This window comes from Acinonyx jubatus, chromosome E4 (assembly GCF_027475565.1).
Source record: "Acinonyx jubatus isolate Ajub_Pintada_27869175 chromosome E4, VMU_Ajub_asm_v1.0, whole genome shotgun sequence".
NCBI classification, from domain to species: Eukaryota; Metazoa; Chordata; class Mammalia; order Carnivora; family Felidae; genus Acinonyx; species Acinonyx jubatus.
Window position 1 is genome coordinate 31704098 of NC_069395.1, and position 72089 is coordinate 31776186.

Genomic DNA, 72089 nt, shown 5'->3' on the forward strand with positions numbered 1-72089 from the left:
CAGAAGCAGGTTCCTCTCAGTGGACAGCACCAAGGGTTACAGACCTGTTCTGCAACATACTTTTAGATACTATTCTCAGAGACAGCCTTAAGCCTGTTTTTGTTTTGTTCTGTTCTTCATTCCGCCAAAACTGAACTCTTATTGTTAGCTTTCCAATATAATTTTAATGATCTCCTTTCCGCTTAGTACAAAGTCAAAGTCACCCTCCCTTGCTTGCATCTCAGTAACACCCTTGATGAATGCCAGCAACCAGAGATCTTGTCTTTTCACTCCCTGTTTTGTAAGAGGAGGGTGCTGATGGCTCTATCTTTCCCATCAGCTTACTCTCTACTTCCAAGGACAATAATCTAAACTTGAACTTGTAGGGGATCAAGGTTGATAACATTTATATTTCGTTTTGTCGCCATACCGAAATCCTCTATGCTTTGTCTATAAGTTAATTCCAGAAGTTAAGAAACAATGAAACTTCAACTTTATGTAAATCTTGTTTGTTTCACATCCAATTAGTAGACTAACTATCCTATGTACCTTTTTTGTTTATCCTGCAGTGTCTTATTGTCTTTGGGCACTTCCTGTACTGACAACATTAATTTCATTCTTCAGACCATCCAGCTCCTTAAATCTAGGAATCTGATCAAATTTCTGGATCCTGTATTTTGTCCTAGGAACTTCTAATGTCCTCTATCCTCTGGTTCCAATCAGGACGAATTGTCATCTCAGCCATCTCTACAGCTATTTTCAGACCTTCTTTCTCTCTTCACTTTTCTTTGTTATCGTCACTAATTCTTGCATTCCCTGTCTCCACCCTACCCCCCCCCCTTTTTTAATTCCCTCATTTTTAGTAGTACATACTCAAATAATTTCCTGAGGAAGGTAATGTGGGAGATAATTTTCTAAATCCATGAATGTCAGAAAAAAATGTTTTTACTTTGCTCTTCTAATTGGCTGGTCTTTTTTTTTTATTTTCTGGATACAGGAATATGGATTGTGAATAATTTCCCTTTGAGATTTGAAAGGTATTATTCCATTACCTTTTTAGCATCGATGGTCCGATGTCTTGTAATTCTAACTCTTTTGAAGGTGACCTTTTGCTCTAACAAGAATTCTATAAGGCAAGTATTTTTCTTGTTCCTATTTTACTGGAGAGCCAATATGAAATGAGAAAACTCAAGCAGAGCAAAGAATCTCCCTATGATTGCACAAATAGAAAAGCCAGAGCCAGACTTCCAATCCAGGTGGGCTTGCTCTCAAGTCTGTACTCTGAACCACCGTGTTATATGGCTTCTACAGTCTAGCAATTAGTACTAGTTCAGACCTGTGTGAGGACCTTGAGAGGAGAGAGAGCATTGCATGTTCCAGAACTGCAACTGAAAAGAGTCCAGTGTGGCTGCGGAGACAGGTGTCAGGAAACAAGACACTGGCTGGAATGCGGAGTGATGGAAAAGACATGATGAGCATTTTGAACTGCATCATAAGGCCAAACATTTTAAGCAGAAGGCTCACAAGTTATGATTGGCAAATAATGGTAATAATACCTCATATCAAGATTCTCTTTGACTCTGTTGCCAGATCCATTGGGTACTCCTCTGTCCTCAGTTTACTCATCCTTTTAGCAGCACTTCCCCTTTCTTAAAACACTGTCATTTTCAGCTTCTACAATACCTCCTTCTCCTGGTCTTTCTCTTATCTCTCTGACAGTTCCTTCTTGGCCTCCATTGGTGGCTTTTCCCCTACCATTCAGTCTCTAAAGGTACGTGCTCCTTCGACTCTTCCCTGTGTCTACTTTTCTTAGTATATTCTCACTCTCTTCCATTTTTCTGGCTACAAATACCATCTTCTACTGATAAGTCCCAAATTTATTTCATTAGCTCAAACTCCTCTACTGAGCTCCAGACTTATGTACACAAGGGCTTACTTAACTCTCTACTTGAATGCATTGGAGGCATCTCAAAATTAATATACTCAAAGTGAAATTTTTTATTTCTCCCTGAAACTAATACCTTTCCCTATCTTCCATAATTTTCAATTACTCTCTTTCCTTTACTTCCCACATCCAATCTGTCAGCAAGTCTTGTCAATTAAACTTACAAAATATTTCAAGAATTCTTCCACCTCTCATCACTGCTTTTACCTCAGCCCAACCTCCCTCAACGCCCACTGCTAAAGCCTCCTCATTACTGTAGTCTCTTTGATTCCACTAGTGCCCCCTACAATCCATTTTTCCATACAGCAGTCAAAGAAACCTTGAAAAGGGTGAGTCATTGCATGTGACTTCCCCACCCCTAAAACTCTTTAATGGCTTTCCTTTTCATTTGGAATAAAATTCAAACTTCTTCTCATGGACCACCAGGTCCTTCAGATCACACAGTTAATATTTGGAAGAGCTAAATTTAGTATTTTTTAAAAAGATGATGTTGGTTAATTAGGGGAAAATAGGTTGAAAGTGGCCAAGAGTGGATACAAGAAGACAGGTAAAGGAAATTTTTGCAAAAATCCAGGCTACCTATTATGATGGCCTGACTGAGGCATTAACAGTGAAAATGGATAGCAAAAATGGACAGATTGAGATAAATTTACTTTTTTAATGATGTAAATGTACCATAATGAAAAACACGCACAATTACAGATGAAAGAAAATTGCAGAATGATATATATGGCCTAATCCCATTATTGTATTGAGTTGGAGGTAACTGAGTTATCTAAGTGGTTATCAAGTAGCCAGTTGATTGATTACACAGGTCTGAATACATAGGTAATGACTATTTTTGAAACATAAATGTAAAGATGGCAAATGAAGCCAGGAAGGTGGATACCATTGCTAAGGGGGAAAAGAAGCAGGATTAGGACAATGCCAGTGAATAATGCCAACATTTCAGAGCAAGGTGTGCTTTTCTGATTCACTTTAATATATTCCACATACATGGAGTATCCTAATTGTTTTAATCTTTGCCAGTGTGGAAGAGGGGTGGGGGAAGAGGTTCTCTCATTGTTGTAATTCACAGTTCTTTGATTATCTATGCAATTATATATATTTTTTTCCATCTTTACCAATAACTGATACACATTTTCACCATAGAATCATTGGTTCCTGTCCTGGTTCTTAAATTGTTGTGTATGATTTTTATGAGTTAAGAGGGAAATATATACATGAGTGTAGTAACCCCAGTAAAGATCAATTCAATCTTAGATAGGTGAATATCTTTTATTTAGACTTACCAATCTCAAAGGTGACACATTCCACTGACAAGATTAATATGAAATGGTAAGCGTGATGAATGTGAAGTGTGAAATTACACGTTTGTAAAGGACAGTGGAACTATTTCTGAGACTTTCTGACCATATCTCTTAATTGAAAGATAATTAAGTGCTTTTTTGAAATGAGGAAATTTGACTAAATAAGCAATCTGAATCCTTGTAACTCAGAAATTCTGTGACCCATTCACAATATTATGTGATCACATCACCACACAGATTCATATAATTTATAGTAAGAAAGAAACTTAGAGACCCCTGAATTCATTCATTACATTTCAAGTGCATGTTTTGTACTATAGTTTGTTCTTTATAGGTTAGGAATTCTGGTATTTGTGCGTAATAAAGTACTTCCTATTGCCTGATGCATAATAGTCATTTGATAAAATATTAAATAAACTCTCCCCCAACATGTTCTGTTTTGTAAACATGCAAGAAAACCAAGAACCAATAAGTTTAAGCATCTTCAAAAACTCACTCAAATAACAGCCCATTGGTTGTTGGTAAATATGACCACCGGTTCAATCTGAAAAGACAGAAGTAGTTTTGGACAAAACATTCAGCCAAAAGTGACATTCTAAGAGTAGCTACCCAATACTGTTAAACTACCACAGTAAATTTTTTTCTTTTTCTTTTTTTTTTTTTTGCCCTTTGTTGTATTGTGACTTGTCCCCCTCCCCAACTCCACCAGACAACCTCTGCCTCAAAGTAGATTAAAGGTAAAAACAAACACACACTCAATATTCAGCTTTTCAGTTCCAAAAATAGGTCTTTGAAGTCTGACAGAAACAACAGATGGGAAAGCCAGGTTATCCAATTCAAAAACAATATGATTAAACCATACAGTGAGGAAAATCTTGATGAGCGAGTGATTTATTGCCTGACAAAGGGTGGGGGGAAGATGGTTATTCCAGAGTGGGATCCTGGAGATAAAGGGAAAGGGGGGAATGGGTTGGAGGTTGAGTGTATCTAGAGATCAGAGATTCTGAAATACCTTTTGGCCTGTGGCTGAGAATGTCGAAAGCGTATGTAATTAGAGACCACTAGATAGACTTCCTGTCCTGAGCACAGGGGTTTATTCCTACTTCCTGCCTAGAGCTCTGGGAAGAGATAACCTCAAAGTCCCACACTAATATGGAACAGACCGAGTGAAATATAGACAGTGGTATGGCAGGTCTGGGGAGAGAGAAGACGCTGAGATTGTGTTGGGGCCAAGGGCAGATTGCCCCAAGATGGATCACTTTGGCATAAAGATTATTTTGCATTAAAAGCAATCAAGACCCAGCCAATTTGGGAAAAGTCCTTTACCTCCCCTGACAACTGCCTAAAAAGAATTTAGATAAAGGACCTGCTTCAGGGAGAGAGCTCTTACCGTAGATAACTCCATTATGATCTGAAGTTGGGAGAATAGTCAGGGAGGAACCTAGGGAGGCCTGTTTGATCAAAGTCCTCTTTGTCCCATTGAGGGGCTAAGTTATCTAGCAAACATTTGTTGACAGAACATTTACTCATTTTCATCTCCCTGAGGATTGTTTTCCTTCCCCTTGAAGTCCCAGACCCCTACCCACTTCTCCTTAGTTCAGGATGACATATATACCTATTTTTCGTGAGTATCTTTGGAACTTTCATGTCCATGGGATTCCCCATACATACACTGTTAAATTTTATTTTCTCCTGTTAATCTGTCTCATGTCAATTTGATTCTTTGTCTGCCAAGATGGACCTTTCAGGGAAAAATTCTTGTTCCTTAGCAACTGCTACACCACGTAGGATACCACACACACCTGCCGCAAGCCACTCCACCTGAACTCCAGCAGTTGGGAGACTGGAAAGTGTTGAAAGACCAGTGAGGGAAAGAGATCAGAGTCTGCATAGGGAGGCAGAGTTGCCAGAAAAAACACAGCATGCCCGATTACATTTGAATTTCAGATAAACAACACATAATATTTTAGCATAAGTATGTTATATATAATACTAAAAAAAAAGCTCTTCAACTGAAATTCAAATGTAATTGGGCATCCATAATTTTATTTACTAAATCTGGCAACTCTAGTTCAAAACTAGGTGCCAGGTTGATATACTGTTATTATTCTTAAAGTCAGAAGTGACCTGAAGGTTGGTGGCTGGAAAAATTACTGTGTCTATACTGGATTGGACAAAGGATCATGTTTTGAATTAAAATTCCTGTTCACCAGCAAATTTATTATTTACCTTTCTTACGTTTTCAAATATTTAAATTTTGCAGTTATATTTTCCTGCCCCGATGACAGTAAGAGTCCATGTTTTGTATATGACAAGTGAAATGTAAGTTTATATTTACCATTAGAAAAAAAGAACGGAGAACTTTCTAACTTCACTGGTTGACCCTTTTAAATTATAAAAACATGAAATCATCTTAACAATATTTTATGAGATTTGGACTCCTAACCCTGCTAGTTACTAATTACTAGAAAATACTTGACCTGGGGGTCATTGTTATTATTGAAAGTGGCTTAAAATTCATAACATAAATATTACATAATCAATATTTTATGTGTTGAAATGTGAGAAGTTGAACGGTCACTTGCCAACAGATTCTGTTCTTCTTGTACTTCTCGTCATTTTTTAAAAAGTCATTTAAAGAGTAGCAGAGTAACCAATTGGAAAGCAAGTTTTAACTCTCAACATTCCATTAGGTTTATAATATACAATAAACCTCAAGGCTACCACTTTTCACTAGCCCTGCAAATTAGCCTGTCTACATCTAGGGTGGAAACGAAGCCAAGAATTGAGTGTTAAAAGAAGTTAACATGGTCTCTATTTAATCCATAATTTCTGCAATCCAGGCCTCACCACTGTTATGAGTAAAAAATGAGGAAGGTTTTAGCACTGACCAGTTCTAGGAGGAATTTACAGTGTAAGGAATTTGACAGTGATGAGTGAGCTCTGATATCTCAGAGACTGATTTCTTTGGTGGAGTGCCAGTGTTCAAAGTCCCTGGTATTTAAAGCTCATCCTAATTGAGCCTTCTGTATTTTGTATTCTCAGTGAAGATTCGTGAAAAATTTTCACTCAGAGCTGCTTGGGGAGAGGGCAGGATTTATTATTGGAGAGTTCCGATTATTCTTAACAGAATAAAGTTGATGGAAACATTCAACTTTCTACATTTTAATTCTACTCCATCACCCATTGTAAGACACTCTGGATTTTAAGACAGCTTTTGGGCACCGAACAAGAAAGCAATATTAATTGCACATATGATGTAATGTATGTAATGTATAATTAATGACCAAAACCAAATATATATTAATTATAAGTGTTTTCTAAATTCTAAATTTAAATTTCTATATAAATCATTACTAAATTTCCACACAAATATTACATTTTTAAATATTTTAATTTAAACTTAAATTTATTAAATTTATTCTCTTATTCAGCTAGTATTTATTGAGTTCCTACTTTTGCCAAGTGCTGTAATAAAAAGACAGGCAAGGAGCTCACATCCTACTAAATAAAAAAGAATTATCTGAGAATTGGAGACATATAGTACTTTAAGTGAGTTATTTAGAATCAGTAGCCTCAGTCAGGAATTAGTGGAAATAAAGATAATTGAATTTGACTATTACATTTCTGAAAAGCGTGGCAACCTGACAGTCATCATTTTTTTTTAACATTTTAGCAAAACTGTAACATGGAGGGGTTTTGTTTGTTTGCCAAAGTCACTGATTCTCTTGTTTTAAAAAATCTAGACTGGGCCACATGAATATAGTTTGGGATGGCAACCTTCCATTAGAAACTGCAGAGAGAATTATAGATGACACCTTAGTCCCTAGTTTAAAATTACTAAATACCGTCATCGCTTGTGTTGGCATGATCTCAGGTAGCTTCATAGAGAAAGGGAGGTATATGAGAACAGTTTGTGTATTTTGATGCAGTCCCTTAAATCTTGTTATCACCTTTTCTATTAGCTTCTATTTGCTTGCCAGTTTCCTCATTTGAAAGGGCTTTCAAGTTGCTGATTTTGTAAGAAAGGAAGAATAGTCATTGCCAGCACTATCCTTTTTTCTACAATTAGTATTTCTAATCACATTAGACATGTTTTCAGTATCAAGAGAGGATGCCTGCTCCCTACAGCTATCATGAACCATTAACTTTAATTAAAATTTACAAGTCTAATGTTGTTACATCTGCTAAATGCATTAACTTCCATGTTAATTACCAAAATGTTAATGTTGCATTAAAATAATGTTCCCTTTTGACAGTTCATCTATAGTTTAATTATTTATTTTGTTAGGGAATATGTTCTAAACATTGAAAAGAGAGTAGACTATGAAGACAAATCAGAAAAATGAGATAGAATAGAAAAACTTCCAAGGAGTGAACCTTACGGTTCAGGCAGATGTGACTGAGGAATACCTGTATTCTTTACTCTGGATTGCAAGGCATTATGTCCTCTTGTCTTACATCTGAAATATTTTTTAAAATAATGTTTCCTCTTGTTTTGCAGCTAGCTTATAGTGATAGCACTAATATTCATGTCTGATTCTTCAACTCCCAAGAGTTTACAAGGCTACACATTCCTTTATCCATATAAATCATTTAAAAAGAAAACTTCAGCTAAAAAAAAAAACAACCCAAAAGACTCTATATTTTCTATTTCAGCATTTATCTTTTAAAACAGATTTATTTCAAGAAGTTATCCAGTATACATTTGAGCAAATAAAAGTAACTAAAGGGAATTCTCGATGATCCACATGGATCACTGCAGTGAACTAATCAGTATGAATCAGCATCTCACACTTCATTGACAGGGATTATTCTATAATAATATTAATGTTTAACAATAGCGTTTTCTTGCCATGGGTGTACTTACCAGATAAATCCTTGACATATATAAGTTTATGCGCATGAGTTACTTTGCAAAAGGGATGCATCCTTCCAAAACAGGATTACATTTGAGGTTGAGCAAAATCTTAATCCAGTTTATAGGTTGCAGAGACCTTGCCTGTGTTTTTCATCACTGTGTGCCCCGTGCTTAGAACCCTGCCTAGTGTATGGTAGGCACTCAATAAATATTTAATAGTTGGTTGAATGCCTCTGTAATTTTTTTTCCATTTTATAAAACATTATTGTATACTTTTTTTCTCTTGTGAGCTTTTCTGCGTGACTATATAATTTGTTTAAGTAAACATGCAAGTCTGCAGTAGTCTCTTTAAAAATTCTTAGTCAGTGGGCATATTATTTCTAAATACTTATCGTATACAGATCAAATTAAGCTGGTTATTTGGAAAAAATATCCATAGCATAAAGTTCTTTGTATATGAGAGCAATGAATTAGCTTCAAAAATAACACTCTATCAAAAAGAATGAGGAATCCCAATATTTCTTGAATTGCTGAGCAATGAACCCTTAATTCAAGTAGGTGCTGCCTTCAAAAGTTGCCAAAAGTCCAGATGGGGGAATTACAGGGCTCTGTCTAGTTCTCCAAATTGGTAGTTCCATATCTTAGACACATAGCTGGACTGTAAAGCAGTTGTTGAAAGACTAAAGCTCTTCTATTTATCTCTTTATGTTTGTACATTTACAGTTATAGTTTAGAAAATGTTTCATATACCTTATCTCTGTGTCAAATCTTGCTCTAAAATGGATTTGAAGCAACTCATTGAAAACATGTGCCAAAACATTTGAGCCAACAGGGAAAAAATGGAATGGATAGCTAAGGCCCAAGAGAAAAGAACACAAAGAGATAAGCCACAAGTTCCTCATTGAGTTGGAATTTGGCCCTAAGCTTCCAGGATGACAAAGCAAAAGTTTACTGTAATAAATTATGTAGTCCTCAATGTCTGGAGGATAAAGCAAATAGATTCTAGAGTCAACAAAGCTGTTCTGAACCACCAGCTCTAACCTCAGAAGAAACAGATCACGGGTGGCTGTTCATAAACGGACCTAGAGAAATGAGGTGCAGTGGTTTCTCCAATAATTTTGTTAAGAAACTATTTTTAATTAATTTTTCTTGAATAAAATCTTAAGACACAATCCAATATGTAAAACAGGTAAAGTCCAGCTGCTCTCATTGTTCTGTGGCCCCAGGCAGAACTCATCAGCTAAGCTTCCCCATCGCTTGGCCCAGAGACTCCAAGGGGGGTGGGGCCACAGTACCACCCACCAGTTAGGAGCTCAGACACTGGGTCTGACTAGCTCTTGCACCGCTGACTGTATTTGTAATCTGGTAAGCTTAACTTCTCTGTTAGTTTTCACATTGTAAAATAGGAACAGGCATAGAACCCATCTCTTGCTTGAAACAGTATTGCACAAGCCTGTCACTTGGCAAGTATTCTATAAATATTTGTTAAATATGTGAGCCAATGAAAGAAGCACGGGCGCTAATGGAGATGTTTTTGTAGATCTGATGGTGAGCTTAGATTGTATTGTTCTGAGAGTTCACATTTCACATGAAGTAGAAGTCCAAGTTCTCTGCAGAAAGGGAGGGAGAGGTTGAACTGGATTGCCAAGTGTAAGAGAGCATACCAACTCCAGAAATGGAGTGATTAGCACCCATTAGGGCAGGTGACTCTGAACTCATACTGTACCAATCCCTCCTGCTGTGCTCAGTGGCGAGAGTACAAGCACTGAAGGGTGGATCCTGGGTTGGGTATGGCTAGGCAGAAGCACAGAAGGAATAAAAGGGCAAGAAAACTGAAAATTTGGGCAAGAAAAAAAAATTAGGATTAAAATGAGTGCTTACCTCATTAAGTTATTGTAAGCGTTAAAGAATTAATATAGTGAAGGACTTAGAACAGTGTCTGCCACATAGCAAATAGGAAAAATTGTTTTATTTTTACTACTTTAAAAATCTAAGCTAAAGAGAGAGGGAAGTGAAATGAAAGGGGAGCACAGGAAGAAAAAGAATGCAAAGGGAGAGGCTGATTTGTATCAAGAGCAATTGTAGTGGGAACAATGGAGAAAATGATCTAGAAGGACAGGAGATTCTGGTTACAGAATGTGATTTTGAGGTAGTTTCTGATGAAAACCAAGTTTGGCACAGTAGTTCTCAAAGTCACTTTGCCTAAGAATCACCTGGGAGGATTGTTACAATGCCAGGACCCTTTCTCAAAAACTGTGATTCAACAGGAGTGGGCAATTGGCCTTGGAATCTGTATCTTATCAAGCTTCCTAGACAATCCCGGCGCAGCCAGCCCCAGGACCACACTTGGAGAAGTCTGGGCTAGGCTGTGACCCTGGCTGGTTGACGTGGAGTAGAAAGGCAGGTAATTGGAGATGAGGAGACCAACGAATAGGGAGGCCTGGGTGTGTGATGACTCAGTCCAACAGTTGCTGAGGTCACTCAGGATGGAGACCAGACAGGGTGGAGAGAAGGACTGTGAGCCAGAGGGCAAAGTCATCAATGAACAGGGGAAGGTACAGTGAGGGGTAAAGAACAAAAGGCTCTTCATGACAGAGGAGCTGGGGGGCAGGGTAAGGGACATAACTTCACAGCAAGAATCTTATAGGAGCACGAGTCTTTCCAACAGACTAGAAAGTAAAGGTCAGTATTAGCTTTGAAAAGCAAGTTAGTAAAAGAATATGTAAGGAGCTACTTATGAGAGAATAATAAGAAGCTTCCATTTAAGAAGGCTATTGGAAAAGCCATGTACACAGGGGAAAACTTGGTTTTGGTTAAAGAGTAGCATACATGCTATTAAGAAACTCAGGATATGGGAGAGTCATTAAATCACGGACAAAGTTCCAGAGAGTACAATGAACAGAAATTAAGGAGTGTAAACCGAGATTACAGAACAGGAGGCACAAAGTATTAGGAGACTGAGAATTTGAAAAAATAAAATTGGCCAGAGAGGGCTGACATTTATGGGAGAGATAGAGGAAATAGGATGTGCAGCACACAGACTAACATACTCACAAACTCAAGCAAACAAGGAAACTGCTCTTCACTGGGTGCCATGGTGGCTGGGGAAGAGGTTTTAGAAAGGAAAGGTGGACAAGAGTTTTTAAAATATATTTTGTTGGGGCACCTGGGTGGCTCAGTTGATTAAGTGTCCAATGCTTGATTTTGGCTCAGGTCATGATCTCACAGTTATGTGAATTCAAGCCCCTCATCGGGGTTTGTGCTGACAGCATGGAGCCTGCTTGGGATTCTCTCTCCCTCTCTCTCTGCCCCTCCTCTCTCTCTCTCTCTCTCTCTGTCTCAAAATAAGTAAAAATAAACTTAAAAAAATAAAATATCTTTTGTTAAATTTCTGTCTCATATGTTATGTGCAAGGTTCCCAAACTTTCTCAGCTTAATGTGTCCTTAGTAACTCAGTAATTTTTTCATGGCAGTCATAGGACAAATGAAATACTTAACAGTTCTGTTTATTAAGTAATTGGTCCAAACCACTTAAGTAATTGTGTCTAAAAACTTAACTCTTTGAAAATAAAATACATGTAAATTGAACAAAAAGTAAGCTTTTATATTATTCTTTAATAATCATGTCTATGGACACCAAATAACAACTCAGATTTTGGTAACAGATTGCACACCACCACCCTTATTTCCTATCCCACTCTTTTTTTTTTTTTTCTTAAGTTTACTTATTTTGAGAGGAGGGGGCAGAGAGAGAGGGAGAGAGAGAATCTCAAGCAGATGTGGGGCTCGAACCCTCAAACTGTGAGATCATGACCTGAGCCGAGATCAAGAGCTGGATGCTTAACCAGCTGAGCCACCCAGACCACCCTGGAAATTATCTATATCATGAGGAGCCACCAAAGAGATTTTAAAAGGAGGTAACATAGTCTTAGAAATATCAGTGTGGGGAAGAGATGGGAGGAGAGTGAGAATAGAGGCAAGGAGACAAGAGCTGCTGACAACAGTTCAGGAAATAAACTAAAAGCTAAAGCAAAGTACTGGTGGTGACTATGGAGAGAAGGAGGGTGGTGGTGTGGAAGGAAAGAGCTATGGTGGTTTCATAACTTGGCCCCTCAACCCTTTGACAATCTGCCCTTCAGAAATTGTTGTAACCCCTCTACTTGAATCTGGGTCCTGTGACTTGAGTAACAGAATATGGCAGAAGCGACAGTGTGCCAGCTTCTGGGCTCAGGTCTTAAGCTACTAACAGTTTCCACTTCTTGTTTGTGGGGTGCTTGTTTTCGGAACCTACCTCTTGTCTCCTGGGGGTTCATTCCTTATACTGTGAGGAAAACTAATGGGCAGAGAGGCACACATGGAAAAGAACCTAGGTGCTGGGCCATAGCCCCAGGTGAGCTCAGCCGCAGCCAGCACCAACTTGCCAACCATTTGAGTGAGCCATCTTGAAGAAGACCTTCCAGTCTGACTCCAGCCACCTCAGCAGATGCTGCACAGGGCAGTGATGAGCTGTCCTCTCCAAGCCCTAACTAATTTACAGCTTCATGAGCAAGTACATTCATGAGTTGCTTGTTTTAAGCTACAAAATTATGGGGTAGTTTGTTAAATACATCAGTTGATAACTGATACAAAAGCTAATATTTACTTAAGGCATTATATGCACCAGACACTGTTTGCAGTACCTTACGTGAATGTTGCATTTAGTCTTCTAAACAAATATTACTGATATCTCTGTTTTAGTTATGAGAACACTGAAGTCTAGGGCATTTCCCCAAGGTCATGCAGCTAGTTGGGGATGAATGAGGGGTAGGAAAGAGGAGGACTGAAGGTGGAAGGGCCAAGGATGGTGACCAACTTGTAAGTTCGAGATGTTGCTGGACATGATGAATATACAAACATAAGCAAATACAGGAAACATAAGAAAAGGGTAAATCAGGTTGGAGAGGGGATATGGTACTTGTGATTTGGGACATTTAGGTAAGGATGCATCCTTGACAGCATTTGGGGGTCTGAATCTAGACTTCAAAAGAGGACTTATTACACCTAGAGAGAGAAACTTGGAAACTACTAGATATAATGATCATTAAAACCTTGACAGTTGGCGAAATCATCCAGGGAAGGAATGCAGATTTCGAGAATAAGAAGACCCTGATACTCTGATTGTGATAAGATTTACGACTTGAGGAAAGGAGAAAAGAAAATGCAGAGGCACAGGAGGAAAACCAATCAAAAGTGAAATGAAGAAATTCAAGGCATAAGGTCACTTAAACCAAGGAGAGATTGGCCAATATTTTCAAATCCTACAGAAAGGATGAGCTACATAACACCTGGCCAAGAAGAGATTAACTTAGTGACAGAACTTTTAGTGGTGTGGTGAAACTAGAAAACAGTACAGTGGGCTGAAAAATGAACAAGGGCCGCCTGGGTGACTCAGTCGGTTAAGCCTCCCAGTCTTGATTTCCACCCAGGTCATGATCTCGTGAGTTTGAGCCCCGCATCACTCTCTGTACTGACAGTATAAAGCCTGCTTGGGATTCTGTCTCCCTCCCTCTCTCTCCGCCCCTCTCCCGCTTGCGTTCTTTCCCTAAGTAAATAAACTTAAAAAATATGAGCGAGAAACTGGAAACAGTGAGGAGCATCACATAAGACTTTTTTTGCTTGAAAATGTCAAGGAAAACACAAACGAAAGGACTTACGCAAAAAAGCTATCTATTGGCTCATATAACTAAAATATCCAGGACTATTTTTGGCTTTAGTCACTGCTGGACTCAGCAGCACCAATGACGTCACCAGGATCCAGTTTCTCTCCTTTTCTCAGCTAGTCTTCCACGTTTGCTCCCTTCTAGGCTGGGCTCTCTCCTCGCGTGGGCAGACAGTCTGTTGCGGCTCCAGCACTGTGTATTTCCAGGTGCTGAGTTCTCCGCAAAGAAGACGTACTTTCTCCAGGACTTGAACGAAATTACTGAAGTTGAGTCTAACTGGCCTGACTTGGGTCACATGTCCATCTCCGACTCAATCAGTGTTGCTCATGCAAATCAAGACATTGTTTCGGTCAGGTTCCCATCCCTAGGGGGCAGGAGGGACGGGTTCCTCCGAGGGAAATCAGATGAAGGAAGAAGGGATGCCAGCAGCAAAAATAAGTCGTCGTAGTGATTATGTTCTTCCATTTTAGGGAGTTTGGCTGCAGAGGCAAGAAGAAAGGGAGAACTATAGATACAGTGGGGGTGAAGGAGAATTGTAAGAGTAACAGCTGAAACAGAGGCTTGCGGTGTCAAGAGAGGGACTTGGATGAAACCACGGAGGAGGGTAGGGGTTGATTGCATCAACAGAACAGCTGGCCAAATTAACTTTGAGCTTGGAGGAGGGTTACCACTTCCTCTGAGACCAGACAGAAGGTGGAGGAGCACCACGTTGAGGCACTTATGCCTCATGACCTCCATTTGATCTGTGATTTAGCAAGAAAGGACATGGGCGGAAATTGGGAAGGGAGAGTTAGCTGGGGAAGGAACACGATGGTCTCTGTGGCAAACGGGAGAGTTTGGACATGCAGACAGGTTGCTGGGGCATAACATTAAGTTTTAAAAGAACATTATCCCCAATTTAATTTGTTTGACATTAATGCCATTAGGAATCTCAGTGAATTAAACAGAACATAGACATCAGCTCATACAGTGGAAACCTGAGATAAAATTATGCTAAACTATGAAGATACTTTTACTCACTTATTGGCTAGCATGGGGATATTTTAGTGAGAAATCTTTGTTGGGAAATTAATACAGTCACTTGGGGATTCTGAGACCTCTGGTGTCTTCCATGAGAATGGAGCTGATCTGAAGACAAGGACAGCAGTATTTTCTCTGTTTCTTAAGGAGAGGAAGAAAATGAGAGAGGGAAAAAATAGCACACAGAAGACAGCACACTAAGACTGTGTTGTCTGTTCTGTGATCCTCAGATCCTTAGTGAAATTTTTGAACTTTTCAAATAGTTGCTAAAAGTAACTTTTTGTTTTGTCTTACTGTATATTATTGGAGCTGTGTTTCTAACCTGGTCGAGGCAAGCACAATCAAGGCAATGCTGTGGACGCGAAAACATGGAAGCTGGTGTTATCTGGGAATGGCATCTCCAGGAGTGATACAGGTCTCTGGAATTGCTCTTCGGGTCATTTAAGTTTTCTTGGAGGGCATATTCACCAGTGACCATACATATTTTTCTGGTCATCCTCATACATTTATTAAAATGATAACAGAAATGAGAAGTCATATGAATAAAATTAAATGTAAAACAGATTTTATGTACCATGACATATCACCACTCAATTCATATAAATTATTATTGGGACTCTATTGGCAAATGTCTTTATAATGTTCAGAGTTTTGTTCTCTTCATTCAAATCTACTTGGCTTTTTCTTTCAGGGATTGGACGTATTCTACGCAACATGAGAATAATGGCTGCAATTATTACTGTATCAGGCACCCTTTCAGATGTACATTGCTTTTGTACATTGCTTTACAAACTACAAAGTAGTAAATTCTTTGGTGTGAGATAGATTACAATGATTCCATAAGCAATTTTGTGCATTTGAGAAAAAAATAATGTATTCCACACATTCCAGCTTTGGATTTTGGAAGGTATCAGGTATTACCATCCAGATTTACTACCGTGTTACTTCATCCTCATAATAAACTGTGGGGAAGCAGGGAAGGGTGTTAGCCTTATTCTGATAGCTCCTGTGATCTGATCAGGGCCACATATCCAATAATCCAGTCAGGGCTTCAACCCAGGTGTTCTGTAGTTAGGAGCATGATGAGATATCCTGATCCCCACAGCCTTCAAGCAACAGGAAATGCTCACTAGACTGCCACCCCCCACTACACACACACACACACACACACACACACACACGTACACACAGAGCAGTTTCCACTTTGTACCACAATTACCGTTTTGAACTGTGCTGTGACATAAAATTGTGATAGAAGAGCTGTGAGTCTGACTCCGAAGGTGGAATCAGCTCTACCTCACCCCACTGCGTCTTGAGGAACACCGTGGAATTATTTTCTTGGAAATTCATTTATCACGAAACGAGTAAGGTTTTACTCATATGTGTTTTCCTAATTCAATGCATTCAATATCTATTTAGCTATTTAGCTCTACAATGAGCCAGCCACTTCCTAGGCCAGGTTGATACTTCATCAAATCTAGACAGTCACAAAGAATCAGTGGGTACTGGTAGAAAATACCAATGGATCTGCTTCTCAGTCTGTTATCATCTGTCTAGTCAAAAAAGATGTCCACTCATCATGCCTGATCTGAGTAGCAAATCTTACAACTCACCTGTGGTAGATCGTTGCTGCACACTAAATGTTTATGTTCCCTCCAAAATTCATATGTTGCAAACCTAATGCAGAATGTGGTGGTAGGAGGTGGGGCCTTGGGAGATGATTAGGCTGTGAGAGCAGCACCGTCCTGAATGGGATCAGTGTCCTTATAAGAGAGGTCTGAGAAAGGTCCCTTTCTGCTTCCTCTAGATGAGGTTACAGCAAAAAGATGGCTGCCTAGGAAGCAGGTCCTCAACATACACCAGATTTGCCAGTGCCTTGATCTTGGACTTCCCAGACTCCAGAGCTGTGAAAGATACATTTCCCTTCCTAAGCTCCCCACGCTGGTATTTTGTTATAGCACCATGAATTAGTGAGCACAAATTCCCCTCATCCCAGTATACACACTCCTCTGCCAGGTGACTTTGTTACTTCTCTTATCCAGTGGTGGAATCTCTTTCTTCACCCCCTTGGATCCAGGCTCTATTCATGACTTGCTATGACCAAGAGAACGTGGCAAAAGGGATGCTGCCAGATTCTGGAGCCTAGACCTTTGAAAGGCTTTACAGTTTCCACCTTGAGCCTCTTGGAGTGCTCCCCTAGGCTGCCATGGCATAGAGAGTTCCAGGATGTGAGACTACTTGGAAAAAGAGGCCTGGGCACCTGGGTGGCTCAGTCGGGTTAAGCCTCTGACTTCAGCTCAGGTCATGATCTCACGGTTCATGAGTTCGAGCTCCGTGTGGGGCTCTGTGCTGACAGCTCGGAGCCTGGAGCCCGCTTCAGATTCTGTGTCTCCCTCGTCTCTGGCCCTCCCCCGCTCACGCTCTGTGTCTATCTGTCTCTCAAAAATACGTAAACGTTAAAAAAAAACTAAAAAATGAAAGAAAGAAAAAGAAGACCAACTGTCCCACTTTAGAACAGAAAATGGATGGAGTAGAATGAGTGAACCCAGGAAAAATCAGCGAACCCACAGAATTGTGAGAAACCATTGTTACTCTTTTAAATCACTGTATTTGGAAGTGTTTATGTAGCACTAGATAACTGATAAAGAACTCTGGGGAGATGTCGGGATGTCTGTAGAGCTTCCAATCATCTTCTATGTCTAACAGAATATTTCAGATACTTGATAGACCATAAATAAGCAATGACATTTTTAGATTCTTTCTACATATCACTGGGTCCATAGATTTATTGGCCTTTCTGAAAGCCACTTTCAAAGGTGCAATCAAATATTTTTGCATTTGGAAACATTTCAATTATGTACTTTTTTTTTCCAAATGGAAAAAATGTGTATGACTTAGGATTGTGCTTTTTGGCAATGAAAAGGCTTTTGGGAAATGCACATAATTTCTGAAGGGCCAAGGAATGAATTCAGCCAATCACTACACATTCCATTTTTGTGTTACCTTCTTCCTCCTTCCAGAGGAAAGGATGCAAATCATCATAGATTCATTTCCTTTTACATAAATTTGAGCTCACTTAAGAATCATTTTACTTTATCTTTAATACAGAACAATATTTAGAGAATCATTTTCAAGAATAGAATAAGAGAAAGGCAGTTTTTAGGGAAATCTTTTTTTCTAATAGTGCAGCAGAAGGCAGCCTTGCTCCTGGGCTTTGTTAAGTTACATAGATTTAATTGCCTGGAGCAGGTCTTCTAAAGTCAAGTTTACTAAAATGTGGGCCTTTGGGACCATACTTTCTGGAAACAAATGCTTTTCAAACATCTCATTTTATAATATAGTTATATCCGGACTCTGCAGAATGTGAATATTTTAAGAATTAGGCTGTTGATTTGAAAAGAAATCAATATCAAATATACAATTCCTGAAAGTCACTCAAATTAAGGTAATTTTTTGCACATTTAAATGTTACTACCATTCCTAACTCACCCCACCCCCACCTCCTGAGCCTTTTAGCTCTTAAAACTGTCTGGAAACCAAACCGTACTTTAAAAATTATTTTTATGGGGGAAAAATGAAAACACATTTCACTTTTCTTTATGTGCGATGGTGCACCTTCCCATGACTCCTGTGTTTTGCCAGGGACCAGGAATGGACTTCATGACTTCTGCTTGGTCTCTTACATACAGAAAGAGACAACAGTCAGAAAGCCTTCATTTGCTAATCCCAGGGCTTTTCTTCAAGATTATCAAAATGCCTGCTCTTAAGGCAACTCCAACATAACTTTGCTTTAGTCAATGGCGCCTGCTGCTCCTTTTTTTTTTTTTTAACCCCACATGAGCTTAAGTATCTTTATTTAACTCTTTCACAGCATGGCTAGACCTGTTTCTCTCATCAAGAATGGGGTGGGAGCAGGGGTGGCGGGTACTTGTCAGAATAAATTACAATTTTTGGCAAGCATCTGTGTCTCTTACCCACTTAGGAACTAGAATATTGCCTTGTAAAACAGTGCAGCCCTTCTATTATTACTTAATTATAAGGCCAAAATAAGGACACTGTTTTATGGGCTCTTTTAAGGTCTATACATAGGATTTCATCTTGGAACATATCAAAAGAGATTAGATTTTTCCTAGTCACCAGTGGTCTTGTTGTGAGGACACCAGCTTCTCAGATTGGTCAAGAACGCCAACCTCATGGTCCAAGGGGAAGTTACGCTACACATTGTCTTTGTCTACTTTCTCCTTCCCATAAATGAAAGGTTAACCACCTCAAACTGTTCCCATTCTTAACAACACAAGTCCCTCTGAGTCCCAAGAGAGGGGTTCACAATGATTACTCCATGATGTTGGAGGAACAAGTCTCCCCAGTTCCATGAGGCACTTCAGGTTGACGGCAAAGTGCTCATCTCTCCTCCAAACCTTACTCAACGTGACACACACGGGGAGCTCTGTCTCAGCTGGCACCGGTGTCATCTTGAATCCCTAACCTCTACCCTGCCTTCTTAACCAAACTGTGCAATATTATGCTGCAAAAAGGAGCAGATTTATAATGAAGAAGTATCATTTAGGAAAGAGCATGAGATGGTTTGATACATTTCTGTAGGTCAAGATTTGATTCTCTACTCCCTCCATCTCCAATCTTTTCCCTTTTTTTTAACGTTTATTTATTTATTTTGAGAAAGAAAGAGAAAGCATGCATACACATGTGAGCTGGGGAGGAGCAGAGAGAGAGAGGGAGAAAGAGAATTGCAAGCAGGCTCTGCACCGCCAGCTGAGAACCCTACCCAGGGCTTGATCCCACAAACTGTGAGATCACAACTTCAGCTGAAATCAAGAGATGGATGTTTAACTGACTGAGCCACACAGGTACCCCCATCTTCAATCTTTATAATTAATTTTCTTCAAGGATCATGAAACCCCTGGGAGAACTGGCTTTTACCACCAAAACTTAGGGTGAGACATGTAAATTGGAAAATATATTTGATATCTAAAAATAATAAATATTAATTGGCATGCTAATAGGTGTTGAGTACATTATTTTTTTACTTAAGGGTATTTATTGAGAAGACACACATTTCAGTGGCTTGGTATGAAAGTGGGGTTCCTATATCAGGGATGAATCCATGGAATAAACCTGCCCAGGTTTTTGTCTAAGCTGCCTTAACCAGTTTTAGGATTATACCAAGAACTAATTTATTTAATATACTAAGTACGAAAAGATGTACATCTACTACAGATGACAATTTTTTTTCACTTATATTTGCACTGGATCTCAAGCTTTTTGAATTTTATGGGGTATTTCATGGTCTATATGCTGGAGTAACATAGTTAGTGGTTCTTGAATGTAAAGGGAACCATACGCCTGATTTTCCATGCCCGGATTTTCCATCCAGGTCTTTAGTTAAATTAGTGTATCCGTTGTATCAGTTGAGAGATAATGAACCAGATATTGATGAGAATATTAACAAATAATATTTATGTAAATGTTACTTTGTGTCAGAGACAGTGCTGAGCACTTTTCTGGCATTATCTTTCAACCATCATAAGTATCCTATCCAATGAAGTTCTACTGTCCATTTTACAGATGAAAGAACAGGGGCTCCAAGAGGAACAGTCATTTGTGCAAGGTCACAGATAGAGGGGGCTGGTCTTTGCAGGTGGATGGGTATCTATACATGTAGTCTGGCTAAGATCCTCAGGGTTTGAACCATAGGTTCTATTTGGTGGGCTTTTGAGGATCAACTTTTGTGACATGGGCATGGAAAGAACAACTGTAACACAGCAGAAGAGATTTACTGTGACCTAGACTCACCAAGAGACACAGTCATTTCAATAATGCTAGCAAAAGATTCAGTGATGTGGCTGGTTCACTGGGGGGTTAAACATAAATGGGAGAAATGAAAGGACATGCAGGATGTATTAGTTTTCTTATTACCATAAATGTGGAGGCTGAAACCAATATACATTTATCTTATAGTTCTGGAGATCAACAATCAGAAATGGATCTCACTGAACTAAAACAAGAAGTGTGCATTCCTTCTGGAAAGAATTGTTTCCTAGCCTTCTCCAACTTCTAGAGGCTGCCCACATTTCTTAGCTCATGACCACTTTCCTCCTTCTTCAAAACCAACAATCCAGTCTTTCTCATTCTGCATTACTCTGACGCTAACATTTCTGCTTTCTTCTTCCACATTTAAGGGTTCTTGTGATTATACAGTTAACCTGAACAACATAGCGGTTAAGGGCATTGACACTCACACACACACACACTCACACACACACATACACACAAACACACACACACACACACACACAGCAGAAAATTTGAGTATAACTGTTGACTCCCCAAAACTTAACTACCGACAGTCTTCCTTCGACTGGAAGCCTTACCAATAATGTAAACAGTCAATCAACACTTATTTTGTGTGTTATATGTATTATATAGTGTTTTCTTACAATAAAGTAAGCTAGAGAAAATTGTTAAGACAATCATTAGGAAGAGAAAATTCATTTACAGAACTGAAATGTATTTATAGAAAAAAATCCACATATAAGTGGACTTCTGCAGTTCAAACTCATAATGTCCAAGGAGCAACTGTATTGGGCTCATGTAAATAATCCAGAATAATCTTCCTAATTTAAGGTCAGTGATTGGCAACTTTAATTCCATCTGCAACCTTAATTCTACTTTGTCATGTAACTTAACATCACTGAGGGATCATTGTTCTACACAGGAATACTATGGCAACAAGTGGTCCAATGGTAGAGAACAAAAAGGTATTTTTCAAGAGGAAAAAGGGCTTCAGACTCTACTGGAATTTTATGGGCAGAGAATGAAAAACTGACAAACAGAAAGCAGGGCTTCAGGTTTAGAGACAAGCTTTGAAGAAGGGGTCTTAGGTTCCAAAACATTTGACCCTGGAGCCACACCAACAGCAAGGCTGATGATGCTGAACTACCTAAGTGTTCAATACGAATGAGGTAAAAATCTTCTAAAGACATTTTTGTTCCAGGACCTGAAGTAAAACTGAACTCACAAGTGCAGATCAAGTATTGGGTGTTTTGTTTACTCATTTGGGAATCATCAGCTATATGACAGAGGCACCATAACAGGAAGTAGAAGGTTTCAGAAGCCGACAGAAATAATTGGACGGTGGGTAAATTTCTTAATATATATATATATATAACCTTGGTCTCTCTCTCCTTTCTTAATTTCTTCATATGGCATTCAAATTGTATTTTGTATTGTCAGTTTGTTTTAAAATTGTAATGGGCTCCAAGGATTTAAAAAAAAAGAAGCGTGGCTTGTTGAAACTAAAAACAGAGGTGTATTCTAATGGAAATGAACACCAAGCCTGTTTCAAATGGACTTGTGGGAAGCAGATTGATTGCTGCTGGGGTCTTTTGTGCTTGTGTGTGTCACAGTCAGACTTGGAATGCCAAGCCAACCGGGTGACTGAACAAAAAGAGCTCTCAGAAGCCTCCACCCAATCACAGCCAATGATGATGATGGTCCCAGAATATCCAAGGAGAGACAAAGTCAAAAGAGCTACAATCTAAAAATAATTCCACTGCATTCCCGTCTCTAATATCATCTCTATCTTTGAAGAGGAAGGACAGGAGAAAAGACAAAGGAGCTGAGAGTTCGAGGAGAGAAGAGAGGCAAAAAAAATGCTGTGAGAAATGGGCACTTGGTGCGTTATTTTCTTAGATTTATTTTCACTTGTTTTGATATTTTACAAAGAGGTAAAAAAAAATCATACTAAAGACTGTTTACTTACATAATAAACATGACTTTTGATACCATATAGACCAGCTGGTAGTTTTCCAAGTCATTAGTGGGACAGCTGCTTAAAATGAATTCATATCCTACATGGGCCTCTATCCTCACCCAAAGATAATAACACAGATAACAAACATTTGTGTGGTATTATACAGCCTACAGAGATCTATGCCCTTTCTTTAAAAAAAAAAAATCTTTCTACACTGAGATAAAACCACAGTTTAATGGTTTAGTTTCTGATTTGGTGATCTTTCTTTTTTTCCTATTTCTCAACCATAAAATGGGAAGAATTCTAACACTGTATCTTTACATATTTGAGGACTACCATAAAAATATGTTGCCATGCTCTCTTTTGAGTTGCAAAATAAAATACTTTTTTTACATATCAAATGTAAAATGGTATTTCAATCTTTTCAAGGTTGTTTGTCTTTAATATTTATACCTCTAAAGTTTTGGCTTTTTTCTTCTCACTATACAAAATGATAATAATTCCCCTGATCTTAATGAATAATTTTCAAATTCTAACAGAAAAACAAAAGAGTTATCATCACTATTATCCTTCAAACTTCTGAAGTCCAATTCATTTGCACACAATAATAAGAATATGAAAGTTCTTATAGTAGTTTTCATTGGAAGTTCCCAATATTCCAGACAATGCAGTATGCTAGAGTAGAAGGCAGTATGATAGAGTGGAAAGAGACTTGGTTTTGGAAATCAAACAGAAATGGTTTGAATTCGGCATTTTACTGCTGTGTTTTAATTTCTGCATCAGCACAATAGATAAAATGATTCTTAGCTCCAAGGATTTTTGGGAAACTTAAGTAAGTTTATATATTTTTTGAATGCCTGGAAGATTAATCATTCTATAAGTGTTAGATCTCCTGGTACTGCCCTCTAAGTAGGCTCCACTGCTTGGGGTTGTCATAAGTGACGATGTTTCCATAAGAATTTTACAGGATAAGATAGAGCACAATAATCAAAGTCTCTTGGAACCTCATGGCCAGAAACAAAGGCCAGATGATCTTAAAGAGCCCCACCTATTCCTGATTTGAAACTCACTCAGAATGCATGAGACACTGGTTTTCTATGGAAGTTTAGCAAGATCGTATTTGATCCTCTACACCTTAACACCAGGCTTGAACTGTCACTGATTAGGAGGTGCCCACTGTTAGATTCATCAGTATCACGGCATCTGACTTAATTTTTCCAGGCTGCTTGAGTGTTAGCCTTGCGAGAAATGGCAGAGGCAAGACTCCAATGTAGGTCCTCTAACTTTAAGCTCTATGTTGCCTCTTCCATAGTTGTGTTTTTGTTAGAGTTTTTTTTTATATTTGCCAAGCGTTTAAACCGTTCTTAGAAAACCAAGATTAAGATTGCCTTCTGTCTTCTGAAAAATGTAATCCCAATTGTCCCAGAAATTTTCCATATTCACCTTTCATTATTTACAGACTTATGGTACTTTGGCAATAAATGGCATACCTAGAGCCTGTGCCTCCATATAGTGGACATCTAAAACCAAAACAAGTTGATATAGCATAAGAATAAAAAAAAATGGCTCCAGGCTATAGCTAGAAAAGCAAGATTGTATCTAGTTTTGCATCTGTCACCATCTCTCTGAATCTGGGCTGGCTGTTTGGATCTCTGTTTTGTAATCCTTGCACCGTGCAGGTGACTATCATCCAAAGATACAACTTACAGCTCACAAACCAACGCCAAACAAAGACTTTTGTTTGACAACTGTCATTGCATCAAAATACATAAACCAAAAACTCTTTGACTATAGGGAAAATGGACAAAAAATGTAATTTTAATAGAAAAGCCACCCCTCATTGAGTGGGAGATGTCCAACAGAGGGGGTTGGCTTTAGGAGATCTCCAAGGTTCCTCTCCACCGAGGAGCCTTTATTCTAGTTATGAGGTCAGTGTTGATACAGTCGCCTTGCTGTGTCACCACATTGCAACCTCAGCCTCACTCTGCATGTCCAGTGGCACAGAATGTGTAAGGCAGAACTTCCAGGTCCAGTTTTGTTCAAGCTCTCCTTGTAGACAAAGCTACATCTTCAACTGAAGATTTTGGAACTATCTCACGGATTTGATTGCTGATGAGCAGAACTCACGGTTATGAAGCATTGAACCTATTTTTTTATCTTTCCAGGGGAAATGTTTGGGTGTTTGATTTAGGTGAAATGCAGCATAGGCATTTTTTTTTGTTATCTTTCTTTTAATATCTATTTCTTTGCTACATTTAATGTTTTCAACTGCCCTCCTACTTCCTGGCTTAGGAGGAGATTCAAAGGTAGAGGAAAGTTAAAGAGTTTGAAAGTGTGGTTAAGAGTGTGCTGTGGCTGCTTTCAGCTGAAGTGTTAAAATTGCCAGTAAATCAGAAAGAAAAGAGAAGACAGAGCATTTGCCCAAAGCCCAAAGCAGAATTTCACCAACATCAATAATTTTCAGGGCTTAGGAGGCTATTAAACATTTTCTCTACACATAGTTTTAAGCTCCTTTGAGATCGCTCACTGCATTCACAGATGTTTATAATATCTTGATGAGTCAAGCAATGTTCAACCTTAGAATCAAATTGTAAGTCCCCTCCAGCTCAAAAAATCTTTAATTTTATTATCTTTACTAACAAGTCTGGCATGCAGCTTTAAGACCATAATATGAAACTGGATCAGATGGTTGGTTGAACTAGTGGCTTATGACTTAAGTCTCAAAAATTCAGGAAAGTGCTACATCTAATTACACAAATAATACATTCACAACTTTTCATTTATGTTTTATTTAAACAAACAAAACCTGAGTCACTGTTCTCCACCAGTGCCTGAGCTAGAAGAGATTACAAATATGTCATCCCTGTACTCATGGGAGATCTTAAATAGGCCCCATGTATACACTATTAGTTTACTTTATAGTTTTCATATCATAAAATTCCTTATTTCATCTTGCATGGCATCGTGCCAACTGTTCTTAAACTCTACAATCTTAGGTACAACCACCATACAATTCCTTTGGTATTACTTCAATGTAGTAACAAAACCCAAGGCTTTTCTGTGGTTCTTCCAAAGATGAATGAGGACCAATCTCTCCCCAAACACATCCAGGTGTACAAAGACCCCTAGATCCCTTTGTAATGCTGGGGGAACCACTAAATTTGAATGAGTCTAACATATTTGAAAAAGAAAAGAGAAGATTGTCACTTGCCTTGTGAAATTCTAGCCACGTGGGTAATTATCTTAGGAAAGATGCCATAAGAGGATCCCTGGGTGGCTCAGTCGGTTGAGTGTCTGACTCTTGATCTCAGCTTGGGACTTGATCTCGGGGTCTTGGGTTCAAGCCCTGTATTGGGCTCCACACTGAGCAGCAAGCCTACTTTAAAAAAGAAAAGAAAAGAAAAGAAAAGAAAAGAAAAGAAAAGAAAAGAAAAGAAAAGAAAAGAAAAGAAAAGAACACAAAGTTTCTGTCAGATAGTGTTTTACAACCAGAAAAGATATGATATAGAAAATAGAGACATGTCTTATAGTAAAAAAATATCCTTGGTTACACTGACATGAGCTAGAATTAGTAGGTAAAGTGATTTCCAAATGGGTATTTTCAGGATCCTTTGGATTCTTGAAGTTTTGCAGGGACCATTGGAGCAGTAGTTATACCTAGAACTCATTTGATTATTTTTTTTTAACTATGTTTTGTTTTACTTTGTGTAAGCTCTTTGCAGAGCTTAAAAAAAGAAGTGGGGCAGGAGAGTATGAAAAAATAATATAACAGGAAGCTGGCAAGTGGTCTTGAAATGATGGCACTATATATTTATTTGAACTATGCTTAAGTTCCTTGGTATTCATGGATGAACAGATTGGGAAAATATGGTGCAAATAACCTTGGCTGGAAGGTGATCTGAAGTTTAATCAAATGCTGTGAGAAACCAAAAAAAAAAAAAAAAAAAAAAAGCTTCTTATCAGATTCTGAACCCATTTCAACAGCCCTGGCTACATTTCTGAGATTACTCTTCATGCTATAGATATAGAGAAAATATGCCAGAATCTTCTAGCGTAATTACAACCAAATCTCCAGCCTCCATTGGTCCCTACCAGACTGCCACAGGGTAAAAGCTAAACACTTCCTGTCATAAAGAGTCACTGTCAATTTTGTAGTCAGAAAACAGAGGAAGATATGAAAACACTACAATCCATTCCTTCCTTTAACATTTTATGAACTAAATACAGGTCCATATAGCTTGTGTCCAAAATAATCAGGGCAGAAATAGTCAATGAGTCCAATTAGAATGGCTCTGCAGAGTTAATACACAGTTTAAACATATTCTACATGTGTTTCCATTTTATTTTCCTAGTTCTATCAATTTTTTCAAATAAATCAGTGAAAAAAATCCTTGAGTATTTGTTTTTCTGAAGGGAGAAAACAGATAAATTTGGGGAAGACATACAAATGCACTGAATTTCTGTGGAGAAAAATGCAGAATTTATGATATGAATAAAAAGTGTACCTACACTTACTATTGCATGTCAAATTTATTTGACCCACTAATAAACACGCTACTCAGCATATCTAAATTATCTATGTAATAGAAAATATCAAAGCTACTTTTTACCTTAAATGTTTGAAATGGAAATACTACCAATATACACTAACCTGGACTAAACCAGCTGTCTTTATTTCTGTTCCCAATTCTAAGAGGCTGGGAGTTACTGGATCTATTCCCATGATCTAGATGATCATGTCTCCATAATGGATAATCTTACTAAAGTGCACAGGACACTTTGATGAACCCTCAATCTGTCTCCTCTATAAATCACCAGGCCAACTATTTCAAACAATTTCCCTTGTTAAGCCCACAGGCTCACTCTTTTAAGATACTACTTTGTAAACTAATTCATTAATGAAATGATAAACTTCTTTCCTCGAATTTCCCCTTTTTCTTTGGTCTTGGAGGATGAAATGTCCCTCTTGTCAAGGCAAAGTTTCCACCTGTGCTTTTGAACCAATTTATTATAATCCCATCAGGGGATTGAGCAATACTTATCTACAAATTTGTGCTTAGGTCTTAAATCTTAGGTACAGTTTTAGCCACATCTCTCTCATCTAAAGATACCCTCCATCTCTTTAAACTATTCTGACCAGGTATTTATACCTCCCACTCATTATGACTGACCGGTACAATGATAAACTCAAGAGTTTGTCTTCAGCACGCATCATACTTGACCTGTCAGCAGTATTTCACACAATCACCCTGTCTTAGTATGTTCAGGATGCTGTAACAAAATACTATAGACCGGGTGGCTTAGAAACAACAGAAATGTATTCTTCATGGTTCTGGAAGATGAGAAGTCCAAGATCAAGTCACCAACATGGTTGGATTTGGTGAGAACATACTTCTTGGTTCACAGATGGTCCTTGTTGCTGTGTCATCAAATGACAGAGAAAAGGAAGATGGGAGAAAACTCTCTGGGGTCTCTTTCATAAGGACACTAATCTCATTCATGTGGGCCCCACTCCTATGATTTAATCATTTGCCAATGGTCCCACTTCCAAATACTATCACAGTAAGGATCTGATTTCAACATATGAATTTCATGGAGACACACAACATTTAGTTTACAGCCATACTCCTTCTTCAATCATTTTATCACTTAGATTTCAGACCACATTCTTCCGGCTTTCTTCCTACCTTACTGAACACTCTTTCTCTGGGTTCAGTTCCACTTCTTGATCTTACGTGGTGCATGACCCAGAATTTGGTCCTAGAAGCCCTTCATTACCTCTCCCCTACTCCTCATGGGACCTCATCCAATCATTTGCTTTTAAGAACAATGTATATATTGAGGACCTAAAATATGCGTGTGTGTGTGTGTGTGTGTGTGTGTGTGTATTTCTAAACTCTCTTCAAGCTTTAGATTTATTATATCTAACTGCTATTTAACATCTCCACTTACGTGTATCATAGATATTTGAAGCAATATGTCTAAAATTGAATTATTGATTTCCTACCTAAAACCTAGTCCTCCACAGAAGCTACTTATCACTGATTCTTTCCCTTTTGCCCAGTAGCTCTTCCACCTCCTCACATGTCATGTCCTATTCATGCACTGTCTTTTGGCACCAAAATTGAAACTGTATCCAGTCAGAACCCAAGCTCACTCATTACTTCTATCATTATTACTCAGGTCTACGCCACTATTAATTCCTGCCAGGACTACAAAAGCCTTCTAACTGGTCCCATTGCTTTTTTTTTTTTCTTTGACACTTATTCATTTTTGAGAGACAGAGAGAGACAGTGTGAGTGGGAGAAGGTCAGGAGAGAGGGAGACACAGAATCTGAAGCAGCCTCCAGGCTCTGAGCTGTCAGCACAGAGCCCAACATGGGGCTCAAATTCACAAGCCGTGTGATCATGACCTGAGCTGAAGTCAGATGCTTAACCAACTGAGCCATCTAGGTGCTCCCACATTGCTTTTTATCTTACCCCCTAGGGTCCAGTCTTCACAAAGGAGTCCAAGGTCCAATTACAACAATATGTATAAATAATAATAAATATTTTAAGTTAATATGTAGGATAAAATCCACAGTGTTCTCTATGGCCAAGACCCTACATGATCTGGTGCCCAGCCTACCTCTCCAAACATCTCCTACCATTTTCCCATTTGCGCACTGAATTCCAGACCCACAGACTTTCTTCCTTCTCCTCAAATACTCTAAATTTGTTTCTAGCTTGTCTCTTTCCCATCACATTTACTTTGTTGAAATAGTCCTCTTGTAGATCATCAATGACCCAAGAGGCCAAATTCAATTAACCTATTGCCAGATCTCAAACTATTGACTTTTCCATTGTGTTTGAAACCATTAATGAATCTGTTCATTACTGAAATTCTATCCTCCTCTGGATTTCTTGATATTGAATTCTCTTGATTTATCTATTAATTCTCCAAATATTTTATTTGCATTCTCTTGGTGGAATCCCTTTCCTCTGTCCAAACTTCAAATGTAGACTTTCAATCAAATAAACAAAAAACTATATGTAGAAAAACAGCTTGAAATAAATCACCAAAATGTTTTCTCAGGGTGGTGAGAGAGTTATCTGTTTTTATTTTACTACTGTACATGTTCTATTTTTCTTTAATGAGAATAATTAACTTTTGTTTGTCAAATAGTGCATTCACATGCTTAACATTAGATAGAAATATTTATAATGAAAAGTGGTGTTTATCTTCTATCCAACCACCACCCCACACTCAATTCTACTTTTCAGAAAACAACTTGTAATCATTTCTTCTTTCTTCCTTTCTTTCCTTCTTTCTTTCTGTCTCTTATTTTTGAAGAGAGAGAGAGAGAGAGAGAGAGAGAGAGAGAGAGAGAGACTGAGGGAGTGGGGCAGAGAGAAAGAGAGAATTTTAAGCACATTCCACGCTCAGAACCAAAATCAAGAACCAGATGTTCAACCAACTGAGCCACCCAAGCGCGCCTAACTTTAATCATTTCTGTCTTGAGTCTTACATGCCTTTATGTCCCTAAACATTTATTTGCAGGAGTAGGATAGAGGCTGTTCTAATGTGGAACTGAAAAATATAGTGATATAAACTCTGGCCTCCTGGTGGAGGATGTGGCTCTTTTCCACAGACTTCATTGACTTTCTGCTTTAGCTGCACTCTAGCCCAGGGAAGGTGAAGATAGAGAAGAAGGCAAGGCATGCTTTATTTTAAGGACATGATCTAAAGATTGCACAATACTGCATCTCAGCCTACTGTTGGCTATACCTAGCTGCAAGGAAAATGTCATTTTTGGCTGGGTGGCCATGTACTCAGATTTATTTTTATTGTATAGAAAGGGAGGATGAACATTAAAGGATCAATTAGAGGCCACATGCATACACCTCTTTTTGAATAACCAGCTTTGGATGTTATCTGTTGACTTCTGCAATGTGACATGAAGATCTAGTTCATCCCTAACCCCCTTCCCTTCTTCCCCCCCTTTCTCATAGAGCTCTATCACTAATATCGATCCCACTATTGGTTATCTTTATTCCCTGTTTGTAAATGGCCATGCGGCCACCTGCATCCTTCCCTCCATTTTTCCATGTGGCAACTAAATTTCACTTTTGTGTTGTCAAGGTTGATACCATTTACATTCTTTTATGGGCCCAAAAAAGTCTTTGGTGTTTGCCTGTAGGTTGATTCTATAAGCTGGAAAACCAGATACAACACTTGGTGGCGTAAACATTGATCACTCTTGTGCCCAGTGCTGTGCTTCAACACATTCTCTTCTCCAAAGAGAAGAGTTCATGAACACTCTCAAAAGAGGATCTTCCTGGAATCAAGTTCAAGTTGAAGCTTTCTTATATCTTCGCCACTTATTCAAAATCATGTGACATTTTAGTTTTCTCTGCTTTCAAATGGTGAATTTATTACAGTGAGTTTATTACAAATGAGACCTACTGAGTAGAACCCTTAAGCCTCAACCTTTCAATTCAAATGATATAATTCCCATGGTCAGTAAAGAATCATTCATCTATTAATTCAAATACAAAAATGAGTTAGCATATTACCTACTCTTCTAATTATGCATTCTTCCAGAACTACCAGTAATTTTGATTTACTGACAGAGAGCATATGTTTTGTTTTCATGACATTTAGTAGGAACATGCCATTAATCAGCCTTTTATTTTTCCTAAATCTGAAAATTCATTCCAAAAGAGTTTCATAGAAACTTTTAATTACTGAAAGTCATAGTTCTGCTACTAAATAATGTTCTGAATAATAAATACTATACTTATGGGGATTCATTATTAAACCCAGCTAGGAAACATAGCTAGGAATCACCTTTCCTAAGGCAAATAATAATAATAATTGCATATAATAATGTCTAATTTCTATGATGGGTACTGAAAATGAGAGTGCATTAATGCTAATTCTGTATATCATAGTAAAATAATTCTAAGAACTTCTCCAAATGAAGTAACTATTGGTCAAGCTGATAAGCATGAAATATCTACTACCAGAAATCTGTATGTCTTTCCTGATTGATCTTTTAGGACACTGTGTCTCTTCCAATACTACCCACAGGGGGTGGATAAGGCCAGAACAGGACAAGGTAATATAGATAATAATATTGACTTTGTGCTGAGATGATGTTGACATTAAATTCTGGCTCCAAGTTCAACCAGTCACTAGCTTTGTGATCTTGGGCCAGTTATTTACTCTCTCTGGACATTAGGAAGGCAATTAGAAACCTCACAGGAGGTAATCTTTTTTTCAGAGTCCTGAGTGATATAAAGGATTGGCATTTCTAAGAAGTACACAAAACCTCAAACTCATAAAGGAAAAAATTTATATTTTTTCATACAATCTTAAAAACCAAATTTGCAAGGAAAACAAGAGACCTAGAGATGGTTATCACAACTAATAAAGAGTTCACATAAGTCAATAAGAGAACAACCACATAAATTTAAAATGTGTCATAGGGCACCTGGGTGGCTCAGTCAGTTAGGCATCCAACTTCTTCTCAGGTCATGATCTCACAGTTGGTGAGTTCAAGCCCTGCATTGGGCTGACAGCTCAGAGGCTAGAGCCTGCTTTGGATTTTGTGTCCCCCTCTCTCTGTGCCCTTCCCCAACTCATGTTTTGTCTCTCTCTCTCTCTCTCTCAAAAATAAACATTAAAATAATTAAAATAAAATCAAATGTGGTAAAAAAAAGAATTTTAGAAAAAAAAATACCTACAGTCATTGAGTATACGAAAAAATGTCTAACTTCTTTCATAATATCGAATATTATTGATCTAAAAACTAGGAGATAGGATTTTTCATGTAGCAGAAATTTTAAAAACTAACAAAAAACTGATGCCACCCAATTTTTGAGAAGATGTAGAGGAAAGGGCACTCTCGTTCAGGTTGTTACAACCTCATCAACACTAAAAACGACCGATTCTTTGATCCAGTAATTCCGTTTCTGGCAATTTGGCCTGTGGATTTACTGTCACCATTTTTCCAACATGTGCAAGGATATTTATCGCAAAAATGATTGGTGATAGCAAAAAAAGGAACAAAGACAGCAAAAATCAAAGGTATTATCAATAGGAATCTGAGGAAAGTGTCGTAGGGCGCAGATGGTTTGACTTAAAAAACTTGTTATAACATTACGGGGGTGCGAAAGTATTCTACTGTATTCAGCAGAATCTGTATGCTGAATTTTGAATGTTGATCTTTTCCTGGGCTAGTGATATGTGTGTGATACGCTCTCATGATGCTGGGCAGTGACAATGACCCACAGCGCCCTGTCAGCCTCCTGATCACGTGCGTGAACCACCGGCACACGTATAACCATTCTGTACTTATACAACCCTTCGTTTTTCACTTATGGCAGAGTATTCAATAATTACATGAAATATTCGACACTTTCGAATCTGTTTCACAAACAGATTTTGTGTTAGATGATTTTGCCTAACTGCAGGCTAATGTAAGCAGTCTAAGCACATCTAAGGCATGCGAGGCTAAGCTGTGACAGTGGGCAAGTTAGGTGTATTAAATGCATTTTTAAACTTAGAATGTTTTCAGTTTACGATGGATTTATTGGGCTGTAACCCCACTGCAAGTCAAGGAAGATCGACATATACATATGATATCATAATATACAGGAATTAAAAAGAATAATATAGATATTCTTTAAGTCATGTAAATACTTAAAATGGAGACTCCCTTGAATATATAATTTATTTAGGGGAATCTGATATTTTTACAAAATAGAATCTTCCTATTCAAAGCAAGGTGCTATTCTCTATTCACTTGAAATTCCTTTTATGTCCTTCTTCTCTACTGTCGTGCATATTTTTTTTAATGTTTATTTTTGAGACAGAGAGAGATTATGAGGGGCGGAGGGGGAGGGGCGCAGAGAGAGAGGGAGACACAGAACCTAGAACAGGCTCCAGGCTCCAAGCCATCAGCACAGAGCCCAACCCAGGGCTTGAACTCGTGAACTGCAAGCCAAATCTGGACGCTTAACTGACTGAGCCACTCAGGGGCCCCTCAATGACTTTTCTTCATATATAGTAGAGGTCAGCAGGCTACCAACATGAACTGAATCTGGTCTACTGCCTCTTTTTTGAATAAAATTTTATTGAAACGCAGCCATGCCCTTGTGTTTTCACCTTGGCCGTAGCTTCTTTTACACTGCAACAGCAGTGTTGAGTGATTGTGATAGACTATATGACCACACGCCTAAAATATTTACTCTGTCCCTTTACAGAAAAAGTATGCCAGGAAAGCTACTAAATTTTATGTATTAATTTATAAGCAACTTCCCTACTGAATTTTCTTACTGTCTGAATCATTTTTATTTCTCTTGGGTTTTCTAGATTTAAAAAATCATATCATGTGCAAGTAATGATGATACTGCTTCTTCTTGGGGTACCTGGGTGGCTTAGTTGGTTGAGCGTCCGACTTCAGCTCGGGTCATGATCTCACACTCCGTGGATTTGAGCCCGGTGTCGGGCTCCATGCTGACACCTCGGAGCCTGGAACCTGCTTCCGATTGTGTGTCTCCCCCTCTCTCCGCTCGTGCTCTGTCTCCCTCTGTCTCAAAAATAAATAAAAACATTAAAAAAAAAATTTTTTTAAATACTGCTTCTTCTTCCCTTTTTTGAAAACGTTGACTCTGTCCTTGGTCTAACTGCATTGATGGAATTTCCAGAGAACTAACGCATAATTCTGGCTTCCTACTTTTAACAGAAGTTGCTCCCAATATTTAATTGTAAATTGTGACACTGGATTTTAGCTTGAAATGTGTGTTTTTATCATGCTAAGAAAACATCAATCAATTCTAATTTTACTAGAGTTTTATATTAATCACACTGGACCTTCTGACCTCTACCAAAGAAATGTTCACTGTTTATGATCGGTTTTTAAACAATACGAACCCAATACTATAGTGCATTGATAAATTTCCCAACATGGTATACCCAGAGATGCACCATCCATACCTCCCTTATAGGCAGGATTTGCTTTCCAGTTGTAGGAAGTGTGGGGATAACATAGGTGCCCACTGTCAGGGTCCTCCAGGGTCTGCCTCAGCTGCGAGGAGTATTCTCCCCCATAGTCACACCGTTTATGGGCCATCATGCAGATCTGGTGACTGAACAGTGACAAAGCAGAAGCTCCTTGCTGGACTGAGATTTAGTAAGTCCTGCTTTGCAGCTCTCCCTCTGCCTCAATCCTTTCTCCTTCTTCCTTTCAGAGATGTTGATCCCTAATAAATATCTAATACCCCCAAACTCCATCTCAATACCCAACGTGCTATGCCTAGGGAGTTACCAAAGGGCTTAATCTGAAGTCCTTGCTGCGGGAAACATCTAAAACCTATATTCAATTCCTGTGATAAAAAATTTTCTAACATCCTAAGACATTTTCGTATGTCACGGTAATTCTTATGCTTTTGGTAGTTCTACTATTTGTGGTTTATAACTTTTATTTTAAAATGTAATTATCTAATTGTAGCTAAAGATAGCTTTTGCTATCAATGCAAAAGATCCTTATTAAATACAGTGAAATATGGTTAAAATTTTATGAAGAGATACATTGGTTACAGGATTATTTATTGACATAACTAAATATCAAACAAGAAGGAATTTGTAGAGTAAGTTGGGATATGTCCATGTGATGAAATATCTTGTAACCATTAAAATTATATTTACAAAGACTTTTAATGATAAGAGAAAGGGATGCATAACTATGGAGTTTAAAAAAAATTTGTGCTTAAAAGAAGAGTATGAAATGTGCTCCATTTGTAGAAAGCAATGAGTATGGAAACACCAAAGCATGTTCTCTGGGGGAAAGATATGATAAGAATGTAAAATCGTACATACAGAACGATTTCAACTTTTTAAAAAACCTTTTCACGGAAGAAGGGCTAGAAGAAAATAAGTCCACATGTCTACAGTGGTTAATTACCACTTGGTGAAGAAATTACGGATGATTTAAAATTTCTTCATCATGTTCATTTTTATAATCAGAAAAAATACTCTTAAAGTACTTCCATTAGTTTTCTAGAAACATCCAATTCAGCCATACATAGTATAATATGACTCTTTTGAACTTTATATTAATGGAATTCACAAGGACTTAAGAAAGGATGCTTAGTAAGGCAATAGCCAAGTTGTTAAATATAAGTTGGCATTTGGGTAAGAAGTTTAGAATTTGATATTTGTAAACTGTACAGTTAGAAGCATTTATTGTCTACGGTATACTTGAAGTTATTTTTTAAAACAGTTTCATGACCAATGATATTTCATGTTTATATTAATTCTTAATTCTCTTAAATAAAAGTCTACTGTTTTATTCCAAGTGTCCTTTATAAAATAAAAAATATATATTACTAGATTAGGACTAAGAAGCTAAATAGGTTTGCATTAACTACATTCTAAGGTTAAAATTTTGTTTGATAAGAAGTAAAAGAAGGCCACCTGGGTGGCTCAGTCATGATCCCAGCATTGTGGGATTGAGCCCCACATCAGGTTCCACACTGAGAATGAAGCCTGCTTGAGATTCTCTCTCTCTCTCTCTCTCTCTCTCTCTTTCTCTGTCTCTCTTTCCTTCTCTCTCCCTCTGCCCCTCCCCCACTCATTCATGCTCTCTCTAAAATTAAAAAAAAGGAAGTATAATCAACTAAATATAATTCTAATCTCTATGGTTAGTTCCTCAGGTAATTAATTATTAGTTTATGGAATATTATCTCTGAGAAGCATTTCTCTCCCTAGCACTCCTTGGTTCTCTCCTTCTCTAGAATGGTCAAGATAGGCCACCCTCACTTCTTCAGAAGTGCTTATGATTCAAGATTACATAGGAAAATGTAATTAATGGAAAAATACATAATAGAAAAAAGTATATATATAGAGAGAGAGACTGTCTATGGTCACTGAAAATTCCAGTGAGAAAACTCGGTGTTCATTAAATGTCCCTACTCTCTCAGATGGCTGCCATGAGAAGACACTCAATTCCCCTTTGGCTTGCCCCCTCTGAAGTCTTGGCCCCTTGTGATGCTTCCAGGACTTGATTTAACACTGCCAGAAACTCAAACAAGGGAACGGAGTTCAAGCCATTTGTGTAGTCACCTAGGCTGGCTTGGTGTCTGTATCACCTAAGGTTTATTCTTCACCCCATAGAACACACTTAGTCAAAAGCCACTAAAAGAAAAGAAAGAAAAAGAAAGAAAGAAAACTGTTCCAGTCCTGTTGAGACTACCAAGTTTTCTCAATGCCTTTTCCTACATTGTCATTTCTCCTGAGATGCCAAGGAAAGAACAAAATTTTTGTCTGTGAAAATTGGGGCAAGTTTCAAAACCTGGCTAGGTCTCCCCCTAGTGACAAAGTCAATTCATTTCTTCTAAGATACATTAGTTTTGCTTTTGTATTTATTTCACAAAATGTAAAAGGTACACTTTTTCTGAATATAAAACCTAGATGAAATTCTATTTACGTATTTATTTATTATTTAAAAAATTTAAATCCAAGTGAATTAACATATAATGTAATAATTTCAGGAATACAATTTAGTGATTCATCAGTTACATATAATACCCAGTGCCCATCCCAACAAGTGCCCATCCCAACAAATGTCCCTCACCCCTCCAGCATTTCCCCCCACCCAACACTCCACCAGCAACCCTCAATTTGTTCTCAGTATTTAAGAGTCTCTTACGGTTTGATTCCCTCTCTGTTTTTATATTATTTTTGCTTCCCTTCCCTTATGTTCATCTGTTTCGTATCTTAAATTCCCCATGAGTGAAATCATATGATATTTGTCTTTCTCTGACTGACTTATTTTGCTTAGCATGATACACTCTAGTTGTAAATGGTAAGATTTCATTCTTTTTGGTCACCAAGTAATATTCCATTGTGTGTATATGTATCTTCTTTATCCATTCATCAGTTGGTTGACATTTAGGCTCTTTCCATACTTTGGCTATTGTTGATAGTGCTTCTATAAACATTGGGGTGTATGTGTGCTTTTGAATCAGCACTGCTGTATCCTTTGGATAAATACCTAGTAGTGTAACGGCTGGGTCTCGGGGTAGGTCTAGTTTTAATTTTTTGAGTAACCTCAATACTGGTTTCCAGAGTGGCTGCACAAGTTTGCATTATAAAAATGCTATGGAATGCATATGAACAGTATTAATGTATTAATGAGAATCCTGATTACATGGTAAATAAACATCGCAATTTGAACATTCAGGCATAATTCATAATAAACTCCAAAAACAACTCAAAGGCACTCTGAATTGTTATTGGTTAGCCAGTTATTGTGGATGAAGTCATAAATTCAATAATAGCAGAATTCCAAGATTAGTTTTCCCCATGCTAGGTAGATGTTAGTATCCATTACCTGTTTTACTATGTAGTATTTATTCATGATTGTTAAAGAAACTGAGGCTCAAATAAGGTTGATGTATTGAAGATAATGTAGCTAGTAAAAGTTGTACCTGTGGTTTCAAGTTTTCCCGTCTGCTTTCCCAGTCTTTGAGCTCTGTCCTGCACTGTGCTAACACCCTGTGCCTCCCTATCATATGGCCTCACATTGTAACTGTACTGAGTCCGACTTGAAAATTTAGTACAACTTCATGCTCTTGTGCATTGCTCTGTTCTAACAATTCCTGTTTATCCTTTTACGCTCATCTCAGTCTTTGCTTCTTTGGGACAGCTTCCTTTAGTCCCTAGGTTCCCATTTATACAGCATCATGTACTGTCCAGTACCTATCATAATTCTAATCAAATAAAAATGTTGTCTGCCTCCACCCCCACCTCCTATACCCCTCAATTTGAGTCCCATAAAGGGATGGACCTTGCAGTCTTATGGATGTTTGCTGAATGAATGAGTGAGTGAGTGAGTCAGTAAATCAATGAATGAGCAAACCTCACTCAAAAAATCTAGGTGTCTAATGTCATTTTTTCTGGCACCTCTGTGTAGTTAAAATTCTGATTACCGTGTTTCTGACACTGATCTGATTATTTCATTGTGATTTCAATTTCTGGCTACATCCTTGCTCTAGGGTTCACATTTTTTGACTGGGTTGAATCTCAAGTATCATACATGTAGCTTTTTCATCTCAACTGGAAGAAAATAAGCCCTTTCCCATGTTATGGTCAGTGTCGTTAAACTAATGGGGGAAAAAAAAGGAACAGAGGATGCCCTCTAGATACAACTCTCCTCAAAGAAAGTATAAGAAAATATATTTATTTTATAACCCACCACTTTTTGAGAAATTCATCTGTTCTGCAGATTAAGAGGCAGTGAGAAGGAAGATGCTTCACCTAAAATCTTTAAAGTGTAGCTCTCTTAATAGGTTAATATCTAGTAGGTTCATTGACCTTAGTGACAGACACAAAACCGGGTGTCTAAATTTTCTATTTAGAGTCAGTATGCTACCAACTTCACTGTGTGGAGAAAAAGGGCACATGGTGAATCCCATCTTCTCACCAATTTATTTTAAAACTATTTTATAAATATGTAAAAGCTATAAAAACAATATTATTTATTAAACATAATACAGAATGGTTACTTTTGATCCTGTTAGCACATGCATTATTTTAAAACAAAAGGTTTTCAGTATTTGCACCTGACCGAAAATACCTTGCAGATCTGTGCTTACCTTATGCATTTTACTACCTTGTAACCATAGGGTGTGATTTGCAACAATCCTTAGAATAAGCTGTTTTATTAGTTCAGTGACCCAGTAAGAGTACATATGTACAAAGCATATACATCAGAGTATTTGTGATGCTGATTAATTACAGAGCATGGCACCTTAGAAGCATGTAAATGAAAAAGTGAATAACATATTCCATTATTAACATTCCTTTGTGAAGTGAGATGTACAGAGAAAATGGAACAATGCCGTGCAGAGAAGTTGGGTCAGACAAGTGATAAATCAGTTGTGGAGAAATAGGGAAGGAATTATCATAAGCGTTAAGCTATCATTCTAACACAACGAATGCAGAATGATAATAGTAATATGGTAGTATTTGTAATTATAATTATGTTCCTTATAAATTATAGATCAGTTCAGAAAATAGCACTTTTATATTTTTAAGTAAACGTAGACAATATATCCACAACAATAATGAAAGGGTGCTTAGTAAGCTGCCATGATATATTAAATCTGAAAATACAGTTCTCTATATTAACTCAAGGTAGGAATTTTAATTATTCCTATCTCCTCCATAAGACAAAGAGTTATTGCATTCAATGTCCTCAATCGGCATTAAATATTTCACTTGCTCTTCATCTCTGAATGAATGTCAGCTAGGAAGCCCTTCCAATGACACCACACACAGATTAAAACAACCAAGACTTGGAGAAGCACCATCAGTTTCTTGTGAATGGAACAGGTAGTGTGATGATTTTTCCCATAGATTTACCATCTTCAGGTTATCCTTTATCTCCCCTACCAAATTCTAACCTCCTTAAAAGCTGGATCTTGAATGAGATTTTGCCGTTTTGCAACATGGACAGACCTAGAGGGTATTATGCTACATGAAGTAAGTCAGAGAAAGACAAATACCATAGGATTTTACTCATAAGTGGAATTTAAGAAACAAAACAAAGAACAAAATAAAAAAGAGACAAACCAAAAAACAGACTCGTCACTATAGAGAACAAACTGATGGTTACCAGAGGGGAGGTGGGTGAGGGGATGGGTAAAAAAGGTGAAGGCGATCAAGAGTACACTTATCATGACGAGCACTGAGTAACATACGGAACTGTTTAATCACTATATTGTATATACCTGAAACAAATACAGTAGTGTATGTTAACTATACTGAAACTAAAAATTTTAACAATTTTTAATTTAAAAAAATAAGAAGAAATTTAAATAAGAAATTACAAAAACCCCAACAAATAAACCAGAAACAGACCATAAATACAAAGAACAAACTGGCGGTTGCCAGAATATTGGGTGATAGGATGGTGAGTAAAATGGGCAAAGGGGAGTGGACAGGGTTCCAGGCATGAAATGAATAAGTCACAAGGATGAAAATACAGCATAGGGGACGTAATCAATGGTATTATACTAGCATTGTGTGGTGACAAGATGGTAGCTACACTTGTGAACATAGCAAAATGTATAGAGTTGTCAAATCATTATGTTGTACACCTGAAACTAATGTAACAAAGCACGTGAACTGTATTTCAATTAAAAAAACATTGGATCTTATTTGCATTTCCAATAATGCTGTTGACGATGCCATGTACATGGTAGATATCTGGTCATTTTTTTTAATGACCACTTTTAGAGACAAGCCTGTTCTGTAATATAGAACAAAAGAGAGTGGGAAGAAATCAGAGTGGAAAAAGGAAAGGAAAATCCAGTAGCATGGATGGATATCAGAATACTTCTATAGTTTTAAAAATATACAGATTCCTGGACACAACATCAGACCTACTGATCTCACATCTCTGGAGTAAGGCCTAGGAATCCTTACCTTTAATGCAGACCCAAGGCGATTTCCATGTTTAGCTGAGAACAAGAACCACTGGTTAGGTACCTGACCTTTCTTTTCCTAGCTCGTGTGCTATAAATTAGTGAAAAAAAATGACACCTTCTAGCTTTAGATTTCTCAAAGTGCATACATATTATTTATATGTATATGAACACATACATTCACATATACATATTTTTTATGTATCATCAAATTTGAGCAATGTTTATTCAACAAATGATTACGTTGGTAGAAAAGTGACCTGGGCAGATTCCTGCACAGTCAATTAGTTTGCGCCTAAGTGGGTCCCTCCCCCAACACGGGTCCTCTTGTGTATCATTTTGTGAGCTCACACAAGTGAAAGACATCTAAGAGTCACATGCATAGGGGCCAGTGTTTGAACTTTGGTCTCTGTGACACAATGAAACAAAGAGCAGACTTTTCCTCTACTCAAACTCTCTCTAATCTGTTCACAAAAGGAAAACAAGAAAGAGCATCCCTCAACACAGACAAAAAATTGCAAACTTTTTCAGGCTAGGATGATTAAAGTAAACCTGACCAGGTTATAGATTGTATATTCCCTAGTATTGCATAGACACAACTTCTAGTGCATAATACTGGCAAGAATTATATCTTTTTCAGTCATACAAAAACATGCTACAATGAAGAGAGGATTGACAGATCAGAGGAGAGGTGAATTTCACTTCTGCTTCCATGTCAACCAAAACTTATTAAAAAACAATGTAAAACAAAACAAAATTTAAAAACTAAAAATTTCATTAAACGAAATGTATTTTCTGCCAACCCAGTTCTATAAACATAAAATTTGAACATTATTTAATACTAACATTTTGTTGACAATGATCTACCTCAAGTAAGAAATTTTAACTTTAAAAACTACATTACAAGTAGGAAGTTTGGGGGAACCTGTTACACACAAAAACCATCCAAGTGGTTACAAGTAATCCCATATCCTACTTGATCATCTGTCTAAAAAGGTTTTGCATTTCATTGTTAAAAAAACACTTTGGGGTTACAAAAAATGATAATTTGAAGAATAAGAAGGGTGAGATGGTGGGTGGGCAGCATTTATTACAGATTTTAGTAAATATAAAGAAATGGAAAGGCATATCCATACCAATAGTGCTAAGTATTCAAAAGTGGTATCTGATTTGAAAAATGTTATTAATAATGCTGCAGAAAGAGACAATGTAAAATGAGGGCAAGTATATATTGTCATTGAACTCACACACAATTCCATTTTTGGCGAGATAATCATGGTGTTCACAGAATCATCCAAGAGATTTTATGAACCTAGTAATGGGAATTTTTTTTTTCATTTGGCAGAAACCACAGCAATGACTAATAATAATATAGCATAATAATGTATATATCATATTTATCATATATAATATACATGCTATTTAGGGAATGAAATACAAAACCAAATTGTTAAGATTACAACAGATGCAATGAATAAAATTATTTTGGATGATACAAAGCAATGTTAAATCTTTCTCAATTATTATAGATCAAATTTTCATGTAAGCCATGCAGCATTTTTTAAAAAGTTATTATTGGGGGCACCTGGGTGGCTCAGTTGGTTGAGGGTCAGACTCTTGATTTGGGCTCAGGTCATGATCCCGGAGCCCTGGAAGTGAGCCTCGCATCAGGCTCTGCACTGAGTGTGGAGCCTGCTCGGGATTCTCTCTCTCTCCTGCCCCTCTTCCTCACTCATGCTCTCTCTCTTTCTCTCAAATGAAAATAAATAAACAAGTAAAGTTATTATCAGATTTTTCAGATTTCCAAAATGCAAATATTTAGTCCAATAGCACAAATGGCTCCAAAAGAATTATATACATGTTAGTGAACTGTTTAAACCACATCTAGATAAAGCTAATTTGAGAGACTAAGCATACAACAGTATCACAAGTGTGTATGGACTTCCAGCATCTAATGCTTGCAAGAATGTGGAGAAACTGGATCACTTATTTACTGCTGTAAAACAATTTGGCCATTTCTAATAAAACTAAACATGTAAATAGCATTTGCATTCAGCAATCACACTCTGGGTCATCTATTCTAGGGAAATCAAAACTGATGTTCCTACACAAACGTGTACACAAATGTTCATAGTAGCCTTAGTCATAATAGCCCCCAAATGGAAATAACCTAGACGTTTGCTTTTCCATAGGTGAACAGTTAAACTGTGATACACTGACAACTATGAATACTACTTAGCAATAAAAAGAACGAACTAATCAATGTATACAACTTGGATGAATCTTGAGGGAATTGTACTGATTGAAAAAAGCCAATACCAAAATGTTGTTCACTGTATTATTCCATTTATGTAACATTCCAGAAATGAAAAAAATTATAGAAGTGGCAAATGTTATTGGTTTGGGGATTAGGGATTGGGGAGAGGTGAAGCAAGCACGTTATGAAAAGGCATCGTTAGGCACTGTTGGAAGGGAAGAACACAGAAGAATAAAGTATAACTATAATAGTTATAGGGTAATTTAAGGGGGGGAATATTTCTTAAATAAAGGGATAATCTTTTAAGTTGGAAGAGGAAAAACCAACAAGTATGTATGGAAAACATAATCGATTGCAAAAAAAATCCTCGGAAAAAGATTTAGGCATTGTATATTATGCATAGTGTACATTATGTAAATTTGATAATGAAAAATTCAGGTAAGTTCTTTCTTGATACCACTATATTTTAAATTATCCAAGATCAATACAACTATTTTTCAGTTACAATGAAATTTTGGAGTGCAGACACAACTTGAGATTTTTATTGACTAAGCTATGAAAAGTTTTTGCTACATTGATAAAGTCCTAAGAAACTTCTCACTCTTTTAAGGAGATACACCTGAATTTAGTAGATCCCACCAGCAATCACAGCTGGATTATGGTGTGTGGACGGGGAATTGATGTCCTTACAGAACAGTTCCTAAATGTCTAATTTTTTCTGGGTGTGTCTTATTCCTCAGTGAAAACCATTTAATATTCCATTGTTGTTTGGTCCCCTGGTTTCTTGTTCAGCACCTCTGTAGAAGTTGTAACCTTGAACATGCACTATTGAATCTAGATTTTCAATTGTGCGAAAGGTACAAAATTGAGTACGAAAGGGAAGTGATTCAAGTGTCCAGATCCAGTTTTGCCATCAATTTATGATATCTTATTTATGTCTCTTCCTTCCCTATGCCTTTGGGTTTTGCTCATATTTAAAAAAGAATAATAATATGATTTAGCAAATATGTGTTAAGTGCTTCCTGTGTGCCCCATATAAAATGTGCAGCATACAAAACGTGCTTTCTCTGCTAGTCACTGGTGCTACAACCTCAGGTACATCATTTTCCTTCTTTGGGTCTCAGTGTGACCATATAATATGGATTTAGGGTAGACAATCTCTAGGATTCTCTGATCATACCACAGTGTGTTATTGTAGGAGTCAAAAGAAACAGACAAGGGTTGTGAAGTTGTTTGAAAAGCATAAAGTCTTTCATAGCCCTGCTTCAGTGATGATACCAGAGGACTAGAGCAAAAGTAGAGGGCTGGCTTTTTCTTTTAAAAAGCATATTTTATTAAAAGCCCACTGATATCTAGACCTCATGGGCACTCTCTAGTTGGAAGCGAAACAAAGATGGAGTGACTTATAGTGGTCTTGCTGAAATTGGATGTTTTAGGTAATCTGTATTAAATCAGGGATTGTGCCTCCCCCACCCTCACCTTTGAGTTGCCATATTACCATTTTCAAATTTGGTTCTTTTTTTTTTTTTTTTTAGTTTATTTATTTATTTATTTATTTTTATTTATTTATTTTTTTAATATATGAAATTTATTGTCAAATTGGTTTCCATACAACACCCAGCGCTCATCCCAAAAGGTGCCCTCCTCAATACCCATCACCCACCCTCCCCTCCCTCCCACCCCCCATCAACCCTCAGTTTGTTCTCAGTTTTTAAGAGTCTCTTATGCTTTGGCTCTCTCAAATTTGGTTCTTTAAAGAGTGGGTCTTCCATAAGTCTGCTCTCTTTTTTTGTCTGAAAATCAATCTGAATTAGTTCAAACTAGCGGTTTATCATCAGGCCAATTTTTTTTCTCCTTTTCAAATTTAGAAGTTGGTTTGAAAACACTTTGAAAGGAAGAAAAAGGGTTATGGACACTGAAAATAAGATAACATGAAAAATAATTTTTACACATGTATGCATCCACAGAACCACGAAGGGAAATTATCATTCATTGAAAGCATCTTCTTGCTGACAGGTAATAATGATGGCTAATGAGACTGACATTTACACTGTTCAACAAAAAAAAATATTTTTCTAAACATGATGTATAATTAACACAACTTGCACACAAATCATACACACGAAAAGCATCAAATTATCAAGACTTATGGGTGAATAATGTCCTCCAAAGGATTCCATTCAATCTTTTTTGTGTTTTATGAGTAATTTTAAGTCTGCTTTAGAATTTTTTCTTCTCCCATTCTTTGAAGGGAAGGTAAACCAGTTTAGACTGATGAAAACTATCAACACTTTCCTCTTGGAAGGAAGAACAAAACGAATGCAGGGAAAGGATAAAAGGAAGAGGGAAAAAAGAAAGGGTAACACTAGATTTTGAAGAAAAGCCACTAAAAATATATGTTACCTTCTATAGAGTATACATAATGTCTCATTATGTTTGGATCCTTTTTGTTTTTCTTCATAAGTTGGATTTTCTGACATTAGAAATAGTGTTCCCCCTCAGGGTGCCTGGGTGACTCAGTCGGTAAAGAGTCTGACTTCAGCGCAGGTCAGGATCTCCTGGTTTGTGAGTTGGAGCCCTGCATCGGGCTCTGTGCTGACAGCTCAGGGCCTGAAGCCTGCTTTAGATTCTGTGTCTCCCTCTCTCTCTGCCCCTGCCCTGCTAATGCTCTGTCTCTGTCTCTCTCTCTCTCTCTCTCTCAAAAACAAATAAACATTTTAAAAAGTTAAAAAAAGAAAAGAAAAAGAAATAGTGTTCCCTTTATTTCTATTAACAATTATTTATTTTTCAAATATGATATGCTTGGATCCTTTTTACATTAGCAGCTGAGAGAAATAATGCTAGAGTAATCACAGACTTTTATATATGATGAAGGATAAGCCTCTTACCAGTCTACGTGGAATTATAAACACCAAGTGTGACTATATAGGTAAATATAGTAAAACTGTTAAGTTAGGGGGTTTATTTTGAGAATATTGAACTTGATTATAACTTTAGAAAAGACTTTCAAACTGACAAATGCAGGGGAATAATAACATGCTGAGAAAATAAATACGAATCACGCTTTACATCAGTGAACAGTGCCAGGGAAGCTTCTAGTCATAACTGTGGCAGAGTTCTGTACGCTTTAATTCTGCCTCATGAATTTCCCAGAAGTCTCCACTGCTTCGGTTCTCACCCGAGTCAGGAGTCAACTTTGCCATCAGCACTGCCTTTCCTGCAGCTTATCAACCCCAGTTCATCAAAGTCATTCTGCCGCTCATTTCCTCAGAACTCTACATTCCGATAAACAAACAGCATTTCAACTTAGCATACATCTGTTAGAATATAGCTTACAATGGGCATTAACACTTCTTTTTCTCCAAATTTCTCCCCGTAGGTCTTTCTTGAACCTGACCAAATTTCAAACTAAAAATATCCCCTAAAAAGTTCCTATAAGTGCTATTTCTGTTCAAAAACCTACACTCATTCAGATCAAGGGCTTCGTCAAGTGATTTTTTTTCTTTCTCAGGTCAGTGTCTCTTGGATAGTGATCTGTTGAATTCTGTCTAGTCAGGTCAGGCTTTTCAACTGTTCCTCATGTATGCTGTTCATGGCCACACTTGTGTTTATATAATTCTTCTGTCCTGAAATGTCTTCCTGCCCAGTCACATCAATCTTTGTTTAACATGTAGTCAGCTACAGGGCACCTGGGTGGCTCAGCCCCGTTGGGCATCTGACTTCCGCTCAGGTCATGATCTCACAGCTCGTGAGTTCAAGCCCCACGTCAGGCTTTGTGCTGACCGCTCAGAGCCTGGAGCCTGCTTTGGATGCTGTGTCTCTCTCTTTCTCTGCCCTTCTCCTGCTCATGCTCCGACTCTCTCTCAAAAATAAATAGACATTAAAAAAATTAAAGAAAATATAGTCAGCTAAACATCTGCATATAACTGCATGTATTTGCTAGAATATAACTCGATTTCCATCTCCCTAATGAAGTCTCATTTCCATAGTGATCTAATTCTTATGTAATCTGCTTCACTGACTTGCAATGGTACCTGTTCTTTTCATTTTTTAATCATACCTTGATATTATTAAAACATTTTCACATGAACTTGCAACTGTTTGTGCCCTTAGCAACTTAGAAATCTTAAAACAATCTGACCCTTGGGGGTGCCCGGGTGGCTCAGTCAGTTAAGTATCTGACTCTCGGTTTTGGCTCAGGTCATGATTTCCCAGTTTCACGAGTTCAAGCCCCATGATGGGCTCTGCGCTAACAGTGTGGACCCTGCTTAGGATTCTCTCTCTCCCTCTCTGTCTGTCCCTCCCCACTTTCACTGTCTCTGTTTCTCCCAAAATAAATAAATAAACTTTAAAAAGTAAAATAAAATAAAATAAAATAAAATAAAATAAAATAAAATAAAAATAAAACAATCTCATCTTGATTGAGAAGCCTATAAGGAAGCATTCAAAATTTTTGAACTATGACAGGAGCTGCAATTTTTGAAGACTCCATCTTCTCTGTATAGGATGGATAAGAATTGGAATACTGTACCATTCCCAATGTTTAAAATCCTTTGGTAGTGTCCTATAACTTTCAGTTAAATAATGGTCTGGCACTGGCCTGCCTTTAGAATTTTTTCTACTACAAATTTGTGCTGCCCTTTCCCTTTGCTCTATGCCTTTCACTTCTGCAACATAGAACTGTGTCTAAATTTATGAACTCATCATGCTTCCAGGATAAAGGATAGATGAGCAGCAGAGAAGGAGAAGCCCAGAGTAGACAATTACTTCAGAACAAGACAAAATGCTTAGTCATAATCCGTATGTAAGTCATTTGCTCTAAAAAATGAGAAATAATTGTTCATGAACCTGAAAGCAATCAATAAGTCGTTGATGGAATGAGCAATAAAAAGGACTTAGAGCATTTAATGGTTTAAGGAAGCAGGACTGGGTTAGATAAGAAAATCATGAAGAAATGTCCAGCTAATCGGATCAACTAAACATTTGGAAAATCTCCCACATGTATCAGCAACTGTATGTAGGCATCATGATGTTTGCAAGTTTGTATTTCAGAGGAAACTTAAAATACTGTTGTATTACTACTCATCATATTCCTTTATTTAAATCTTTGTACATCTCTAAACTTCTCACATTTTTATCCTGGAAAGCTGAAACTTCTGTCACTTCTGAGCTACCTGAAAGACACACTTGGACTCATTCTGGTGACAGTGACCAGTGTACAGACAACACATTATAAAAAAACAAAATGGCCTCCTTAGGAAATCGTCTGATATCTCCTGTGTAAGTGTGATCAGTCACTAAAGGGAAAAAATGGCCTGTGACACTTGCAACTATGCCCAATCCCCATCTCAATAAAACCAGAAGATTGAAGAACATCTAAAATGATCCTTTACTCCCTGGAAAAAGACCCCCAAAATGGCCAAGAGATAGCTGAGAGAGGCCCCTCTCCACTTGGAGCCAGTCTAATCTTTTCTGAAGACAAATCTTATATCTTTCTTTTGTGAAAACATTTCCATGGCTTCCTACTGCTCTCAGGATAGGAAAAAATTTGTGACATGAACCAGAAGACCCTGTATCATCTAGCCATGAGATGTCCAATACAGTTACCACTAGTCATATGTGGGTATTATTTATAAATAGATTAAAATTAAATACAATTTTAAACTGTGTTCTTCAATTGTATTAGCCACATTTTAAGTGATCAATAGCCACACATGTTTGGGATCCTGGCAGGATTCTGTTTCTTGATCTAATCACATAAATGTGTTCACTTCATACAAATTCACTGAGCTGAACATTTATATTTTTACACTGTCATATTTATACACCCTACTTAAATTATTATAAAAACTTAAAAATGAATTTGCTTCTTTATCTTATTTAAATGTTGGCTTCTAAAATATTGGTAAGGGCTTTCATCTAGCTCAAGATGGCAGACTGAATATATGCACTTACCTCTATCCTTTATGGAGGTCTTACTGAAAAGACACAAAGAGTATTTTTAAAGGAATGGAACCATAAGAGGGCAGGTAAACTGGAAGGAGGACTACCAAGGGACCAGAAAATTTCTGATTGATGGAGAAAACAAGTCAGGAAAATTTTGTCCCAAAATACCAGAAGGAGGAATTGCCCTTTTGAAAAAAAGGCTCAGAGTCAGCCACCACAAAGAGAAAGAATGAACTGTGAGGACAATTAAATAGATAGTTGCCTTGGGTACAACTGAATCTTTAGGAAGTTTTCCTCCTTTCCAGCCTCTTCATATACAAAGTATATAAAGCAGAGATTTTAACCCTCAAGAATAAGACTCAAATTTGTTCCCCTATATGGGAAAGAAGTCAATATATTGTTGGAGCCTCCAAGAGAAGCAGAGCAAAACCATTAATGCTGAACCATCACATTGGTCACTAAGGAAATTAATAGAAAGAGAAGGCAGCTCCATCCAGTGGTGAAACATACTAAAACACTGCACCCTGGAGTAAAGCTCTCTTTACTTTATTAATGACAAAGGTTCCTATAGGCCTCAGAATTTGGAGAGTCTAAAAGTAACCTTCCCATTTAAGAATGTGGCATGTCAGAAAAACGAAGCATACAACTATACAACTTCAGAAGAAACACACACCAAATTCCTACAATAATGAACTAAATATTTATTCAAAAATATGAACAAAAAACAAGGATTCCAGTCACATAAGGAAAACTAATAACAAAGAGGAAAAAATGCCATCAGAGAAAACAGAGATAATTTAAGAAAAAAAATAATAAATTTTAAAATACATACATAATTAGAATTTCTATTGGCAAATTGGTAGGCAGTGCAAATAAGGAGGTAAAATAACTAACAATGGTATAAATAAAAGAAGAACAAAAGAAATTAATACAAATTTGAACTTGGAGGCAAATTCCTAAGAAATAAAAACAAGACAATAAACAAAATGCTGTGGATCTAGGGGATTATCATTTAAAGAAGTAAATTCAAACAACAAGGCACTTGGGTTCTAATACCCATGCTGGAATAGAAGAAGAGACCTTTGGTGTATAAATGTGTAGTAATTGAAACTCAGACATTTATATAAAACCAGTCTGAAGAGAGACTAGAAAAATACTGTTCAACAGTTTATGTATGTGACAAGGAAATTTATCCTTGCCCAAAGCTTAGGATTAGCAAGAAAAAAAAAAGTATCAGAACCATATGGGAATTCAGAGTCAGAATTTAATCTATTTGAGGAAAGTATCTCCATGCCAAAAAATAATGTAAAATTGTCCCCAGTTTGAGGCGCCTGGGTGGCTCAGTCAGTTGGGCGGCCAACTACAACTCAGGTCATGATGTCGCGGTCTGTGAATTCGAGCCCCGCATCGGACTCTGTGCTGACAGCTCAGAGCCTGGAGTCTGCTTATGATTCTGTGTCTCCCTCTTTCTCTGCCCCTTCCCTGCTTGCTCTCTGTCTCTCTCTCAAAAATAATAAACATTAAAAACAATTGTCCCTAGTCTGGTTTCACTACATCTGATATCTGGCAGAAGCAAATCTAAAACTCTTATGTGTCAACCCTCCCACAAACAGGACCCAGCAACTGTCACAGAGAAACCATAATCCATTGAAGATAAACTCAAGATTAAAAATTACAGAACGCATGCAAAAATGATTGAGCATGAGTAAGAGTCAGAAAATACAACAAACAAAATGATTTGCATGTCAAGCACTTAAGAAAATATGATGCTCATAAATAGATCATGAAATAATTATGTTTAAAATAATTTAAGTGACAAAAGGAAGCAGAAACTACAACAGCTATAGAAAACACTACAAAAGGAATAAACATATTTGAAAATGAACCAGATATAGCAAGTAGAAATGGAAAATATAGTCACTAAATTATAAAACTAAATGGATGGACTAAACAACACACTAGATACTGTTGAAGAGATAATTAGCAAACTGGAAGATAGATTTGAGGAAAATATCCAATTATAGCACAAAGCTATAAAGGGATTGAGAAGAGTAAAGAGAAGTTATAAGACATGGAAGGTAAAACATGAAGATCTAGTGCAAATCTAAGAGGAGTTTCAAGAGAATTCAAATAAAAAGAGGAGAGGCAGTGTTCAAAGAGATCATGGCTAAGGATTTTTCACAATTGATTAAGACATGAATCCTAAAATCAGAGAAAGACTTTAAGAAAAATAAAGGTAAACTCTCATCTTGTCCTATTGTTGATAAACTCAGAACATTAAAGGCAAAGAAAATCTTAAAATCAACCAAAAAGAAAAGACAAATTACCTCCAAAAATAGATGAACAGTAAGGAGAGACATTAATTGATTTCTTCAAAATGCTAAACTATTTTTCAAGAGAAAGAGAAAAATACACATTTTTAGAACTTCAAAGACTGAATTTAGCCAAATATTCTCAGTGAAAGAACTTCTCAACAACATAGTTTGAGAAGAAGGAAATTGGACTCAAATGATACAAGTGTTTGTAAGAAGCAATAGGAAGCAAAGAAATTAGTAAGCATCTGAGTAATTAAAAAATTAACGGAAATAAAGTCAGATGAAAATAGGATTTAAGTTTAAAGTCGTTATTCAGAGTTTAATTGTTCTAAGGTTCGATTCTCTTTGAACAAAAGATATAGTCACTGATTAACTTTAGGCTTTTATGTCAAATATGGATGTTAAAATTCCATGTTAATAATTAAGAGACTTGATATGGAATCTGTCACTTCACACCAATAGTGGGAAAAGAGGGGAATAAGATAACTCAATCTAATAAAAGTCAGGAAAAGAAAAAAAGAAGCAGTGTAATATATTTTGAAATTATTACAATTAGTAATTTTTAAGATAAATTATAGTCATCTAAACCAGAAATCACAATAAATTTAAACTAATTAAATATATCTATGCATATGTATGTGATCCACAGAGATTAAAGATCTCATAATGTTAAAAAAAAAGGAAGGTGCTACAAAAAAATAGCAATCTGAGAAACACTTGGGAATTTAAAAAGGTGATTGTTGAAATAAAAATTCAATGAATAATGTGATTAGAAAGAAAAGCTCTCAAGTCCAAACTAGTAACTGTAACATGAAATCAAAAAATTTCCCATAATGCAGAATTATTTGCAAACCTACTATATTTCACAGAATACATATTTAACTCCTACTATAAGGCACTATTCTAAGGACTTGACATTACCAAATAATCTAATATGATATTATCACCCTCATTTTGTGGATGGGAAAACTGAAGCACAGAAAAATTAAATAATTTTCCAAAAAGACAAAGAAAATAGCAAAGTCCAGAAACACAGAGGATAGATCCCAAAGTTCAAATATATAGGAATAAGAGTTCCAGAAGCAAAAATCAGACAACAGAAGGTAGAAGATAAATAATAGACATTATTATTTTAACCAAAAAATTTCTGAGTTAAAAAAATAGTTGCATATTTTAATTAAAAGAGCCTACCACATACAAGCATATTAAATGGATAAAATGTCTATGCCTATAAATGGTTTAGATTTTGAAAATAAAAAGAGAAATCAAGAAAGTTTCCAGAGTGGAAAACCTGGTATCTTACAACAAAATGAAAATCACATTTCTCTTTAGCCTCAGTGAGTGCTAGAACACTGTGAAATAATTTCCTCTCACATTTTTGAAGAATATTAATAGAAACTATCAGTTATAAAGGAATACATAAAGAGACAAAGATATAAAGATATTTTGGGATATACAAAGCAAACAAAAAGAAAATTACTATCCATGCACTCATGTGAAAAAGTGTAAGTAGATTCCTTTCATGTTTTAAGTTTAAAATGGTTACTCAGAGTTTAATTGTTGTAAGGTTCTGATTCTCTTTGGACAAGAAACATAAAAGGAATACCCACAAAGGATAACCAGGATACAAGAAAGAATGGCGGCAAGAAAAAGTGATCAAAAAAAAAAAAAAAAGAATTCCATTGGACTGTGAGGTTAGATTACTCATCTTAAATATTAGAGGATTGGTTATATAAAATTGCTTTCTTTTTTTATGTGTCCATTTACATCAATTATTTCTCCAGTGTATAATATTTATATCATAATTTAATGCACTTCAAGTACATTTACAGTACTGGGGAAAAAAATCCACATATAAGTGGACCTGTGTATATCAAACTCATGTTCAAGGATCAACCATACATATGAGAATATAACCCCAGACAGTATTCCTCATTAGCATAGGTGCACAATGTCTAAACAGAATTTTACAAATCTTATTCAACAATTTGTAAAGTAGATATAATACATCATGACCAGGTCTGATTTACCTCAGGAACACAATATATATATTTCAGAAGAAGAAATAAATTTGCAAATAAATGGCAAAGTGAAATGAGCAGTGCTTTTAAAGGTTTTACATTTTCCTTTTTTAAAAAAAAAGGTTTACGCACATAGTTGGAATTGAGTTCTTTGCACAATCCTGCAAATCCCTGAGCACTTTTGAAATAGAGGGAGAGAAATATCATAAGCATTAAAAGGTGTCACTGTGGCTAATGTAACATGAGTCTCGGCTCTGGAAGAGTTCACCTTGGGTTATTCTAGCTGAGCCCGTTAAGTACCTGGCAGTACGTACTGAGGGGACCAGGGCTCTCAACAAGCCACCCTGATGCTTCAGAGACACCTCCCATGCCACCATGAGTTCTGCATGCTGGGGACCAGAGGAAGGAATATACACCATGATTAGAAAAAACAAAGATGAGGCAGGTATTAATTGGAAAATTGAAAAGAGCTTTAACAGAAGTGCCAAAAATAATGTTTTTAATGCTTAATTTACTTTTATTTTCGTAATTGTCCCTAGAACTGTAAATCATTCTCCTTTATGTTTCATACAAAAGATTTCTTAAAACTATCTTTGTGACACTCCTAGGTTAATGGACCCCCCATTTTACCTTGTATTGTGTTACATATTAAAGAAAATGTCATCTATTTTTTACAGTTAATGAATACTAATTAATTCTAATTCTAGAATAAAATCATAAATGGTAAGTTAGTGTCTAAAGTAAAATCATACATTGCTTTTAAAATTTATTTCCACAAACAGCTTAAAATTCAAACTAAAATTATATTATACCTTTTCGTGAAAACTAGATGGTAGGATTAATTTTTATACAACTAAAAATTCAAATAATCCATATAATCAAAAATCACTCTTTTTTCTTTTAAAAAAAATCTTTTAAAACTCAATTTCATAATCACCTTGAGCCTACTGCTCTCTCTGAAGGTTTTGCATAGCCTATAGGCAAATGCAAGAAAATTCTGAAGGGTGGAACAAAAGGAACCTTTCCTGCCAAAGTCTAGAGGAAAAGAACAGTGGGTCCAAGCAACCCACTTTCCAGACAAATGTTATTGGTCTTTACATTGTAGTTCCTTTGTGCGAGCTTTTCAGTTAGTTGCTTAGAGCACAGTATTAATAACGATGAAGTCATAGTGTGAGCCCTTATTGAGCAGGACAGAGGTGTAAAGAGAAAAGATCCATGACTATAAATTGCACCCAAACCCTATTCAGCTATCTTACAAACCAATATTGCTGATTATAAAGAGAACCACGCAGGAAGATACAAATGGCTCAGGGCAAACTATCATCATGATCAGAAAAAGAATTCAGAGAACCAATCCTACTGACTGCAGCTTACAGCATTGCTACATTAGAAAGAATAGTCCCCTTATGATAAGCGGTATTATCCCCTTAATAGCTCATAATACCCTGTTGTACGCATTCCCCTTACGTTTTAATGCCAACACATCATCATAACAATTATTATTTTATTTTAAAAATATACCTGAAAAAAATCTATCTGCACTCTCTCTATACTCTTTGGTCTCAGGGGAGAAAAAATGTTTTTCAAATACTCGTTGGCCTTGTTAATTTTTGGTCCTTCAAAAATATTATTTTATTTTAATTCCCTCTGCTGATCCTGACATTCAGTGTGCACTTGTAATGAGAAGCACAAGACATCTAATCGGTCGTAACATTTGGTGCATTTTTCCGTCATGTTGAGACCACAGGCAAGACTTAGGATCATGCACTTTATATGTTCAAATATAGATTTAACACTAAGGCTAGAATCTTATTTATTCTATTTATTTTAGTAAAAAGAAATTATATTTGGTTATACTTTGGTTATGGTTAATTCAGATTTTTCTACATTAATGTCCTAGGCTGGATCCTCTGAGAAGCAAGATAAAGACGAGATTAACAGTGTAAGAGTTCTATCAGATAAAATGTCTGGTGAGAGAAAATGGAAGGAGCTAAAAGAACTGTCAGACCATGATGCAAATCAGACCCCAGGGGAGAAAATGCAGGAGAAAAGAAGGAGGAAAAGGTTGAATGAACAGAAACATTCCAGAATACCATGCAATCTAATAAAAGTTCAGTAATAAAGTTTGCAAGTCTTGAGCCAAAGGAGGCCATCAGAGGCGACCCCATGTTTTCAGTAACAGGCCTGCCTTAATATCCCTGTCACATTCAGTCACTGGCTGGAAGAGTGATGGTGATGGATCTCAGAGGGCAGCACCTGGGACCCTTGGCCTATCACAATCCCCGTAGTTGGAGATCAACAAGGCTCATTCTCAAGGCTGTCACAACTGTCTGCCATCAAACTTTTGGAAAATATTTTTCCAAAGTTATGAGATAACTTAATCCAGACAAAATAGTACTACAACAGCCTTTCAAAGTGACATTTTTTGGTTAGAAAAAAACATGTGGTTCCAGGTTTTTAAAAATCTCACAAAGATTCTAATAGAGACCATTGTTGTTAATCTATCAGTGTTACAGGAATCAATTATGATATCAAATACTACAATAACAACATATTTTACTTCAAATATTTTTCATGGTGATTTTAAAGAAAACTCTTGATTTAAGACAAAATGGTGGCGATCTATGAATTTAAAATAGTTTTGAAGATGGTTTTATAAAAGTAGATAAAAAGATAAATGATACAATGGGATCAAAGTTATACATCCTTTTCTTTAAAATATAATATTTTAGGGATATCTGGGTGGCTCAGTTGGTTGAGTGCTGGACTCTTGATTTTGGCTCAGGTCATGATCCCAGGGTCATGGAATCAAGCCCCTGTCAGGCTCTATGCTAAGGGTGGAGTCTGCTTAAGATTCTCTGTCTCTCTCTCCCCTGCTCTCTCTAAAATTAAAAAAAATAAATAAATGAAATAAAACAATCCTCATTAAAAAAAATAAAGTAAAATACAGCATTTTAATCAGTTACCTTTCTTATTTCACTTGCTTTTCCAGAAAGCCCATGAATCTTGGTATATCTAAAAGCAAGATATGAAAAGATATAGAAAGCTTATGAAATAAACTGAAGAAGACACCAAAAAAAAAAAATGGAAAAATGTTCCATGCTCCTGGATAGGAAGAACAAATATTGTTAAATGTCAATACTACCCAAAGAATCTACATATTCAATGCAATCTCTATCAAAATAACACCAGCATTATTCACAGAGCTAGAACAAAAAATCCTAACATCTGTATAGAACCAGAAAAGACTCCAAATCGCCAAAACAATCTTGAAAAAGAAAACCAAAGCAGGAGACATCACAATCCCGGACTTCAAGCTGTATTACAAAGCTGTAATTATCAAGATAGCATGGAACTGGCACAAAAACAGACACATAGATTGATGGAGCAGAATAGAGAACCCAGAAATGGACCCACAAACGTATGGCCAACTCATTTTTGACAAAGCAGGAAAGAATATCCAATGGAATAAGACAGTCTCTTCAGCAAGTGGTGCTGGGAAAACTGGACAGCGACATGCAGAAAAATGAACCTGGACCACTTTCATACACCATACAAAAAAATAAACTCAAAATGGATGAAAGACCTAAACGTAAGACAGGAAGCCATCAAAATCCTCAAGGAGAAAGCAGTCAAAAACCTCTGTAATCTTGGCTACAGCAACTTCATACTCAACATGTCTCCAGAGGCAAGGGAAACAAAAACAAAAATGAACTATTGGGACCTCATTAAAATAAAAAGCTTCTGCACAGTGAAGGAAACAATCAGCAACACTAAAAGGCAACTGGCGGAATGGAAGAAGATATTTGCAAATGACATATTAGATAAAGGGTTAGTATGTAAAATCTATAAAGAACTTATCAAATTCAACACCCAGAACCAAATAATCCAGTGAAGAAATGGGCAAAAGACATGAATAGATACTTCTCCAAAGAAGACATCCAGATGGCCAACTGACACATGAAAAAATGCTCCACATCACTCATCATTAGGGAAATGCAAATCAAAACCACAATGAGATGCCACCTCGCACCTGTCAGAATGGCTAACGTTAACAACTCAGGCAACAACAGGTGTTGGTGAGGCTGCAAAGAAAGAGGATCTCTTTTATACTGCTGGTGGGAATGCAAACTGGTGCAGCCACTCTGGAAAACAGTATGGAGGTTCCTCAAAAAATTAAAAATAGAGCTACCCTATGACCCAGCAATCACACTAGTAGGTATTTATCCAAGGATATAGGTATGTCGTTTTAAAGGGGCACATGCACCCCAATGTTTATAGCAGCACAGTATGGAAACAATAGCCACAGTATGGAAAGAGCCTAAATGTCAATCAAGTGATGAATGGATAAAGAAGATATATATACACACAATGGAATATTACTTGGCGACCAAAAAGAATGAAATCTTGCCATTTGCAACAACATGGATGCAACTAGAATGTATTATGCTAAGCAAACTAAGTCAGTCAGAGAAAGACAAATATCATAAGACTTCACTCAAATGAGGACCTTAAGACACAGAACAGATGAACACAAGGGAAGGGAAGCAAAAATCATATAAAAACAGGGAGGGGGACAAAACATAAGAGACTTAAATACGGAGAACAAACAGAAGGTTACTGGAGGGGTTGTGGGAGGGGGGATGGGCTAAATGGGTAAGGGGCATTAAGGAATCTACTCCTGAAATCATTGTTGCCCTAAATGCTAACTTGGATGTAAATTAAAAAATTAAACTAAATTAAATATATATATATAAACATAAATGAATAAAAAATAAAAGCAAGACAAACTTCCTTAAATGACACAGAAATTTGTGACATCTCTAGAAAATTTCATTAAGAGGGAGGAAGTAACAGTATTAAAACATCTCACGCAATCTCTTAAATGACTAATCTATGTTGAGAGTTTCCCGGTTTTAAGTAGCTGGAGAATAATAAAAAGACTCCCACATGTCTTCTATGTGTAACTAAAGTATGTGCCATACTTTCCCCGTGCATTTAATAATACACACGTATCAATTTGTGTTCACCAATTTACTGTAACCATTATTGTTTTAGGTATTTTGCCTCCAAATATGTCCTTGGATTTATCAAAATTATAAATATCAAGAGATTTGTTGTATTCTTTAAAAATATATTGAACCAGAACAGTGAAGGGAGAAGACCAGGCCGGAAAGGGGAGCTCCAGCGCCTTCCAGAGTGCGAGACCCAGCACCCCTCTCCCTCCCCGGGAAGGAGTTGGTCCCCTCCACGGAGCTAATCCAGAAGAAGCTACAGGGAGACGTGGAGAAAGAGCTTGAGCTACAGCAGGATTCGAGTAAATCCATGTTAGGGAGGCAGAAGCTTGAGGCGCAACTAACAGAAAATGATATCGTGGCCCTGCTGGATGGGCCCAACGTGGTCTTTACACTTCTGGTTTCCTGCTGGTCAGGCAGGAGCTGGGAGAGGCTCCAGCCACGGTGGGGAAGAGGCTGGACTACATCACTGCGGATATTGAGCGCTGCGACCTCAGAAGGCAGTCGAACAACAGAGGGAAAGGCTGGCTCACCTGCAGCAGCCCTGGGCAGCCCTGGGCAGGGGCTTCTGAGAAGGTCTGGCTCCTAGTGGGGGGAAGGGCAGGGGAGGAAATGGGGCAGCTCTGGGGTCTCTACTGTAGCTAATAAAATGTGAAAACACCTGCCTGTGTTCTGACCAGCCAAAACAAAACAAAGTAGGGAGCCAAAGTTATTCAGTACACATACACAGGGTATTTTAGGAGTCTGTTAACATTTTTTCTCAATTTGCTGTTGTAAAATATTTAATAGCACTTTAATTCTTACATATTTTAATGCATTTGCCCCAGATTTAACAATTCAAATGTCATCAAAGGACTCTCATGTGCTATTTTTGTTTTAAAATATTTTATGAAAACACGTAAAACATACAAACATTCACAAATTTTGTGCTTTAGTCCTACTTCTAGGTGTGCAATCCTAAGGAAATAATCCGAGATGTTAGAAAATAATGAGCTCTCAGATGTTCTTCACAGAACGTGTATAATATTGATATATTAAGGGAAATTACAATATTAGGGGAAATGTACAATTATATCTACTCAATAGAATATGAGGCAAACATTTAAAATTTTGTTTAAAAATTATAAAGAAATGTGGGGGTACCTGGGTGGGTCAGTCTGTTAAGTGTCTGACTCTTGATTTTGGCTCAGGTCATGATATCACAGCTCTTGAGATCAAGCCCTGCCTCGGGCTCTGTGCTGTCACAATCTCTCTCTCTTTCTCTCTCTCTTTCTGGGATTCTCAATCTCTCTCTCTCTTTCAAAATGAATAAGTAAACTTTCAAAAAAAATTATAAGGAAATGTGAATTCGGATTATGACATCGTATATTTAAAAATATGTTATATGTTACACATAAGTAGTTCTGGTTTTTTAAAATCTTAAAAATACCATCTGAAACAAACAACATTAGGATTGTATTTATATTGTTGTGTTTTACTTACTTAAAATCTACTTTCCCATACTTTGTAACATTACATTGCTTTTCAGAATTGAAAAATAATTTATATCTTCCAGAAAATGAAGGATGCAATACTTTCCAACTCATTCTATGAGGCCATCATTATTGTGATACCAAAACTTAACAAAGACATCACAAGAGAAAATTACTACAGACCAATATCCCTCATGAACATAGACGTAAAATGTTTAAAAAGAATCTTACAAGTATAGTTCAACAATTTATAACATAAACAATACATCATGACCAAGTGTGATTTATCCCAGGGATGCAAGGTTGGTTTAATATTAAATATCAACCAATGTAATTCAGTATAATAACAAGCTCTTAAAAAATGGAATGTGACTATCTTGGTAGACATAGCAAAAACACTTGAAAAAAAAACCCACATCCATTCTTTATAAAAACTCTTACCAATCTAGGATGAGGAAAGAATTTCCTAAATCTGATACTAGGCCTCTACAAAACACCTACAACTAATATCATACTTAATGGTGAAAGGCTGAATGCTTTGGCCCCCAGAGTGAGGAAAAACAAAACAAAACAAAAGGGATGCCCACATAAGAGATCAGCTTCTTGAATTCTTCTCTTCCCATGCTCTTGCATTCCACTCTACCCTAGTCACTAAAGCCCACGGTCATACCTTAGGCCTAGTAACTACCAATGACTGCAACCCCTCCATCAGCTCGATTTCCAAGGATATACTTTCTAATGCCTACCAAATATCTTCCTAGCCCTTCCTTTTAATCAGTTAGCTACTGTTTTATAATAAACAATGCAACCTCAGAATTTGATGGCTTGAGATAACAGCTTTTTTTCAAGTTTTTTTATTTTGAGAGAGAGAGAGCGGGGGTGGGGGGGGTGGGAGAGGGGCAGAGAGAGTGGAGAAGAGAGAATTCCAAGCAGGTTCCATGCTGTCAGCACAGAGCCTGAGGTGGGGCTCACACTCATGAACTGTGAGATCACGACCTGAGCTAAAATCAAGAGTCAGATGCTTACCGGACTGAGCCGCTCAGTTGGTGCTCTGAGATAACAGGCTTTTATTATTATGAGTCTATGTGTTGATTGGACGGTTCTGCTGGCCTGGGCTGGGCTGATCTCAGGGAGTCTTGCTCGTTTGTGGTCAGCTGGCCAGTAGGCTGTGTGCTAGCTAGATTCGCTTCATTTGGGGTGACTCAACTCTGCTTCACGTGATCTCCCATGTCCCAGGCTGATTCTCATGACAGAGGCAGAGATCTAAGAAAATGAGCAGATATGCTTAAGGCCTTACACCCTAAGATGACATTGGGTCGCTTGAACCACATCCTATTAAGTGAAGGAAAGTCACAAAGCCAGCCTACATTCAAGAGGAGAGGACTGGATGCATAGGGGATTGCATATCAGGGCCATTTTCTGCAATTAGTCTATCACATCCCCCCACAACTCTGACTTTACATCTTTCCACAGAACTACCTACAATCCATCAAAATCACCCTTCTGGTGTCACCTCATCTACTTGTGTCCTCACTTCCCTCCTATCTGGTTTAAATTCAATCGCTGATCGTTGTCATCATTTCCTTGCATTCACTTCAACTCCATGGCATTCTCTGAAGTGAGATACAGGCTGGATGAAATCACGACTCTTGTTAGTGCACCTTTCCGTCAGCTTTAGTCCCGCATTCCTGTTGCCCCAGCTGGCTGCAGAATAAATGCACGATGCTGACTTGTCTGACTTTAAATTCAAGACCATGAACTTCATGAAGGTCTGTAATACTGCTGCCACTTCCTCAGTGCTTTCACTGTGCATCTCCCAGGGAATCGTTTCATACCTCCTCTCTTCTCCAACCTCCAACACTAGCTTCTTCTACGCTCACTGTCGGCTGGAAATGTGACACAGTGAGTGTCTCTGGACTTTTCATACTTCATCTGCCACCAATCAGCATCTCTGTTTCCTTGTACTACTGGAGATGTAGAGATGTTCTACGAAAGATACATACTCCCACCTGCCTGGGGAAGCCAACCCATCTATATTAGCTTCCGTTCCCACTTTTTCCTTTCCGCCATCATCCATTTTTCCCTCCTATACTAGGTCACTCCTACCGTCAATAAAGATCTTTAGGGAAAAAAATTAAAAACATCAAAGAATCCTACTTCCCTCTCCAAAGACCTCACAGTCTCCTCTTCTCTTTATAGCAAATTCTCACAAGTTTTATCTGGTCTTTTCACGTCTCCAATTCTGCCCTGCCATTCTCTTTTACAATCACTCTCTTCGGGTTCCCATCTTACTTCACCTTCAAGAAACATTTGGCACAGTCATTACTTCTTTCTTGAAAGCTTCTGTTCACTTGTCTGTCTGTATCCCGCTCTCTTTTTTAAAAATACACTCATCTCCAGACCTTTGTGCTTGTTGTTCCCTCTGCCTAAAATTCCCTTTCATCAAATATCAGTATTTCTAGCCCTCCCCCCACCACCTCCTTCAAATCTTTGCTCAAATATAATCTCAGGGAGTCATTTCCTAACCTTATTTAAAACCCGTATCACATACTCACACACATTCTGGCGCTCACCATTTTCTCTTAACTAAATCATATCATTATTTCCATTCACTCTATGTATTTATTTTCTTCTATCTCTATAAGATGTCAGGCCTCTAAGAACAGGGATATTTTTCTATCATATTCAGTCTGGGTAACCAGCACATAGAAGAGTGTCTGATATAGAGTAAGTGCTCAGCAAATATTCATTGAACGAACTCGATGAATTTCAATTATTTCACAACTGAGGAGAAGAACAAGTGTTTCACGGTGGTTATCATCATGTTCTTAATTTGAAACCTCAATTGTCATCATTCTGACAACACATGCAAATCTTAAGTCACAAATATCTTGGTTTAAAAATACCATAAAGAAGTTCAGATAAAAATATAAGACCTAGTAAACATGGTACAGCCCAGAGAGTGGTTCCCACACTAGAATCCTGGGCTTCTCTTTACACTTGCTCGATCACAACCTTCAGGGGCAGTGCCAGAGAGTCAGAATTTTTATAGAAGAGTTCTAAGAAATGCTGATGACTAGCTGAATTTGGGAACTACTACCGTTTTTCTTTCTTTGCCCATATATTTTAAAAGTTGGGGAAACATGTTATTATATTTTTACAATCAAATGAAAATATTTTCATCATTGTTTATGATACATTAATTATTTTTCCATTACCTAATACAATCACAGCTGTTGTTTTGCCATACGTGTCGCTGAATAAGATCACTTTTTGTGCTCAGACCCTATGTTATCTGTCGAAATGTGTTGATATTTGACATCACCAAAGGAGAAGGTTGTATCTTACTGCATAGAAAACATGACACATGGGTGTATTATATTTAGGGCAAGCTCTATTTTCTTTGGTGAGGGTAGTTTGCTCTAAATAGTGGTTGAGTTTTGTGATGTGTTTTCCACATTTTTAGAAGAGGAAAATAAACTCAAAATTCCAAAATGAGCTAGGCTGTGTAAACTAATTGCCGGGACAACTCTTTTGCTTTAACCTCACCCTTCTAATCAATGGGGAGAGTTTGGCTCTGGGTCTTTCTTATGGTTTCCAAGTAGAGAATGAACGAAACCAACCCTGGGTGGAATGAAGAAAACTGGCTTTAGACTCGGGAAGGTGTGTTCACCTTGCCATGTGACCATGATGAACAGTCAGGCATCCAATCCCAGGGCCGAGATACAGACCTATGCACACACATGTTCTTTAGATCTCAAAAGTAGAGCTGCATTCTCTTTAGAATTCAGCACTTATTAAAGGCAGAATCACCAACAAATTGACACACAGTGATTTTACCTTCATCTCCTTCCTTTTGAAACCTTTTTATCAGTGAAGCTCCTAGGAAATAATGGTCTCAGGGACAAATCGATTTTAAAATACAATATAGAAATAACAAAAACAACAGGCGTTTATTGAGAGCTTACTATGTACTAAGCACAACAGTTAATGCTTTAAATACATTATCTCATTGAATCCTATGAGGTAGGTGCTATTTCATTATTGTCGGTGTCTCTATTTTCCTGTGCCAGATTAAATCGCTTGCCTGAGCTCATACAACCCATAAGTGACTGATCCAAGGCTCTGCTTCAGACCTGTTTGGCTGCAAGGCTATCAATCACTTGGCTAAATTTCTTTGCTGTGATGTAAATTTAATCAAAGACTTTGTAGGTTTCAAAATATTTCTCTTAAAGAGATATTATCCTGAAAATTGAGAAGATAAGTAATTCTTCTTTACTCAGTTTGGGTCCACTTCAAGAGCAATGCCAAGTGTCTGGGAACACAGAGAGGAAAGGGGGCTTTAAAGAAAAAACAGACCACGGCTATAAAGAGTCAGATGGCCAACATCTGGACAGCTTGTGGTCGAGCTGAATTTGCTGCTGTGTGAATTACAAAGGTATGACAAATCTTATACTCTGTTCTAATTTGGCTCAGCCTGCTTGCCTTCAGTTTTTTGGCACAGCTTCCTACATTTGAACTAAAATGCCCTTTCATGAAGCAGTGTATTGCTGAGGATTATCATGCAGACTTTCTGTTTTGTTTTCCACCTCACTTTGTTTATGTGCTTCAGGGGAGGGATCTCATAATGTTTGATGGCTCTTTCCATCATATTCTCTACCCTGTGCATAGAATGCCCCTTTGCATAAACCTTTGCAGTTATATGGGGATTTGTTCTTTGACTCTGGTTCTCCGGGACACCTACAGGAGTCCCCTCTTGCTTACCTCTTTGGATATCATGCACTGAGGGGCTCTCTGTGAGATTTTTTATACATATTGCTTCTTCAGCAGTAGCTCCCCTTACATTCAAATGAATCGGGATAGATTTCTGTTGGCAACTTGGGGTTTCAAAGCAGATTTTAAATCTTGATCAAAGCTTTCTATTATTATTATTACTATTATTTTTATTGATTTTAATTCCTACATAGGAAATAATTCATATTGTGGTGTGGCAGAAACATAGCTGTTAAAACAATAATATTGAATCGCATTGGAAGGGCCAGACAATGAAGTGAGCATTTTATATGTATTACAACATGCTGTTCGCGCAACTATGAGGCAGTCCTAGAGATAAGGTAACTCTTACCATCTGTATCTTCCTGACATGGAAAGTGAGGTATAGAGAGCCAAATTAGCTCAGGGCACATAACTCTGGAGTGGCACAGACACAATTAAAACTCAAGTATGTCGGGGCGCCTGGGTGGCTCAGTCGGTTAAGCGTCTGACTTCAGCTCAGTTCACGATTTCGCGGTCCGTGAGTTCGAGCCCTGCATCGGGCTCTGGGCTGATGGCTCAGAGCCTGGAGCCTGCTTCCGATTCTGTGTCTCCCTTTCTCTCTGCCCCTCCCCCGTTCATGCTCTGTCTCTCTCTGTCTCAAAAATAAATAAACATTAAAAAAAAATTAAAAAAAAAAACTCAAGTATGTCTTATTTTAAAGTCATTATTTTTAGCTATTTATATTACATAGTCACTAGAAGAGATCAATTTGCCCTATGCTGGATCAGTGCTGGGTTAACCCTTTGGGAATTTGAAGATATGTAATAAGGAAACACAGGGAATGAAGTCATAAATGGCCCGTTTCTTCCTCTATGTATGAAAAATAACACTGAAGAAAGCAACATGCTTACAGGTTCTAACCCCAACACTATCGGACCAAGCTTCAATGCATGTGAATCAGGGAAATTGTTTCACTTCTCACAGGCCTGGGTCTCCTCAATCAATGGGTTTCAGTTAACCTCTCAATCTAAGATTATAATTGACTAATTACTGTGATAGTATTCTGTTTATAGACATGTGACCCAAAATTCTTTTTATCCAAATGCTAAACACTTCTCCGATATCCTCTTAAGATTCCTAACTTCCTAAAGTTATTTATAACATCATTTCCATGTTTGTACTGGAACTCTGTTCCGAATGGCACACTCTGAGTCACCATCACTGTTCCATTTTATGCTGGAAATTTTGTCTTATATGTACTTTGCTTTCAGAGCTAGTTTGCAACTTCTTTCCCAAGAGGATACTGCTTTTCCTCTCAGTGAAAGAAACTTTGGAGGAGAAAGAAAGGGCATATATGGTTTGGTCATCTCTCACCATCTAAGTACCTTCTGCAACCGCATGTGATTATTCACCGATCGCCAGCCCTGAATCAACCCGCTCAGGTTTGTAATGACCAGCCTGGGTTGCAGAGGTGGGCGGGTGAGGGTTTGGCAGCAGTCTTAACCCTGCTGTGGAATTCTAGAAGCCTCTCCAGGGACCTCCAAAATCCTCCTATTCCTAAATTGTTTTTCAGCAAAGTACAAGAGCATTGGGGAAGCCAGCAGGGGGAGAGAGAATGAAAAAGCAAGCTAGAGGCTGATCAAGAAATCATCAGAAAGGACAGCGATTTCCCCACGCTGAGAAGAAGTAAAAGATAAACCGCTTGAGGTGTTCAACTATTGAGGTATGGGGTTATGATAAAAGCAATGAAATCCTTCCTTACAGATAATAAAAAAAATTTAAAGAAGGGGAAGAATCAAGTAGAGGAACAAGAAAACTACAGGCCGTTCTCACTTCCAAAGCCTTTTTAACATCCTGGCACAAAAATGGATGTGATTGTATAAGCAATGTGGTGGGAAAAGCCCATCTCCGATATTTCAGGAGACTTTAATAAAAAAAAAAAACTGCAGTGAGAAAAATGTGTAAGTAAAACAACTTATATGAGGATTTTTATTAAAAACAACAAATGACCCTAAGTCTCTAATGCCCGTTAAATCTTTCTAAAATCTAAATTTTGAATCTTTCTTGAATCTTTTTGAATCTTTCTTGAATCTTATGTTCTTAATGCAAACGTTCATCTTCATTTTGCCTGCACTAAAAAACTTCAAGTGCTCAGTAAATATTATGTTTGTAATTATTTATGTCACAAAATGGACATCTGGACTTTGGTTAAAAATTTAATTCCCTATAATAACACAAAAAATTCAGGTCTGACCTCCATTATTTAGATTTAGATGCTAGTATCTAAAACCATGGTCCATTGTAACTCAAAAAAAGTGTCTATCAATAATTCCAAATAAAGGGGTGCCTGCCTGGCTGAGTCGGAAGAGTGTACAACTCTTGATCTTGGGGTTGTGAGTTCGAGCCCCACGTCAGGTATAGAGAGTATTAAACAACCACAACAAAAACCAAGAATAATAATAATAATTCAAGATGAAAATGTATCAACTTTTAAAGTGAAAATATTTTTAATATATGCATAAGTACATAAAAAATATTGTACAAGTGTATTTCTATCTTTCCATCTATATATACATCAAGCTATTGTAGGTTTTGTTCCTTTACGATGGCGGAATTCTTAGAAACTTATTTTCAGGGTGCCTGGTTGGCTCAGTCCGTTAAGCGTCCGACTTCAGCTCAGGTCATGATCTCACGGCTTGTGAGTTCGGCCGTGTCAGGCTCTGTGCTGACAGCTCGGAGCCTGGAGCCTGCTTCAGATTCTGTGTCTCCCTTTCTCTCTGACCCTCCCGCATTCATGCTCTGTCTCTCTCTGTCTCAAAAATAAATAAACGTTAAAAAAAAATTTTTTAATTTATTTTCTTCTCTCTGCTTTTGTACATTACACTAACTTTCCAAAATAGACAAATATTATTTTTGTAATGAGAAAATGGTTATTTTTGAAACATTTTAAAATTATGTTTCATTTTTCATCTTACTAAGCTCTCTTGATATTTGTTACCTAAATTATATTTTACTTATTGAAATACTATGTAAACTGGTGAAGGTGAATACATTTGCTGTCAGAATATCTAAATATCAGATACAGTTACTAAACAGAGAAAATAAAGATTAATAATATGAAACAATGCAAAGGAAGTGACATTTTTGTCATAGCTCTCTCTTGTTTTTTTAAGTTTATTTAGAGAGAGAGAGAGAGAGAGTGAGCAGGGGAGAGACAGAGAGAGAAAGGGGAGAGAGAATCCCAAGTAGGCTCCATGCTCCATACTGAGCCTGACCTGGGGCTCCAACTCATTACCATCTCACTACCGTGAGATCATGATCTAAGCCCAAATTAAGAGTGAGAGGCTTAGCTGACTGAGCCACCCAGGCACCCTTGTCCTAGCTCTCTTGATGGGGATTTACTATTAATAGCTAGGCTGACAAAGATATCTGTAAACAGTGAGGCTTAAGATAATAAATGGCAAAAAAAGGTGTGCTAGAATTTTAAAATTATTCTTCCTGTAAAAATAGGGCCCAGATGACCTTTAAGGTCTTTTTCAACTTTAGTATTCTCAGTTTATGTGACCCTTGAACAATGTAGGTTTGAACTGCACGGGTCCACTTATAAGTGGATTTTTTCCAATAGATACAGTATAATACTGTAAATGTATTTTCTCTTCCCCATGATTTTCTACTTTATTTTAAGAACACAATGGATAATACATATAGCAAACAAAATATATTCATCAACTATTTCTGTTATCAGAAGGCCTCGGGTTATCAGCAGTCTATTAGTAGTTACATTTTGGGGGAATCAAAAGTTATATGCAGATTGTCGACTATATTGATGGGGAGGGTTGGTTTTTCTAAGCCTGCACATAGTCTAAGGGTCAACTGTACATGATTTTAGATTCAAATTCAGTTTATTTTGTGGGCTGAATAGCCTAATAAGGAAGCAAGTTCTGAAAATATGCAATTGAATGCCATTAATTCATTTTTGCTGTTTAGACTTCAACTTGTAAAATAAATGCAATTAGTGTTTTTAGTACTTAAGAAATCATCTGTCAAATAAAGATTTGTTAAAATGCATTTTGGGGGCAAAATAATGTTCTCTCTACTTTTCTACATTTTTTGAAAGTTTATTTATTTATTTTGAGAGAGAGAGACAGAGAGAGAGCATGAGAGTGAGAGTGGAGAAGGGACAGAGAGAGGAAGAAAGAGAATCCCAAGCTAGCTCAGTGCTGTCAGCCAGAGCGCAACATGGGCTCAATCCCATGAACCGTGAGATCATGACCTGAGCCAAAATCCAGAGTTGGATGCCTAACCAACTGAGCCATCCAGGTGTCCCTCTACTTGTCTAGGTTCCTGGCTGAGACGCCCTTGTAATAAAAAAGCAGATTCACAGGAAAACAAACAAACAAACAAGTTCAAAACAGGTATACCTCCGGTACAGACCCAGGAAAAATTAATTAATGCTCTGAAACAGCCAAGACCATTACCTTAAATACCACCCTCAGCTAAAGACAAAATAAAAGTGTTAGGGAGACCACTTATGGGAGGTCACCAGGAAAGAATGGTGAACAAGGGTGTACAGATATGTCAATGCCTTCTCCATTGGCAAATTTCTAGAGATTTGGTCATTCCCCTCTTCCTGGTACACAGAGGGAGACACCCTTACAAATGCAGATTTCCCTTATAAATGCAAGTGTCTCTTAACAAAAGACTAACTTCTGCTCAGTGTTCAGAATTTCACCTGCGTCTGTTGCTTCTTAAAAATAATTAACCTAAAATAATCCTTTCGCCAGAGGCACATTTTGGGGCATAAATTCTGTTCTCCTTTATACTGAAAAGCCAAAATGAAGATATCACATTCTATAACTTCATTTAAAAAAAAAAGAAAAAAGCATTGTGAGGGGCGCCCTGCTGGCTCAGTCAGAGGAGCATGTGACTCAATCTCGGGCCATAAGTTTGAGCCCCATGTTGGATGTAGAGAGTACTAAAAAAATAAATAAATAAACTTAAAAAAAATCATTATGGCAATAGTCCAGGAAAGTAACTAAAATGACCCAATGGAGTCAGTGGCTTCCTGTGAAGATTGGTTAAAAAGGCTGTGGTCCCTCATGTTGAGATAATTAATGCTGAAGCTCAAGACTGAATAAAGAAAAATAACAAATACTTGAAATTTGAACAATATATCAAGAGACGTAAAATAAGAGAAAATTCTATTTATGTGACAGAATAAAAATGCAGTTTGTTATTCAACAGACTGTATAAGTTGAAAATTTAAATATAGTTATGCCATGTTTATAAAAGCAATGCACATGAAAAAAAATATATTATAGGGGCGCCTGGGTGGCGCAGTCGGTTAAGCGTCCGACTTCAGCCAGGTCACGATCTCGCGGTCCGTGAGTTCGAGCCGCGCGTCAGGCTCTGGGCTGATGGCTCAGAGCCTGGAGGCTGTTTCCGATTCTATGTCTCCCTCTCTCTCTGCCCCTCCCCCGTTCATGCTCTGTCTCTCTCTGTCCCAAAAATAAATAAACGTTGAAAAAAAAATTTTTTTTAATTAAAAAAAAATATTATAAATTAAATTTTGGTAAATGGCATCATGTTAAAAGTAGTACAGGGAGCTCACTGTTTAAAGTTAAATTTGCCTTACTTTTCCAAAGACTCACTCTTTTTCAAAATTTCTAATTTTCCAACTGTTAAGGTTTTGTATATTAGTGTCTCACAGTGAGGCATTATTATAGATTTAGATTTCATGTCACAATTGGTTCTTAATAGATTATAAAGAATAGTTACGGATAATTTTTTTAACTTTTGAATTTAGCTTTCTTAAGAGACTTTTGTGCTCTCCCAGAATATCCCCTGAGTTCTACATTATAAAAGAAACCACTGTCCTGCACCACGATGGCATTTACAATTCTTACCGTCTAGTTTAATTCTCAGCTCTATTATTTCCATGAAAAGGAAGAAGAAGAAAAAAAAAAACAGCCAATGGAGATGCTTACAATAAGCAGATTATCTTCTCCTCAGTTAATTTTGTAACGTAGGATGTTTTCGCATCACCACAAATATGGAAATGAAGGAACAGGTGCTCGACCCCTTACTGTGCCAGTCCACGTGAAAGAGATTCGGCCAATTCACATCACTTCAAATGGAGGATTATTTTAGATACATACATTTATTACCTTTTCTAAAATGGCAGAACTGTAAATATCTCCAGAGATACCCTGTTCCAGACACCATGCAGTTCTTGCCGCTTCAAACTTCCTAAAAGCCCCCAGGAGATGAGTCGGTATTCCTTTCCCGGGATAGAAAACCAAGACTTAGGTCCATACTGCTGAAACATGACTGAAGCGGGTTTATCGGTCTTCCGAAGTCATGCTATTTTTTTAAATGTTGTCTTTAAACCTTCTGGATAAAAACCTCCTGATTCGCCTTAAATATTTAAAATGCAGATTCCTGCTCTCCCCTCCCTCGCCCCTACACCCTAAATTCTTAGTCTGCCTGTCTTGAGGCTCAGGAATCTACAGTTTTATACTGCACTTTCTCCTTTGATCTCTTCATAAACTCGTGTATTTGGATGGCCCCTCTTTTCTTGCATCCTCTCCCCATCCTGCTCACATTGGCTTGTGTAAGTATATCTCCCTGCCTCCCAAACAGGCAGTGCAGGTGGGGGCACTCCTGTTTTTGAGCAGACATGAACATTGCTCCAGAGAAAAGTATGGCCACCCATCATCCTGGTATAAGCACCACCCTGGAATAGGTGACATTGACCCGGTTCCAGTATCTCAGTGAGAAAAAAATGAATTCATGTTTTGTAAGAATATGGAAAAGAAACTGCTTTTAATCCTTCTTTTGTTTTCCCATGGGCATCAAGCTTCCCTGCATTTGGCAGATTGCAGTGAGCATGACTCACACAAAGGTGAAAATCTCTTCAGCTGCTCTGTTGATCTCAGAGTGCTAAGACTGATTTTTCTTGCTTTTGTTTTTACCTCCTGGCTCTTGGTGCACTTAAAAGACTTTCTTATCTGGGAGTAGAAAATAGATAGAAGTGACACAACAACAACCAAATGTGAACCGATAATGTAGCAAATTGTCACTCTGATGCTGAGGAAGGCAAAGGAAGAAAAATCTTGGAGGCAGTAAGGTGAGCCTTGGATTGATGAATATAGCAGGCTTCTGCAGGTGGAAAGATGGCAAGGCCGTCTGAACAGGGGAAACCAACATAAGCAAAGCCATGGGGTGGAAAGGGAGGTATGTGGTG

At 37.4% G+C, this 72089-nt stretch overlaps 1 pseudogene; it reads left to right on the forward strand.

Annotated features, from left to right (window-relative positions):
* The first annotated feature begins 32833 nt into the window (after positions 1–32833).
* On the forward strand, positions 32834–59188 carry LOC128312982 (prefoldin subunit 6-like; annotated as a pseudogene).
* Positions 59189–72089: the final 12901 nt, after the last annotated feature.